General features: G+C 39.3%; 2 protein-coding genes and 5 long non-coding RNA genes across 7 annotated transcripts; all 7 read left to right on the top strand.

Moving 5' to 3' along the window:
• The first annotated feature begins 11654 nt into the window (after nt 1–11654).
• Nucleotides 11655–12714, top strand: LOC123397759. The gene is made up of 3 exons (XR_006610022.1): nt 11655–11760; nt 11877–12074; nt 12200–12714. It is a non-coding gene; the product is annotated as an uncharacterized LOC123397759 (long non-coding RNA).
• A 4387-nt stretch (nt 12715–17101) lies between these two features.
• LOC123397477 (horcolin-like) lies at nt 17102–18160 on the top strand. The gene is made up of 3 exons (XM_045092006.1): nt 17102–17205; nt 17322–17519; nt 17644–18160. The coding sequence occupies exons 1-3, from the start codon at nt 17203–17205 to the stop codon at nt 17884–17886; spliced, it is 444 nt and encodes a 147-aa protein (XP_044947941.1). The 5' UTR covers nt 17102–17202; the 3' UTR covers nt 17887–18160.
• A 21025-nt stretch (nt 18161–39185) lies between these two features.
• On the top strand, nt 39186–40261 carry LOC123397830. The gene is made up of 3 exons (XR_006610027.1): nt 39186–39288; nt 39405–39602; nt 39728–40261. It is a non-coding gene; the product is annotated as an uncharacterized LOC123397830 (long non-coding RNA).
• Nucleotides 40262–49779: 9518 nt separating this feature from the next.
• LOC123396654 lies at nt 49780–50857 on the top strand. The gene is made up of 3 exons (XR_006609921.1): nt 49780–49891; nt 50007–50204; nt 50330–50857. It is a non-coding gene; the product is annotated as an uncharacterized LOC123396654 (long non-coding RNA).
• Nucleotides 50858–55079: 4222 nt separating this feature from the next.
• LOC123396907 lies at nt 55080–56130 on the top strand. The gene is made up of 3 exons (XR_006609935.1): nt 55080–55174; nt 55291–55488; nt 55614–56130. It is a non-coding gene; the product is annotated as an uncharacterized LOC123396907 (long non-coding RNA).
• Nucleotides 56131–60349: 4219 nt separating this feature from the next.
• On the top strand, nt 60350–61413 carry LOC123396019. Its single transcript, XR_006609886.1, has 3 exons — nt 60350–60461; nt 60577–60774; nt 60900–61413. It is a non-coding gene; the product is annotated as an uncharacterized LOC123396019 (long non-coding RNA).
• Nucleotides 61414–65642: 4229 nt separating this feature from the next.
• On the top strand, nt 65643–66699 carry LOC123396018 (horcolin-like). The gene is made up of 3 exons (XM_045091047.1): nt 65643–65744; nt 65861–66058; nt 66183–66699. Exons 1-3 carry the CDS (start codon nt 65742–65744, stop codon nt 66423–66425), a joined length of 444 nt encoding a protein of 147 aa, XP_044946982.1. The 5' UTR covers nt 65643–65741; the 3' UTR covers nt 66426–66699.
• Nucleotides 66700–72089: the final 5390 nt, after the last annotated feature.

Here is a 72089-nt window from a genome sequence, read left to right as displayed (position 1 = left end):
TGTTCTCATACATGGATCCTATCTCGGATTTCATGGCTTCTAGCCATTTGTTGGAATCTGGGCCCACCATTGCTTCTTCATAATTTGCAGGTTCATTGTTGTCTAACAACATGATTGATAATACGGGATTACCGTACCACTCTGGAACAGCGCGTGATCTCGTCGACCTGCGTGGTTCAATAGCAACTTGAACTGGAGTTTCATGATCATCATCATTAACTTCCTCCTCAACCGGCGTCGCAACGACAGAGGTTTCCCCTTGCCCTGCGCCACCATCCAGAGGGATAAGAGGTTCGACAACCTCGTCAAGTTCTATCTTCCTCCCACTCAATTCTCTCGAGAGAAACTCCTTCTCGAGAAAAGCTCCGTTTTTAGCAACAAACACTTTGCCCTCGGATTTGAGATAGAAGGTGTACCCAACTGTCTCTTTTGGGTAACCTATGAAGACGCACTTTTCCGCTTTGGGTTCCAGCTTTTCAGGCTGAAGCTTTTTGACATACGCATCACATCCCCAAACTTTAAGAAACGACAACTTTGGCCTTTTGCCATACCACAGCTCGTATGGTGTCGTCTCAACGGATTTTGATGGTGCCCTATTTAAAGTGAATGCAGCTGTTTCTAATGCATAACCCCAAAATGATAACGGAAAATCAGTAAGAGACATCATAGATCGCACCATCTCTAACAAAGTACGATTACGACGTTCGGACACACCATTACGCTTTGGTGTACCAGGCGGTGTTAACTGCGAAACAATTCCACATTGTCTTAAGTGAGCACCAAACTCGAAACTCAGATATTCACCCCCACGATCAGACCGTAGGAACTTGATCTTCTTGTTACGATGATTTTCCACTTCACTCTGAAATTGCTTGAACTTTTCAAATGTTTCAGACTTGTGTTTCATCAAGTAGACATAACCATATCTACTTAAATCGTCAGTGAAGGTGAGCAAATAACGATATCCGCCGCGTGCCTCTACGCTCATTGGACCACACACATAGGTATGTATGATTTCCAACAAGTCACTTGCACGCTCCATTGTTCCGGAGAACGGAGTCTTAGTCATCTTGCCCATGAGGCATGGTTCGCACGTGTCAAGTGAATCAAAGTCAAGTGACTCCAAAAGTCCATCAGCATGGAGTTTCTTCATGCGCTTTACACCAATATGACCTAAACGGCAGTGCCACAAAAATATGGCGCTATCATTGTTTACTCTAACTCTTTTGGTCTCAGTGTTATGTATATGCGTATCGCTATCAAGATTCAATATGAACAATCCTCTCACATTCGGTGCATGACCATAAAAGATGTTACTCATAGAAATAGAACAACCATTATTCTCAGACTTAAAAGAGTAACCGTCTCGCAATAAACAAGATCCAGATATAATGTTCATGCTCAACGCAGGCACTAAATAACAATGATTTAAGTTCATCACTAATCCCGATGGTAGCTGAAGTGACACTGTGCCGACGGCGATTGCATCAACCTTGGAACCATTTCCTACGCGCATCATCACTTCGTCTTTCGCCAGCCTTCGTCTATTCCGCAGTTCCTGTTTCGAGTTGCAAATGTGACCAACAGAACCGATATCGAATACCCAGGCACTACTACGAGAGCCGGTTAAGTACACATCAATAACATGTATATCAAATATACCTGATTTTTCTTTGCCCGCCTTCTTATCTGCCAGATACTTGGGGCAAATGCGCTTCGAGTGACCCATACCCTTGCAATAGAAGCACTCTGTTTCAGGCTTAGGTCCAGCCTTGGGTTTCTTCGGCGGATTGGCAACAGGCTTGCCGCTCTTCTTCGAATTGCCCTTCTTGCCTTTGCCGTTTCTCTTGAAACTAGTGGTCTTGCTCACCATCAACACTTGATGCTCTTTACGGAGTTCAGACTCTGCGACTTTCAGCATCGCAAACAACTCGCCGGGAGACTTGTTCATCCCTTGCATGTTGTAGTTCAACACAAAGCCTTTATAGCTTGGCGGCAGTGATTGAAGGATTCTGTCAGTGATAGCTTCTTGCGGGAGTTCAATCCCCAGTTCAGCTAGACGGTTTGAGTACCCAGACATTTTGAGCACATGTTCACTGACAGACGAGTTTTCCTCCATCTTGCAAGCATAGAATTTATCGGAGGTCTCATACCTCTCGATCCGGGCGTTCTTCTGAAAGATAAACTCCAACTCCTGGAACATCTCAAATGCTCCATGACGCTCAAAGCGACGTTGAAGTCCCGGTTCTAAGCCATACAAGACTGCACATTGAATTATTGAGTAGTCCTCCTTACGTGCTAACCAAGCGTTCTTAACATCCTGATCAGCCGTAGCGGGTGGTTCATCTCCTAGCGCAGCATTAAGGACATAATCCTTCTTCCCAGCTTGTAAGATTAGCTTAAGATTACGAGCCCAGTCTACAAAGTTGCTTCCATCATCTTTCAACTTAGCTTTCTCTAGGAACGTATTAAAATTCAGGATGACTGGCGCGTGAGCCATTATCTACAACACAAATATATTCAAAGTGGACTTATACTATGTTCAAGATAATTAGAGTTCAACTTAATAAAATTATATGCTAAACTCCCACTCAAAAAGTACATCTCTCTAGTCATTTGAGTGGTTCATGATCCACTTACACTATCCCAAGTCCGATCATCACGTGAGTCGAGAGTAGTTTCAGTGGTAAGCATCCCTATGCTAATCATATCAACTATATGATTCATGATCGACCTTTCGGTCTCATGTGTTCCGAGGCCATGTATGCACATGCTAGGCTTGTCAAGCTTAACCCGAGTGTTCCGCGTGCGCAACTGTTTTGCACCCGTTGTATGTGAACGTTGAGTCTATCACATCCGATCATCACGTGGTGTCTCGAAATGACGAACTGTAGCAACGGTGCACAGTCGGGGAGAACACAATTTCGTCTTGAAATTTTAGTGAGAGATCACCTCATAATGCTACCGTCGTTCTAAGCAAAATAAGGTGCATAAAAGGATTAACATCACATGCAATTCATAAGTGACATGATATGGCCATCATCACGTGCTTCTTGATCTCCATCACCAAAGCACCGGCACGATCTTCTTGTCACCGGCGCCACACCATGATCATCCATCAACGTGTTGCCATCGGGGTTGTCGTGCTACTTATGCTATTACTACTAAAGCTACATCCTAGAAAAATAGTAAACGCATCTGCAAGCACAAACGTTAGTATAAAGACAACCCTATGGCTCCTGCCGGTTGCCGTACCATCGACGTGCAAGTCGATATTTCTATTACAACATGATCATCTCATACATCCAATATATCACATCACATAGTTGGCCATATCACATCACAATCATACCCTGCAAAAACAAGTTAGACGTCCTCTAATTTTGTTGTTGCATGTTTTACGTGGTGACCAAGGGTATCTAGTAGGATCGCATCTTACTTACGCAAACACCACAACGGAGATATATGAGTTGCTATTTAACCTCATCCAAGGACCTCCTCGGTCAAATCCGATTCAACTAAAGTTGGAGAAATCGACACTTGCCAGTCATCTTTGAGCAAAGGGGGTTACTCGTAACGATGAAACCAGTCTCTCGTAAGCGTACGAGTAATGTCGGTCCAAGCCGCTTCAATCCAACAATACCGCGGAATCAAGAAAAGACTAAGGAGCGCAGCAAAACGCACATCACCGCCCACAAAAACTTTTGTGTTCTACTCGAGAAGACATCTACGCATGAACCTAGCTCATGATGCCACTGTTGAGGAACGTCGCATGGGAAACAAAAATTTTCCTACGCGCACGAAGACCTATCATGGTGATGTCCATCTACGAGAGGGGATGAGTGATCTACGTACCCTTGTAGATCGTACAGCAGAAGCGTTAGAGAACGCGGTTGATGTAGTGGAACGTCCTCACGTCCCTCGATCCGCCCCGCGAACAATCCCGCGATCAGTCCCACGATCTAGTACCGAACGGACGGCACCTCCGCGTTCAGCACACGTACAGCTCGACGATGATCTCGGCCTTCTTGATCCAGCAAGAGAGACGGAGAGGTAGAAGAGTTCTCCGGCAGCGTGACGGCGCTCCGGAGGTTGGTGATGACCTTGTCTCAGCAGGGCTCCGCCCGAGCTCCGCAGAAACGCGATCTAGAGGAAAAACTATGGAGGTATGTGGTCGGGCAGCCGTGAGAAAGTCGTCTCAAATCAGCCCTAATTGCTCCATATATATAGGAGGAGGGAGGGGGGGGGCCTTGCCTTGGGGTCCAAGGACCCCCAAGGAGTCGGCCGAGCCAAGGGGGGGAGGACTCCCCCCCAAACCGAGTTGGACTTGGTTTGGTGGGAGGAGTCCCCCTCCCTTCCCACCTCCTTCCTTTTTTTTTCTTTCCTCTTGATTTTTCTTCTCTTGGAGCATTGGGCACTTGTGGGCTGTCCCACCAGCCCACTAAAGGCTGGTGTGGCTCCCCCAATGCCTATGGGCTTCCCCGGGGTGGGTTGCCCCCCCCCCCGGTGAACTCCCGGAACCCATTCGTCATTCCCGGTACATTCCGGGTAACTCCGAAAACCTTCCGGTAATCAAATGAGGTCATCCTATATATCAATCTTCGTTTCCGGACCATTCCGGAAAACCTCGTGACGTCCGTGATCTCATCTGGGACTCCGAACAACATTCGGTAACCAACCATATAACTCAAATACGCATAAAACAACATCGAACCTTAAGTGTGCAGACCCTGCGGGTTCGAGAACTATGTAAACATGACCCTAGAGACTCCTCGGTCAATATCCAATAGCGGGACCTGGATGCCCATATTGGATCCTACATATTCTACGAAGATCTTATCGTTTGAACCTCAGTGCCAAGGATTCGTATAATCCCGTATGTCATTCCCTTTGTCCTTCGGTATGTTACTTGCCCGAGATTCGATCGTCAGTATCCGCATACCTATTTCAATCTCGTTTACCGGCAAGTCTCTTTACTCGTTCCGTAATACAAGATCCCGCAACTTACACTAAGTTACATTGCTTGCAAGGCTTGTGTGTGATGTTGTATTACCGAGTGGGCCCCGAGATACCTCTCCGTCATACGGAGTGACAAATCCCAGTCTTGATCCATACTAACTCAACTAACACCTTCGGAAATACCTGTAGAGCATCTTTATAGTCACCCAGTTACGTTGCGACGTTTGATACACACAAAGCATTCCTCCGGTGTCAGTGAGTCATATGATCTCATGGTCATAGGAATAAATACTTGACACGCAGAAAACAGTAGCAACAAAATGACACGATCAACATGCTACGTCTATTAGTTTGGGTCTAGTCCATCACGTGATTCTCCCAATGACGTGATCCAGTTATCAAGCAACAACACCTTGTTCATAATCAGAAGACACTGACTATCATTGATCAACTGACTAGCCAACTAGAGGCATGCTAGGGACGGTGTTTTGTCTATGTATCCACACATGTAAATGAGTCTTCATTCAATACAATTATAGCATGGATAATAAACTATTATCTTGATACAGGAATTATAATAATAACTATACTTTTATTATTGCCTCTAGGGCATAATTCCAACAGTCTCCCACTTGCACTAGAGTCAATAATCTAGCCCTCACATCACCATGTGAATTACATTGTAATAAATCTAACACCCATACAGTTCTGGTGTCGATCATGTTTTGGCCGTGGAAGAGGTTTAGTCAGCGGGTCTGCTACATTCAGATCCGTGTCCACCTTGCATATATTTACGTCCTCCTCCTCGACGTAGTCGCGGATGAGGTTGAAGCGTCGTTTGATGTGTCTGGTCTTCTTGTGAAATCGTGGTTCCTTTGCTAAGGCAATGGCACCCGTGTTGTCACAGAACAAGGTTATTGGATCCAGTGCACTTGGCACCACTCCAGGATCCGTCATGAACTGCTTCATCCAGACACCCTCCTTAGCCGCCTCCGAGGCAGCCATGTACTCTGCTTCACATGTAGAATCTTTCATGGCAGTTTCTTTCCCGTAATCTAGCGAGGAACATGTGTATTGTGTCATTGAGGAGATAGACGGCTGGAAATAATATGAACAATTTTTTGGCACTTCCACCAAATACATCAATCAGTTTGAAGCAAGGAAAGGGCTATCATGCCGAAAACTTGCATAGTGCTAATGGTAAGTGCAACAACCTAGGTCCATATAGCCTGACAAACCTGTGTAAGAGAATAAATTAGTAACATGCAAGTATATTTATTACTAACAGTTACGAATATTCCTCATTTCCTCTAGTGTACATGCCTGCACCTGCAGTTTACAACCCTAAATAATAGTCTACTGCATCTGTACTTATCAGTTTTTGTTACAAATAAACATGTACTGCAGTCTCTTTAGTTTACAAAAATATTGGATCCCTATTTCAGTGGATGCAGCAAACGCAAGTGTTTGTGCCTTAGTAAAAGATCAATCTCGTCCTTGGCCATGTGTTTGCTGATGAGGTTCAAGCCGTGTTGTTTATAGGGCATGCCTATTGGCCACACATGTCTTTCTCCCATGGCCCAGTTTGACCGTTTGAAACCTCTGCATTATCCACCACGGTCCTTTGTCAGCATCATCTTTTATCTCTTCATCGACGAACTTTCTGTTTCTAGTGTCGGGGCTCAATTTTTGTTATGTCGACTAAGGAGAGAATACACCACACTGAGCGATGGTTTGGTGGCATAAATTACCATTGCTATGTATATGACCTGCAGGTGGCAGCATCTAGTCGAGAAAAACAGGAATCAAACAAATGTAAGATATATTAACCGAGCAATCTCTCTTCTCGAGGAGTCTCACAAGATATGTATTCACCTGAAACAAACATCAGTTTTTAAATATGATTTTGAGAAACTTAGGTAATCTTGTCTCTAATTACCTTAAGAAATATCAACAATAATACGATAGGAAATGAGGCATACTAACTGTTATTTCTCACTCATGAACAAATTGCTCAATCTGCAGCTAAAGGATGAATAACAAATAATCTATGGATATGCCTACACTTTATATGCGTTTAAGCATAATGAGTATATATTCCAGACATGCAAGAATAATAAGAACATATTCAACGACACATACCATATACAGATTGTATGACAACAATCATATCTTTCACACCTCAACCAAGAAATAGCCCTCTACTGAAAGATTATTTGATATACAAAAAGGAGAAAAATATTCGCAACCGATCTCCATGCCCCCTCCATAGATTCAAAAAGAAAAAGAAAAGAAATCATATCAACATATAGTTTTGCTAAAGATGAGAAATTAGTCGAAAACCTCATGCAAGATAGGCATCAATGTCTTTCTTTATGAAAAGGCCATCGAAGAAAATATCGATTAACGTTAGGAGAAGGGGTTACAGCCTTGAAGGTTATCCAGAAACCCTTGGCAGCATCCTTGACATAGTTGCTTAATTACTTTAAACCTGACCTTGATGCCTCCCGCACTGACGACCACATGTACAGGTAGAACCACAAGAATCTTTTCTCTTTCAGTCTGAGAGTTGGCTGGGCATATAACTGAGATCAGGGGCATAGAGCTTCTGAGTATAGGTTTCCACATGTACAGGTTTCCCATGTGCGGGTGTTATCACCTTTGTGCGCCTGCATCCGAGGATGACAGATAAGCCGCCAGGTTTGTGTACTTTCAGATCTGGCGGGGAGATCAATCAAGTGTTGAGCCTGTATACTTCCGTATCTTGACTGAAGATCACCGCCAAGAGCAGCGTGAAGATGGTTGACGGCGTGGATTTCACTGGATTCGGCAAGATGCCTGAAGGTCACCGGCAAGAACAGCGCGAGGATAGCCGGCGACGTGGGATTTGATGGCATGAGTATCACTCGAGCAGGAGAGTATCGTGTGGCGGCGAATGAGAGATTAGTAGAAAGTTTTTCTTTTCTTTTCCAATGATTAGGGATAGGGCAGTTTTTCAGGGCAGGTTTATGAATAACTCAGAGATTTAATGGTCGTGACTTGTAGGTATTGTTCTTTTTTCCGAGGATATGTACGTATTGTTCAATGTTTAATCTTTATAACTATTGTTCAATGGTTTTCAATCTGAGTCGTTCTAGTTTCGACCCATAAAATTGACGGTTGTGATTTTTTTCTTTTTCTTCAATTAATTAGATTAAATCTGGCCGTTATAACTCGGTCCCATCAAGATTAACGGCTCCTATTTACTAATTAACGTGGTAATTTCTAGGGAGTCTTTAATTAGTATAAGATAAGAGTATAGAGTATAGATTGTGGTCGTCCTAATTTGATGTACTAGTGTTGGACCTTTCCTATGTGACTCCTGACTAGTATGATCAGACATGATCAGTACGTTAGTTATGTGCAGCTTCCGTATGCTTAATGTTGGTAAAATTTGCTGCAGTTTTATATCAAGCTCGTTCCTGCATTTTTATTTTCGGCTACTGAATTTTCGCTCCTGGCTAATCGACAGAGAGGGAAATATTCTGTGGTGCACAACTCGCTGCTCAACTAAAACATTTGTTTAGTTTTGCCATCTCGAATTGTTACTTGTTGTTCCGTAGCTGAATTCGGAAGGAGTAAAAGCAATCTGTATTTGTGTTATCTCTTGTCTCAAATTCAGAGCTTGAAACTTAAGTTTGTGATTCACCAGTTTCTGGCCTTGGAGCCGGGGAAATACACTTGACTTACTTTTGTACTATAGTATATAAATTTTCAATAAAAAAACCAACATTGACTTTACAGCGAAAAAGACAAAAAACATTTGTTACTAGTCGTCAACCCGTGTATCCACTAGTAGAAAAAGGCTGATTTGTTCTAGTTTCAGAGACCCATTAGCCCCGGTTTTTGAACCGAGACTAAAGGGTCGGGACTAAAGGCCCAAACCTTTAGTCCCGGTTGGCTTATGGACCGGGCCTAAAGAAGCTTCACGTGGCCGCTGCGGGGAGCCTAGGCAGGAGGAACTTTAGTCCCGGTAAGTCACACCAACCGGGACCAAATTGGGGGGGGGGGGTTGGAGGGTTAATTTAGTGGTTTCATATTGTGTTAGCTAGTTAATAGAGAGAAGTGTCCTCTCTCTCTCCGTGCTTGGTCGAACAACAAGTTTTCGTACATCTATCCTACGCTATTACATATATACAATATAACATCTTTTATAATTAATCCAAAACATCATCTAATAAGATCCAATGACAAATCCACATGGCATTCTTCGTCTTTAGGTATGACGTGATCAAGAAAGAATCCCGTCAATTCCTCTTGAATTGCTCGTATGCGATCATATGGTACGAGTTCATCCCGCATCTCCGAGATCTAATTTAAAGAAGGGGTCAATACATGCATATATATATGAATAAAACTCAATAGAATTGTGAATAATATTTACGTACTTGCAATTGTTTCTCAGAGAAGACCCGCTCAGAGATCGAGTGGCGAATGAACTTGCATACGTAGTATGCACATAAAACACTGTCTTCTTTCTGGTACATACACTTTACAAGAATAGAGTTCAATTAATTGATAAGCAAGCATGGTAATGATATATTGATAAAATTTTGAATCAATTAGAGATGCGCGGAACTAGATAGTACTACTTACTTTGGGGTGCGTAAATCGCAACTCTTTGTTTATACCGAAAACCTTATTGGCGAACTTCGTCCAAACCCTAACAGGCAAAGAAAAATGATTACTTGATATCAGGAAATTAACGAAAGTTGCATGCCGATATGGTCTCGATATATTGACTGAACTTACTTCTTGAGCATTGCAGTAATGTCCTCATAATCCTCTTTGACTTTACGTCTCGAGTCTAATACATTTACTAATGCCCTGCCAACATCAATGGATAGCAGAATAAAGTGGTCTCTGCACACGCATATATAACTCATCAATTACATTACTTAATTAACCTCGAGTAAGCGAAGCCGAGTTTACAAATAAGACAACAACACTCACTTGAAGTTGTAAGGAAAGATTATTTCCTCTTTTTTTATGTATAAGGAACGAGTTTAGCAAGTTCTCCTCGGTCTCTTTGATTGAGATTCGTATCGTCAATTCATTTAAGACATCTTGGCTAATGAACCCAACGTCGACGATTCCTGTTTTTTTAATTCGACGATCTTCAATCTGCATAATATATATAGTGAGGATAACTAATATATACATGCAATGAACGAGTTGAGCTAGAGACTTAACTATAGAAGTAATACTTACAGACAGTAGGAAGCCATGAGTTGTTTGTCAAGGGCCAGTTGATTGTATAACTGAAATAACTCCTCAAATTGAATAGTAATCACGGGAAGTCCAATGAATTCGTGCTCTCGTTTCACTGCCACATACATAGCGTTTTTCCTGGACTCCCTGCAGGTTTTCATATACCACTCATGCAATCTGTGCATCATCGTTGTTAGGGCAGGATGACCAGGTTTGATGAGAGGCTTCCCATGCACGTATTTATATTATTCTTTTGTTACATCGCCCCCCAAGTAATCATCATGATTGGTACTAGGCACCATCTCCGAATGATTAGCGACGACGATATCGAGCTCGGGAATTGTTTTCTCACTTCTTCGTTCTGCTAACCTTGCATCACTAGAAGTAGTTCCCGACCGCACCGCTTGTGCATATGTCTTTTTAAGAATGCGGTCATAGTTGGAATCCGACAGAGGCGCAGGTGGTCGCTGCAGTTGATTGATAGTGCGCTCCACTTTCACCGGATCTAGCTTCTCCTTCGGAGGTGGAGTTTTCTTTGCAAAATGGGCCCTCAATTTGGCACGACATATGTCCTCGTTTTCCTCCTTGGTCCTCTCATATGGTAACTTTTCCAGAGCTTGATAGATGGACCGTATTTCCCGCCTCTGCTTGTACTGCTAGCCGCCGGAGAGAACGAGGTGTATCTCTTCTGCTTGAGAGAAGGAGGCGGACTGCTCTGACGCGTCGACGAGGCGAAGGAGGAGGCGAAGTGCCCTCACGCGTCGAAGGAGCTCGAGAAGGAGGCGAAGTGCCCTGATCACTCGCCGGAGGAGGAGGAGGGGGAGGAGGCAGAGTGCCCTGACTCGTGGTCGTCGTCGGAGGAGGCGGAGGCGTCCAGTTTGGAAGCTTGATGAACTCCTTCTGCCATAGACATGTACTCCCCAGAGCACGAACCAACTGAATCTCCCCTTCACCTGTAGGGTGGTCAAGCTCGAGCTGCTCAAATTCCTCCATTACTTGATCCATCATCACAACAGCATAGCCATGTGGAATCGGAAGGCAGTGAAAAGTTTCGTTGGGTTGAGGAGGTATCTTATTGCTAATGATAGGTAATCATATCTTGATGTCATCCATGTAGGCTCATGGAATGTCCACGCGTGCACACTTCATTATTGAATTATTGTACTACAAAATTAATCTCAACACTGTTTTATAGATGCATGATATAGATTGAAGCATTTTGTGATGTCAACAATGTGAGCTCACTAGATGTGCACATGTAACAACTCCAATTGACAACTGGTGTGCTGGCTAACTAACTCATTCTTAAGGAATTTGGCATGCTATATCTCGTCTTTGGCATTCACACTTCGCCTTGTTTTAGTACTTACTAAAACCTAGCTAGCATGCAATTGTTAACCATGCTAGGTAGTGGATTGTTCATGCGCTTGACTATATATAGGGTGCTCCTCTCTGCATGGTGTCCATAAGTCCCTCATACTCCATATATATATACATTTGTACTACTACCACCACTTCAACTTTCATTTGTGTTGAACTAGCTTCATCATGGTACACACTTACACACACTCATGCACATTATTCTTACTTCCAATTTTCCATTACATGCATGTATGTATACATTCCATACTTTGTGTGATTTTACATCTGTGTGATGATGCTTGCAGAGCAAGCCTGTGAAGATTGGTCTATGGGGTGGAGTCGGAGGCCAGCCTCGTGACGTCAGACACGCTCCCCACCGACTAACCCGGGTGGAAATTTCCGGTGCAGACGCAATCCACTCCATCAAGTTTACATATGAGGATCATGCAGGGGATCAGCATGTAGATGGTGTATGGGGAGCTCCTAGTGGGAACAAGCACACGGTGTGTGAATCAACTTAACCTTATAAAATACCTAATATATACAATTTATATATGTAAGTAACCCTTATCGCCATATGAAGTCCTAACTGTAAATTATAAAAATGCTTGATTGTTGTTTTACACAGTTGGACCTTGAAGACACGGAATATGTGACTGAAATTTCAGGAACCTATGGTAGATGGGGTAGTGTGTCGTCAATAGTGACGTCTCTCAAATTTGTTACAAACAATGGACAGACTATAGAATGTGGTATTGCTGGTTCCGGGGGTTCCTTTCATGTCCCAGTGACTCATGGCGGCCAGATCACCGGTTTCTTTGGACGTGTTGGGGATCTAATTGATGCCATTGGAATCTATGTTCTTCCATGATCCATCATCATCCATCGAGTTACTTCCGCTATAAGGAGTAGCCCGTGAGGCCTACATGCTACTACTATTATTGTGTGTTGTTGAAATAAATCTGGGACACCTTTGTTAGCTGGCAGAATTATTATATATGCCTGCCATGCCATGATATGCCATGTCTTGAATCCCTCCCAAGTAAGGGAATGTACGAGTATGTCATTTGTGTGAAAATCTATGTCGCTTGTAATATCTAGTGCTAATAAGCACGACTTATGAATAAGTAACCACATCTCCTATAGTTGTTCTCAAGAGAATATTGTTTTTTGTCTTGTGAAAAAGATCCATCTGACTTTCACATTGTATTTACAGTTAAAACAAATACTTCTATATATGATATAAAATATAATAATTGGGCACAGGATTCTTCCAAGAAAGAAATTTGATTTCTCTCGGCTATTCAAGTCCTAAAAGACATACTTAATGGATATGTTGGATGTTTGTCTTTTCCAAACTTTTACAAATAAACTCGTCCTGAGTGTACCACTAAAGAATCATAAAAATATTTTCGTGCGTACTTTTTATTTTGACATTGCATATGCATGTAATTTGTTTTCTCGCACGTATGTTAAAGAGAAACTAACTGATGGTTGTGTATCATGAAGTTAAGGAATCATGCATTCAGTCATGAGTGTTTACTGTTGGGACTCATGAATCATATGTTTTGACCTTTTTCTATGGATGATAACGAGAGATGTATTTTTTAAGGTCATCAGTGTCAACCCTTGCATGTCCACCCTTAATGTCCTACTAGTAAACTAATGTTTTGTAGTACAACACCGACCTCTTATACTGGTAATCAATCACTACTTACATTTCAACTTCTCTGGATGCAACTCATTGCGGTCACATTGAATACTAATGGTATTATCGTTTGCAAAATGTGCGATCCTTTTAGTGAATCGCCATATTGGGATTAATTAGCCTATTAGACTATTGCACACGGGTAACTAACATGACCGTCCGTAATAACAGTTACGGTATTCTTCGAGTCCTTCCACACATAAAAATTATTCCGGACATCGAAATCCAAATATTTGATGCCCCGCCCCCTACAAATTAGGGCAAAAGGAAAAAAAGTCATTTTTTCAAAAGAATGTACAGAATACATGGCATAGACGAATGGGGATATTTCGATCATATGTGTATGGAAATCCACAAAACCGAATGGGCACGCAAACTGGAATAACAGAAGTATGGTACTTTTTAGTTCGACATATCTTATTGCTAATGAGAGGTAATCATATCTTGTTGTCATGCGTGGGGCTCATAGAATGTCCATTCGTGCACACATCATTATTGAATTGTAGTCCTACAAAATTTATCTCAACATTTTTTTATACATGCACGATATAGATAGAAACATTTTGTCATGTAAACAATGTGAGCTCACTAGATGTCCACGTGTAACAACTGCAATTGTCAACCGGTGTACTGGCTAACTAACCCACCCTTAGAGAGTTTGGCATGCTATATCTCGTCTTTGGAATGCACACTTCACCTTGTGTTATTATTTACTAAAACTAGCTAGCATGCAATTGTTAACCACATCCCCTGAGTTGTTCTCTAGGGAATCCTATTTTTGTCTTGTGAAAAAGGTCCATTTTTTACGTTTTACAACAAAAACTTCTTTATGTGATATAAAGTATAAGAAATGGGCACTGGATTCTTCAAATAAAGAAATTCATTTTTTTCTTGGCTAGGTAGATTCTAGAGCCGAAAGACGGACTTACTGGATATGTTGGATATTTGTCTTGTCCAAAGTTTTGCAAATAAACTCGTCCCGAGTGTACCACTAAAAAATCATGAAAATATTTTTTTGCGTACTTTTTTGTTTTGTCATTGCATATGCATGTAAATTGTTTTCACGCATCGTATGTTAAAGACAAACTAACATATGGTTGTGTTTCATGAAGTTAAGGGCTCGTGCATTCAGTCATGATTCTTTACTGTTGGAACTCGTGAATAATATATTCCCTTTCCAACTGCACGTACATACCATCTATAAGATGCTCATGATTTGACATGTCTTTCGGATGCAAGATCGGTAAGATGACCCATCCAGGATGTTCATTGTGCGGGTTGTGTAAAATAGTACAAACGATACCGTCACGGGTGTATGCCTAGAGAATATGTTTTTTCATGTAATCGTTTTGACTGTGGTTAGATTTGAATTTTAATTTTTTTTCTTTCAAATATGCCACACCGAGACAAAATGATTTGCATTTTTGTGAGATCCGCATTAAGATTGAGAACACTTTCATTCAAGTTGTAGTGTTGACTATTGGGAATAATCAATCGGTTAGATTTTTGTGTGATAATATATGTCCTTTATAAGAAGCATTCTATGAGGAAAAATAGACTGCGGATAGGAGGCTTTCGGGTGTAAAATGGGATTTTAATACTTCTCGTAGCTTTATAACCATACGTATGTACCATCTGTCGGCAATAATATATTATTGATGTGCCCTTGCTTTCGCATGCAAGACAAAAAAGGAAGACCATCCGACATGTTGGTCGTGCGTCGACGAAAAGTACTGCTTACAAATGTATTCCGTTTGTACCGCTAAAGAAATTGAATTTTCCCCGGTGTACTAGTTTATTTTGTGGTTGGTTATGAATGTAAATTTGTTACTTCAATGTGTGAAAGAATAATGAATGGATCAATTTTATTTTCTTTTGGAAGAGCCTCCTAAAGGTCAAGAACCATTAAATGAATTACAAAGCAATTAGATGTTGCATATTGATATATTTCACGTAAAAAAGAATGAATGGACTACATGACATAGATTTACCTCATGATGTTCTTCTAATAGGTTTGTTCAAATCTAGAAAAATGAGTTAGCTTGCGGGCCTCCAATAAGTGAGAGATGTTAGTTTTGTAGTGTGGCATGTCACATCGATGATGAAAAATAATAGTTTTTGGATGTCTTAAGTGTGGTCCCAAAATATGTGCACGTATCGCCACACCATTAGCTATTATTTTTACGTTTTTCTATTGATGATAACGAGAGATGTATTTTTAAAGGTCATCAATGTCAACTCTTGCATGTTCACCCTTAATGTCCTACTGGTCAACTGATGTTTAATAGTACAATACAGGCCTCTTATACTAGTAATCAATCACTAATCAATACAGGCCCCAACTGATGTTCAACCATTCGTGTGTACCATCTTTCGCGAGTAATATATTCTTGATCTAGCCTTGCTTTCTCATGCAAGACATAAAAGGAATCACATTCGAGATGTGGGTCGTGTGTCGACGAAAAGTACTAGTAATAAATTTATTCCATTTGTACCATTAAAGAAACTGAATTTTATCGGTGTACGTGTTTATTTCGTGGTTGGTTATGAATGTAAATTTGTTACTTTGATGTTCGCGAAAGAAAACTAAACGAATCAATTTTTTGCTTTTGGAAGAGCCTCATAAAGGTCAAGAACCATTTACTGAATTAAAAATAAATTAGATTTTGTAAGTTAATATATTTCATGTAAAAAAGGATGAAGGGAGTGCATGGCATAGATTTAGCTCACGATGTTCTTCTAACACAACTATTGAAATCTAAAAAATGAGTTAGCTTGTGGGACTCAACCAAGTGAGAGATGTTAGTTTTATAGTGTGGGATGTCACATCGATAATGAAAAAAATAGTTTCTTGATGTCATAAGTGTGGGCTCAAATTATGTTCACGCATCCCCACAACATTTGTTATTATTTTCACCTTTTCCTATTGATGATAACGAGAAATGTATTTTTTACGTCGTCAGTCTCAACCCTTGCATGTTCACCCTTAACATCCTACTAGTCAACTCATGTTTTATACTCCCTCCGTTCCTAAATATAAGTCTTTTAAGAGATTTCATTAGGAGTCTACATACGGAGCAAAATGAGTGAATCTACATTCTAAAATATGTCTATATACATCCGTATGTAGTCTACTAGTGAAATGTCTAAAAAGACTTATATTTAGGAACGGAGGGAGTAGTACAATGTCGGCCTCTTATACTAGTAATCAATCACTACTTACATTTGACCTTCTCTGGATGCAAATCATTGCGGTCATCAAAATCCAAATATTTGATGCCCCCCCTCCCCCTACAGAAAAGGGCAAAGGAACAAAAAAATCAAAAATAATGTAAATAATACATGTCATAGAATGGGGATATTTTCATCATATGTCTACGGAAATCCATAAAAGGAAATGAGCATGCAAGCTGGAATAACCGAGTTATGGCAGTTTTTAGTTCAACATATCTTATTGCTAATGATAGTTAATCATATCTTGATGTCATCCATGTGGGCTCATGGAATGTCCACGCGTGCGCACTTCATTATTGAATTGTTTTCCTACAAAATTAATCTCAACCCTTTTTTATAGATGCATGATATAGATTGAAGCATTTTGTGATGTCAACAATGTTAGCTCACTAGATGTGCACATGTAACAACTCCAATTGACAACTGGTGTGCTGGCTAACTAACTCATTCTTAAGGAATTTGGCATGCTATATCTCGTCTTTGGCATTCACACTTCGCCTTGTTTTAGTACTTACTAAAACCTAGGAAGCATGCAATTGTTAACCATGCTAGGTAGTGGATTGTTCATGCGCTTGACTATATATAGAGTGCTCCTCTCTGCATGGTGCCCATAAGTCCCTCATACTCCACATATACATTTGTACTACTACCGCCACTTAAACTTTCATTTGTGTTGAACTAGCTTCATCATGGTACACACTGACACACACTCATGCATATTATTCTTACTTCCAATTTTCCATTACATGCATGTATGTATACATTCCATACTTTGTGTGATTTTACATCTGTGTGATGATGCTTGCAGAGCAAGCCTGTGAAGATTGGTCTATGGGGTGGAGTCGGAGGCCAGCCTCGTGACGTCAGACACGCTCCCCACCGACTAGCCCGGGTGGAAATTTCTGGTGCAGACGCAATCCACTCCATCAAGTTTACATATGAGGATCATGCCGGGGATCAGCATGTAGAGGGAGTATGGGGAGCTCCTAGTGGGAAGAAGCACACGGTGTGTGAATCAGCTTAACCTTATAAAATACCTTATATATACAATTTATATATGTAAGTAACCCTTATCGCCATATGAAGTCCTAACTGTAATTATAAAAATGATTGATTGTTGTTTTACACAGTTGGACCTTGAAGACACGGAATATGTGACTGAAATTTCAGGAACCTATGGTAGATGGGGTAGTGTGTCGTCAATAGTGACGTCTCTCAAATTTGTTACAAACAATGGACAGACTATAGAATGTGGTATTGCTGGTTCCGGGGGTTCCTTTCATGTCCCAGTGACTCATGGCGGCCAGATCACCGGTTTCTTTGGACGTGTTGGGGATCTAATTGATGCCATTGGAATCTACATTCTTCCATGATCCATCATCATCCATCGAGTTGCTTCCGCTATAAGGAATAGCCCGTGAGGCCTACGTGCTACTACTATTATTGTGTGTTGGTGAAATAAATCAGGGACACCTTTGTTAGCTGGCAGAATTATTATATATGCCTGCCATGCCATGATATGCCATGTCTTGAATCCCTCCCAAGTAAGGGAATGTACGAGTATGTCATTTGTGTGAAAATCTATGTCGCTTGTAATATCTAGTGCTAATAAGCACGACTTATGAATAAGTAACCACATCCCCTTTAGTTGTTCTCAAGAGAATATTGTTTTTTGTCTTGTGAAAAAGATCCATCTGACTTTCACATTGTATTTACAGTTAAAACAAATACTTCTATATATGATATAAAGTATAATAATTGGGCACAGGATTCTTCCAAGAAAGAAATTTGATTTCTCTCGGCTATTCAAGTCCTAAAAGACAGACTTAATGGATATGTTGGATGTTTGTCTTTTCCAAACTTTTACAAATAAACTCGTCCTGAGTGTACCACTAAAGAATCATAAAAATCTTTTGGTGCGTACATTTTATTTTGACATTTCATATGCATGTAATTTGTTTTCTCGCACGTATGTTAAGGACAAACTATCTGACGGTTGTGTATCATGAAGTTAAGGAATCATGCATTCAGTCATGAGTGTTTACTGTTGGGACTCATGAATCATATATTTTCACCTTTTTCTATTGATGATTACGAGAGATGTATTTTTTAAGGTCATTAGTGTCAACCCTTGCATGTCCACCCTTAATGTCCTACTAGTCAACTAATGTTTTATAGTACAATGCCGACCTCTTATACTGGTAATCAATCACTACTTACATTTCACCTTCTCTGGATGCAACTCATTGCGGTCGCATTGAATACTAATGGGATTATCGTTTGCAAAATGTGCGATCCTTTTAGTGAATCGCCATATTGGGATTAATTAGCCTATTAGACTATTGCACACGGGTAACTAACATGACCGTCCGTAATAACAGTTATGGTATTCTTCGAGTCCTTCCACACATAAAAATTATTCCGGATAGCGAAATCCAAATATTTGATGCCCCGCCCCCTACAAATTAGGGCAAAAGGAAAAAAAAGTTATTTTTTCAAAAGAATGTACAGAATACATGGCATAGACAAATGGGGATATTTCCATCATATGTGTATGGAAATCCACAAAACCGAATGGGCACGCAACTGGAATAACAGAAGTATGGTACTTTTTAGTTCGACATATCTTATTGCTAATGTGAGGTAATCATATCTTGTTGTCATGCGTGGGGATCATAGAATGTCCATGCGTGCACACATCATTATTGAATTGTAGTCCTACAAAATTTATCTCAACATTTTTTTATCCATGCACGATATAGATAGAAACATTTTGTCATGTAAACAATGTGAGCTCACCAGATGTCCACGTGTAACAACTCCAATTGTCAACCGGTGTGCTGGCTAACTAACCCACTCTTAAAGAATTTGGCATGCTATATCTCGTCTTTGGAATTCACACTTCGTCTTATGTTATTATTTACTAAAACTAGCTAGCATGCAATTGTTAACCACATCCCCCTGAGTTGTTCTCTAGGGAATCCTATTTTTGTCTTGTGAAAAAGGTCCATTTTTTACATTGTACAACAAAAACTTCTTTATGTGATATAAAGTATAAGAAATGGGCGCTGGATTCTTCAAATAAAGAAATTCATTTTTTTCTTAGCTAGGTATATTCTAGATCCGAAAGACGGACTTAATGGATATGTTGGATGTTTGTCTTGTCCAAAGTTTTCCAAATAAACTCGTCTTGAGTGTACCACTAAAAAATCATGAAAATATTTTTTTGCGTACTTTTTTGTTTTGTCATTGCATATGCATGTAATTTGTTTTCACGCATCGTATGTTAAAGACAAACTAACATATGGTTGTGTTTCATGAAGTTAAGGGCTCGTGCATTCAGTCATGATTCTTTACTGTTGGGACTCGTGAATCATATATTCCATTTCCAACTGCACGTACATACCATCTACAAGATGCTCATGATTTGACATGTCTTTCGGATGCAAGATCGGTAAGATGACCCATCCATGATGTTCATTCTGCGGGTTGTGTAAAATAGTACAAACGATACCGTCACGGGTGTATGCCTAGAGAATATGTTTTTTCATGTAATCGTTTTGACTGTGGTTAGATATGAATTTTTTTTTCTTTCAAATATGCCACACCGAGACAAAATGATTTTCACTTTTGTGAGATCCGCATTAAGATTGAGAACACTTTTATTCAAGTTGTAGTGTTGACTATTGGGAATAATCAATCGGTTAGATTTTTGTGTGATAATATATGTCCTTTATTAGAAGCATTCTATGAGGAAAAATAGACTGCGGATAGGAGGCTTTCGGGTGTAAAATGGGGTTTTAATACTTCTCGTAGCTTTATAACCATACGTATGTACCATCTGTCGGCAATAATATATTATTGATGTGCCCTTGCTTTCGCATACAAGACAAAAAAGGAAGACCTTCCGACATGTTGGTCGTGCGTCGACGAAAAGTACTGCTTACAAATGTATTCCGTTTGTACCGCTAAAGAAACTGAATTTTCCCGGTGTACTAGTTTATTTTGTGGCTGGTTATGAATGTAAATTTGTTAATTCAATGTGTGTGAAAGAATAATGAATGGATCAATTTTATTTTCGTTTGGAAGAGCCTCCTAAATGTCAAGAACCATTAAATGAATTACAAAGCAATTAGATGTTGCATATTGATATATTTCATGTAAAAAAGAATGAATGGACTACATGACATAGATTTACCTCATGATGTTCTTCTAATACGTTTGTTCAAATCTAGAAAAATGAGTTAGCTTGCGGGCCTCCAATAAGTGAGAGATGTTAGTTTTGCAGTGTGGCATGTCACATCGATGATGAAAAATAATAGTTTTTGGATGTCTTAAGTGTGGTCCCAAAATATGTGCACGTATCGCCACACCATTAGCTATTATTTTTACGTTTTTCTATTGATGATAACGAGAGATGTATTTTTAAAGTTCATCAATGTCAACTCTTGCATGTTCACCCTTAATGTCCTACTGGTCAACTGATGTTTAATAGTACAATACATGCCTCTTATACTAGTAATCAATCACTAATCAATACAGGCCCCAACTGATGTTCAACCATTCGTGTGTACCATCTTTCGCGAATAATATATGACCTGCGACGTCATGTGGAGGGCTTGGAGGTAATGGAGGTGTAGGTGACCTGCGACGACTTGGAGGCGGTGTTGTCCTTGGGGCCGAGTCTGGAAGCTTGATGTAGTTCTTGTCCCATAGGATGACTCCACCCAGTACTTCTCCGAGTGTCCTCTCATCTTCGGGTCCAGCTATGTCGAGCTCCATATCATTGAACCCCGTCATGATTTCATCCACCCCGACTTCAGCAAAGCCAGCTGGAATCTCATGGCCATGCCAGCGTGCATCAGGGCCAGAAGGTAAAGCTTGTCCGACGGCCACCTTCATGGATATGTTCTTGAATTTCTGATGGAGTTCACATGATGTTGACTCCTTGATTCCATCCACGCGGTATCCGGGACCACCCTCTATCATTCTTCGTTCATCGTCGGGCGGGGCCTCAGATTCAGCCACGCTGCTTTTCCGCTTAGATGGGGCGCCGGTAATATCAAGTGCAGGATCTTCCTGGCGCGGTACTCCTCTAAGCTCATCAATCTGCTTCTGTTGCTCGTTAATCCTGGCAAGCAACTGGTTGAACTTGTCATTCTCCTCATCCTGCTGCCGCTTCTTTGCTCTCTCTCGGCTTCTGTAAGTGTCTTTGTCTCTGGCAAACCCAAGCCACCACGGGTAAGAAGGACCGAAGCCTCGCGTTCGTCCTCCATGTTTGTCATTGCCGAGGACCAGTGTAAGAAAATCTTTATCTCTATCTGCAGAGAACTTTCTTTGTCCCTCCTTAATTTCTTTCACTATCCTTTTCCAATTCTCCCTGGGTATCCTAAGATCGTCATTGCAGATGAGGTCCCCTGTTGTTTCGTCGTACGACCCACCATGCGCAAGGAACCAATTTCTTGCTCTCCATTCCCACTCATCACGGAGTGGTTCAGGTATGATGACTTTATCTATCAGATCTTGCTCTTTCTTATCCCACTTTGGGATGGCAGTCTCATAGCCCCCTGGCCCCAGCTTGTGGTGATATTTCTTCTTGTCGGCATTTATCTTGTTCTTTTTTGATAATGCCTGGGCATCTTCTGACTCCTTGTACTCTTGAAATGCCTTCCAGTGATTCGCATGCTTGGCTAGATACCCCTCAAATACTGACACTTTCTGTGTCTTCAGATAGTTTTTCCATAGCTTCTTCTTCCAGCTACGGAATAGTTCGGCCATCTTCTTCAGAGTCCACTGCTTGACTTTGTCCCTCAGTTTGTCTGCGGCGTCTTCATTCTCACATTCTGGCAGGTTGAAATGTGACATGAGATCATTCCAAAGATTATCTTTGTACCTTTTGGCGACATAGTCACTATCGGCTGCCCCTTTGCGCTTGTTCCACTCCCGAACGCTGATCGGGACGTGATCCCTAACGAGAACTCCGCATTGCTTCTTGAATGTGTCAGCAACATTCTTAGGAAGCTTGGGTTCGCCCGTAGGCAATATCACCTCAAAGGTGTAATGCGTCCGTGCATCCAACTTTCTAGTCGGGCCTTGTTTCGTAGCTTTGCTCGATGTGGAGGCCTAAGAGGGAGAAACATTCGTCAAATGAATGTATATGTATACAATATAGAGCTATCTCCAATATTTTTCACATATTACAAGTGATTGTCGAACTTCATATGTATACCTCGCCGGACTTTATTATTTCTTCACCGGCTTCTCCATCAGTGGAGCTATCACCTTCTCTGTCATTGGACCTATCTCCTGCCCCATCGGCTTCATCTTCGTGTCGCTCGACCTCCATTCCAACGTCCTGGTTTAGATATGACGACGGAGATTCAGCTGGTTCAACGTCGGGGCCGTCTTTGATTATATCTTCGAAAAGTTCTTCCTCTTCGAGGTTCTTGATATGTGGATCCATAGTTCTATGAGGAACTCCGTTCCAAAACAACTTGATATGTGGATCCATAGTTCTATCAGGAACTCCGTTCCAAAAAAATGGATTCTCTTAACGTTTGTACCAAAAAAGAATTATTCTATCAGGAACTCCGTTCCAAAACAACTTAAGTCCCGGGTCATGGCTCCACCCGGGACTCCTAGATTTCTGCATAGTATTCAAAGTAGGAGTACTTTTCCAATTTGAGCATTCAATAAGCAAAACCAAATCGTAAAATAAAGTAGTATTCAAATTAGCATGCATTCAATTATAAGCTAATACATCATCACTTTTGTCCGTACACCATCGAATATTATCACTAATACTCCTCGAATACTATCATACATATAGCATCACTAATACATCTAGAACCGTAGCGCCCGACGGGTATCGGCGCGGGCGGTGGACACCCAAAGAGAAGGAACCATCACAGGATCATAGCTCCAGTGAGATCCCCGAAGAACCTGCCAGGTATGCTCGAACCTGCCCTCCAACGCAACCATGTAGCTGTTGGAAATATGCCCTAGAGGCAATAATAAAATGGTTATTATCATATTTCCTTGTTCATGATAATCGTCTATCGTTCATGCTATAATTGTATTAACAGGAAACAGTAATACATGTGTGAATGAATAGATCACAATGTGTCCCTAGCAAGCCTCTAGTTAGCTAGCTCGTTAGTCAATAGATGATCATGGTTTCCTGATCATGGACATTGGATGTCATTGATAACGGGATCACATCATTGGGAGAATGATGTGGTGGACAAGACCCAATCCTAAGCCTAGCACTAGATCGTGTTGTTCGTATGCTAATGCTTTTCTAATGTCAAGTATCTTTTCCTTCGACCGTGAGATTGTGCAACTCCCGGATACCGTAGGAGTGCTTTGGGTGTATCAAACGTCACAACGTAACTGGGTGACTATAAAGGTGCACTACGGGTACCTCCGAAAGTGTTTGTTGGGTTGGCACGAATCGAGATCGGGATTTGTCACTCCGTGTGACGGAGAGGTATCTCTGGGCCCACTCGGTAGAACATCATCATGAGCTCAATGTGACTAAGGAGTTAGTCACACGATGACGTGCTACGGAACGAGTAAAGAGACTTACCGGTAACGAGATTGAACAAGGTATAGGTATACCGACGATCGAATCTCGGGCAAGTTCTATACCGACACACAAAGGGAATCGTATACGGGATTGATTGAATCCTTGACATCGTGGTTCATCCGATGAGATCATCGTGGAGCTAGTGGGAGCCACCATGGGTATCCAGACCCCGCTGATGGTTATTGGCCAGAGAGGTGTCTCGGTCATGTCTGCCTGTCTCCCGAACCCGTAGGGTCTACACACTTAAGGTTCGATGACGCTAGGGTTATAGGGAATTGTTATACGAGATTACCGAAAGTTGTTCGGAGTCCCGGATGAGATCCCGGACGTCACGAGGAGCTCCGGAATGGTCCGGAGGTAAAGATTGATATATAGGACGGATGGTTTCGGAGACCGGAAGTGTTTCGGGCATCACCGGTAACGTACCGGGACCACCGGGACCACCGGAGGTGGTCCCGGTGGACCACCGAAGGGGGGCTGCGACCCCAAGAGGTAAGATGGGCTAAGTGGGGGTGGGAACCAGCCCCTAGTTGGGCTGGTGCGCCTCTCCACTCAGCCCATGGCGCAGGGGAAAGAAAAAGAGGGGGGAACCCTAACTTAGGTGGGCCTTAGGCCCACCAGAGGGGTGCGCCACCCCCTCCTCCCCATCTGGCCGCCACACCCCCCATCTGGGAGGGCTGCCGCACCCCCTAGGGTGGGAACCCTAGGGGTGGCACCCCCTCTCCCCTTCCCCTATATATAGTGGGCACTTTTGGCCTTTGGAGGACACAGTTTTCCTTCTCCCTCGGCGCAACCCCGCACTTCTCCCTCCTCCTCTCTGCCGGCGCTTGGCGAAGCCCTGCCGGGAGACCTCGTCTCTCCACCAACACCACGCCGTCGTGTTGCTGGTCTTCTTCCCCAACCTCTCCCTCCTTGCTGGATCAAGGTGCGGGAGGCGTCACCGGGCTGCACGTGTGTTGAACGCGGAGGTGCCGTTGTTCGGCACTAGATCGGAATCGCTGCGAGTACGACTCCATCAACCGCGTTCTAGCAAACGCTTCCGCTTAGCGATCTTCAAAGGTATGAAGATGCTCTTACCCCTCTCTCGTTGCTGGTCTCTCCATAGGAAGATCTGAACATGCGTAGGAAATTTTTTGAATTTATGCTACGTTACCCAACAGTAGCGACGGACGTGCTCCTCGCTGACACGGTGACGTACCACCTCCGCGGTGTCTGGAAGCCTCGGCACCCTCACTGGCCCACGCGACCGCCACCAAACAAGGATCGGGTCAACGATGGGCTGGCTCCTCACCAACCTACGCCCCCCGGAAGGTAGCACCTCCCAATACGAGCCGGGCGGAGCCCAGTCCCGGACTGGGCCCCTCTGATCAAGAAGGTGTCCTCCGCCGAGTCGACGACGAGGATGCGGGATAGGCATCGTAAAATGAACTAAAAAAATAAACTAGTTCTATTAATGTTCTTGCTAAAAATAAACTATTAACACTTAAGCATATACCATAGCAAAATTAAACTATTAACACTTAAGCATATACAATAGCAAAATTAAGCAATAATCTAAGAAACACTATTAGAACTTAAGCATATACACTATACAATAGCAAAAGTAAATGACAAAAAAATTCTTCTTCTTGTAACCCTAAACTAATTTTTCCTCTTCTTCTATTTCTCCTCTTCTTCTACTTCTTCTACTTCTACTTCTCCTCTTCTTGTAGTACTTCTCCTCTTCTCTTCTTCTACTTCTCCTCTCCTCTTCTAATTTTTTATCTTCTTCTACTTCTCCTCTTCTTCTATTTTTCCTCTTCTTCTCCTCTCCTCCTCTTCTTATTCTCCTGTTTCTTCTTTTCTTCTCCTCCTCTTCTTATTTTCATTTTTCCTAATCTTATTTTCTTATTTTTGTTCATATTTCTTCTTCTTGTAACCCTAACCTAATTCTAAATATTACTAACCCTAATAATCTAGCACAAACCTAATAACAATAGGAATTAAATAACAAAAAAATCTTTTTCTTTTTCTTCTTTTCTTCTCCTTTTTCTGCTTTTCTTCTCCTTTTTCTTCCTTTCTTCTCCTTTTTCTTCTTCTCTGCTCCTTTTTCTTCTTTTCTTCTACTAGCCGGAGTGTTGGGGAGGAGGGGCGGGGGGCTTACCGGTCGGAGGTGTCGACGGCGCGCGGCGAGGAGGACGGCAGGCGGCGGCGAGCAGGACGTCGGGCAGCCTGACGGCGTCGTCGAGTTCGTCGGTGTGCCGCGCCGGGTAGGAGAACGAGAGGAAGAAGAAGAGAAATGGACGATTTGGGTTGGAATTTTTTGAAGTCCTGCTTATATAGGTGGAACTTTAGTCCCGGTGCGTGGCTCGAACCGGGACTAAAGACCCCCTTTAGTCCCGGTTGGAGCCTCGGCCCGGGACTAAAGCCCCTCATTTCCCGCCTCCTCGCCTGCCGAAAAGGGGTCTTTAGTCCCGGGGCGTGGCTCCAACCGGGACTAAAGGGGGTCTGTAGTCCCGGGGCGTGGCTCCAACCGGGACTAAAGGCGGTCTGTAGTCCCGGGGCGTGGCTCCAACCGGGACTAAAGCCCCTCCTCGGTTGTACGATAAGTTTAGTCCCACCTCGCCTAGCGAGGGGGACTAACACTTGTTTATAAGCCCCGTTGCAGCTTCTCCATCAAGCTCCTCTCTAAAGCAGGCTTACGGGCCTAAACTTACTGAAAATTGTAACTATATTAGAAATTATAGGGAAAATACAATCTAAATTCAAATGAGAATTTAGATTGAATTTTCTCTATGATTTCGAATATAGTTTCAATTTTTTCTATTTTCATAATTAATAATTTTGACTATCCAAACTATTATCTATTTTGTTATTTTCAATTAAAAACTATGTTTATTAAAAATTATTTTTGCATATTTGAGAATTTGACAAAACTATGATAGTGAAAAGTGTTTCAAATTGAATAAATAATGCAAAACTATTTTTTATTTTCATAATTAATAATTTTGACTATCCAAACTATTATCTATTTTGTTATTTTCAATTAAAAACTATGTTTATTAAAAATTATTTTTGCATATTTGAGAATTTGACAAAACTATGATAATGAAAAGTCTTTCAAATTGAATAAATAATGCAAACTATTTTTTATTTTCATAATTAATAATTTTGACTATCCAAACTATTATCTATTTTGTTATTTTCTATTAAAAACCATGTTTATTAAAAAATTCTTTTTGCATATTTGAGAATTTGACAAAACTATGATAATGAGAAGTGTTTCAAATTGAATAAATAATGCAAAACTATTTTTTATTTTCATAATTAATAATTTTGACTATCCAAACTATTATCTATTTTGGTATTTTCAATTAAAAACTATGTTTATTAAAAATTCTTTTTGCATATTTGAGAATTTGACAAAACTATGATAATGAAAAGTGTTTCAAATTGAATAAATAATGCAAAACTATTTTTTATTTTCATAATTAATAATTTTGACTATCCAAACTATTATCTATTTTGTTATTTTCAATTAAAAACCATGTTTATTAAAAATTCTTTTTGCATATTTGAGAATTTGACAAAACTATGATAATAAAAAGTGTTTCAAATTGAATAAATAATGCAAAAATATTTTTTATTTTCATAATTAATAATTTTGACTATCCAAACTATTATCTCTCGAAGTAGCAGGGTTTTGAACGAGAACTCATCTCTTACAAAGGGATTTCATTTTTTTTGAAATTATTTGAACTCCATACTTTTTGTGTGTTCAAAATGCACCATTCAAAGGCACATCACAAAATTTCAACAATTTCTGACTTCATTTGGTATATTTCGTGCATTTACTTATTTTTTTTGAGCTAGTTGACCCTGAAATTGAAAAGCACTACAAATGAACTCTGAAAATGTTGAAAGTTGGCATGCTATCATCATTTCACCCACGTAGCATGTGTTAAAAATTTGAGAGGGCTACGAAAAAAACTGGATGCAGTTCGTGTACAAAACGGACAATCTCTCTCGAAGTAGGAGGGTTTCGAACGAGAACTTATCTCTTACAAAGGGATTTCAGTTTTTTGAACTTATTTGAACTCCATACTTTTTGTGTGTTCAAAATGCACCATTCAAAGGCACATCACAAAATATCAACAATTTCTGACTTCATTTGGTATATTTCGTGCATTTACTTATTTTTTTTGAGCTAGTTGACCCTGAAATTGAAAAGCACTACAAATGAATTCTGAAAATGTTGAAAGTTGGCATGCTATCATCATTTCACCCACATAGCATGTGTTAAAAAGTTGAGAGGGCTACGACAAAAACTGGATGCAGTTCGTGTACAAAACGGATAATCTCTCTCAAAGTAGCAGTGTTTCGAACGAGAACTCATCTCTTACAAAGGGATTTCATTTTTTGAACTTATTTGAACTCCATACTTTTTGTGTGTTCAAAATGCACCATTCAAAGGCACATCACAAAATTTCAACAATTTCTGACTACATTTGGTATATTTCGTGCATTTACTTATTTTTTTGAGCTAGTTGATCCTGAAATTGAAAAGCACTACAAATGAACTCTGAAAATGTTGACAGTTGGCATGCTATCAACATTTCACCCACATAGCATGTGTTAAAAAGTTGAGAGGGCTACGACAAAAACTGGATGCATTTCGTATACAAAACGGACAATCTCTCTCGAAGTAGCAGCGTTTCGAACGAGAACTCATCTCTTACAAAGGGATTTCATTTTTTTGAACTTATTTCAACTCCATACTTTTTGTGTGTTCAAAATGCACCATTCAAAGGCACATCACAAAATTTCAACAATTTCTGACTTCATTTGGTATATTTCATGCATTTACTTGTTTTTTGAGCTAGTTGACCCTAAAATTGAAAAGCACTACAAATGAACTCTGAAAATGTTGAAAGTTGGCATGCTATCATCATTTCACCCACATAGCATGTGTTAAAAAGTTGAGAGGGCTACGACAAAAACTGGTGCAGTTCGTGTACAAAACGGACAATCTCTCTCGAAGTAGCAGGGTTTTGAACGAGAACTCATCTCTTACAAAGGGATTTCATTTTTTTGAAATTATTTGAACTCCATAATTTTTGTGTGTTCAAAATGCACCATTCAAAGGCACATCACAAAATTTCAACAATTTCTGACTTCATTTGGTATATTTCATGGATTTACTTATTTTTTTTGAGCTAGTTGACCCTGAAATTGAAAAGCACTACAAATGAACTCTGAAAATGTTGAAAGTTGGCATGCTATCATCATTTCACCCACGTAGCATGTGTTAAAAAGTTGAGAGGGCTACGACAAAAACTGGATGCAGTTCGTGTACAAAACGGACAATCTCTCTCGAAGTAGGAGGGTTTCGAATGAGAACTCATCTCTTACAAAGGGATTTCAGTGTTTTGAACTTATTTGAACTCCATACTTTTTGTGTGTTCAAAATGCACCATTCAAAGGCACATCACAAAATTTCAACAATTTTGACTTCATTTGGTATATTTCGTGCATTTACTTATTTTTTTGAGCTAGTTGACCCTGAAATTTAAAAGCACTACAAATGAATTCTGAAAATGTTGAAAGTTGGCATGCTATCATCATTTCACCCACATAGCATGTGTTAAAAAGTTGAGAGGGCTACGACAAAAACTGGATGCAGTTCGTGTACAAAACGGACAATCTCTCTCGAAGTAGGAGGGTTTCGAACGAGAACTCATCTCTTACAAAGGGATTTCATTTTTTTGAACTTATTTGAACTCCATACTTTTTGTGTGTTCAAAATGCACCATTCAAAGGCACATCACAAAATGGACAATCTCTCTCGAAGTAGAAGCGACCCCCACAATAAGAGACGACATTCTTCTTCTCTCATATATGGTGGACACTAGCTCACCTGATTTTTCAACCGTCGATGATGGTCGCTACTCCTACTTCCCCTAGTGCATAACCAATATCTAGCACAATAAGAAGAAGGAGAAGCGATCCCCACAACAAGAGTGGTTCCGCGGCACGCCACGTGGTTCCGCTGCACGCCACGTGGGACTAATGGTCTTTCATTTTTAAATGACTGTTTTAATCAAAAACAGATCTGTTACAAAAGGGATTTCATTTTTTGAACTTATTTGAACTGAAGACTTTTTGTATATATATGTGGTCGAAATGCATGATACCATGAAGTTAGAAAGGGCTAAACCATTCAAAAGTAGCAAATGAAATTAGAAAGGGCTAAACCATTCAAATTTGGAAACTATAATGGCACAAACAGAAACTAGACATATATAAATTGGTCCAAGAAGTACATGATACTAGTCCAAACAGTACATAATAATAGCTACCATAGATATATATACAAGTGTTCGACGTTCAGAACACTACTCGTCTGAATCATCTAAATCAGAATGTCCACCTTCCTCGAGGTGACGCTGGCCATAGTGGACGACTTGAATCTTGCGGTACAACTCGTATGAAACGTATGCATCTTTTGCTGCATACTCAATGTTGATATCATCAAGTGGGCCCTTCTCCCAAAGTTTGTGCTGAGACTTTGGGAAACTGGTCTTCATATCAGCATATGAATCGTCGACCAAGGCAACTGCCATATGAGCCATCGAAGTCCTGTCATGTCGAAGCGTGAATATCGTTTGGAGATCAACGAGGCAACCAGGTGGTATCTCAATACCGAAGCTGTGCCTCATCTTCAGCTTGTCGTTCCTTATGTCAACGGAAGCAAAAGTGATGCCGCTGCGAAGGAAGTCCATGAGTTCTGGACAATGCTTGTCACTCCTGCAACAGAAAAAAATTAAAATGGAACAAATGTTACATACTGCTGCAATAAGGAAACATGTTTCACTACAACTAAAGAGAAAATTATCTTTAGGATTCAAATAGAACATATGCAATGGAACCTAGAGAGATCACTATAGCTATCCAATGGAACCTAGAGAGATCACTAGCTATATGCAATTTTCATGACTATGACATATCATATTGCTATCCAATGGAACCTAGAGAGATCACTAGCGATATTCAATTTTCATAACCTTGGATCAAAGAACACCGCATAAAATTGTATCACTACAACTATGATTTCAATGGAACATATTGAACCAATCAGATTTTTCAGATTGTGGAACACTATTCCAATCAGATTGTGTTCCCTTCAACTAATCAAAATTGTTTCACTACAACTATTTGAAGCGAACCAACTATGATTCCAATGGAACATATTAAACACTAGTTGATTCTAATACGATTTTTCAGATTATGGAACACTATTCCAATCAGATTGTGTTCCCCTTCAACTAATCAAAATTGTTTCACTACAACTATTTGAAGGGAACCAACTATGATTCCAATGGAACATATTAAACACTAGTTGATTCTAATACGATTTTTCAGATTATGGAACACTATTCCAATCAGATTGTGTTCCCCTTCAACTAATCAAAATTGTTTCACTACAACTATTTGAAGGGAACCAACTATGATTCCAATGGAACATATTGAACACTAGTTGATTCTAATACGATTTTTCAGATTATGGAACACTATTCCAATTAGTTTGTGCTCCCCTTCAACTAATCAAAATTGTTTCACTACAACTATTTGAAGGGAACCAACTATGATTGAAACAAATAAACTTACAATGCCATTATCTTGGATCAAAGAAAGCCTCAAAACTTACCTCGCCCATTGAAAGATCAAGACATGGCGTGCGAAGCATAGTTGGATGACGGCAACACCGCGTTGATCGGTCGTGTACTCCAGATCAAGCCCCAAGAACTTCTCATGATCCACTACGTGGTCCAACCATCGTTCCTTCAACTGTTGAAGAAAAAAGGCACCTCCCTGCTCAGGTTCGTGTACATGACACGGAGCTTGGTCGTGCCATGTGCGAGCACCTCATGAAAGCTAGTTGGCATGGTGGAAGAAGAGAAGGGAAGAAGAGAGGAGAAGAACAGAGAGGGCGACGCGAGAGAGAAGAAGAAACAGAGAAATGGCGACTGTACGCTTCGGTTCGTGCTTTTCATCGCCCGAAACGACGCGGGATGCAAACCGTTTGGGCCTTTAGTCCCGGGTTGAGCCACCAACCGGGACTAAAGAGGTATACCAAACGGTTGCCACCACTACGACAGGGCACGTGTTAGGCCTTTAGTCCCGGGTTGAGCCACCAACCGGGACTAAAGAGGTATACCAACGGTCTCCACCACTACGGCGGGCCACGTGTTAGTCCTTTAGTCCCGGGTTGAGCCACCGACCGGGACTAAAGGGGGATACGAACGGTTGCCACCACCACTGCCCACCGCGTAGCCCTTTAGTCCCGGTTTGGGAAACGAACCGGGACTAAAGGCTCCTTACGGGACGGGACTAAAGCCTCGAGGGAGGCATTGAGAATTGGGGCGACGTGGCCGGGCCTTTAGTCCGGGCCCAGAGGCAGGCCGGGACTAAATGGTCCCGGCCAAAGGCCCGTTTTCCACTAGTGTATACAGTGTATCCAATGGTATGGTAGGCTTCGTCCTTGAGCTGTAAATTATCCTCAATGCATCTATGTGTTAACATTTTCCTCAATGCAAATCGATCTAAGTTGTTATGATGTCGCAATGCAAGAAGAAACCTTTTTGTATAAGCCATTGTAACTCAGTCTTACTGGATAATTGTCACAATATACTATTTGTTTATCTCTGTTGTACGTGGAATTTCAGCAGAGTGTCTCAATAGTAATGTCAACCAAACACAAGCTTGATCAGACCTAAACTTTCCACTCGTCCTTCTCATGAAATTTATTACATAAAAAAAAACAATAGCAGGTTGTTTCCATTTCTATTTTGCTGTAGACTGTGTTAAAGGAAGACCATATAAAATATCTCTGAAATGATGTTGCTATTGCAGACGGACTTCAAAGTTTTTGAAGTGCCTTATAGTGTCTATCTTTTTCTTTGGTGCCAACTGCATAACTAAACTGTACTGAACAAAATTTTAAATAGATAGCTACTCTAACCGGCATTGGTGTGATTTTCACTCCTTAGTATTAAGAATGTGCAAATTTCCTTCCACCACTGATTAGAACATGAAGACCTGAACAACAGCAAGCAAATTGGGGTATAAAACTGTGAAGAAATGGAACCCAATCAGTACATGAGTGTGTATACAGAGAAATAAATGAATACAACACAGTGATGAATAAATACATCAGGTGGTATATATCATCATCCAAGCTCTGCAACTGATTTGTCACATGATATGATGGGCATGGCTGCTGTTATCAAAAAGAAGAACCCGACTGAACATACGAAAAAAATCAAATCAAATCAAATCATGGAAGATATGGGACAAATAAATGACAAATCAAGAAATTACTTGTTGGTACGGCATTTCCCATGTTTCTGTGGCTTTGTCGAAACCCCATAAAAATGACGATCAAGAACAGCCAATTGGATGGTCCTCTTCATGGCAGTTTCTTTCCCGTAATCTAGCGAGGAACATCTGTATTGTGTCATTGAGGAGATAGACGGCTGGATATAATATGAACAATTTTTTGGCACTTCCACCAAATACTTCAATCAGTTTGAAGCAAGGAAAGGGCTATCATGCCGAAAACTTGCATAGTGCTAATGGTAAGTGCAACAACCTAGGTCCATATAGCCTGACAAACCTGTGTAAGAGAATAAATTAGTAACATGCAAGTATATTTATTACTAACAGTTACGAATATTCCTCATTTCCTCTAGTGTACATGCCTGCACCTGCAGTTTACAACCCTAAATAATAGTCTACTGCATCTGTACTTATCAGTTTTTGTTACAAATAAACATGTACTGCAGTCTCTTTAGTTTACAAAAATATTGGATCCCTATTTCAGTGGATGCAGCAAACGCAAGTGTTTGTACCTTAGTAAAAGATCAATCTCGTCCTTGGCCATGTGTTTGCTGATGAGGTTCAAGCCGTGTTGTTTATAGGGCATGCCTATTGGCCACACATGTCTTTCTCCCATGGCCCAGTTTGACCGTTTGAAACCTCTGCATTATCCACCATGGTCCTTTGTCAGCATCATCTTTTATCTCTTCATCGACGAACTTTCTGTTTCTAGTGTCGGGGTTCAATTTTTGTTATGTCGACTAAGGAGAGAATACACCACACTGAGCGATGGTTTTGTGGCATAAATTACCATTGCTATGTATATGACCAGCAGGTGGCAGCATCTAGTCGAGAAAAACAGGAATCAAACAAATGTAAGATATATTAACCGAGCAATCTCTCTTCTCGAGGAGTCTCACAAGATATGTATTCACCTGAAACAAACATCAGTTTTTAAATATGATTTTGAGAAACTTAGGTAATCTTGTCTCTAATTACCTTAAGAAATATCAACAATAATACGATAGGAAATGAGGCATACTAACTGTTATTTCTCACTCATGAACAAATTGCTCAATCTGCAGCTAAAGGATGAATAACAAATAATCTATGGATATGCCTACACTTTATATGCGTTTAAGCATAATGAATATATATTCCAGACTTGCAAGAATAATAAGAACATATTCAACGACACATACCATATACAGATTGTATGACAACAATCAGATCTTTCACACCTCAACCAAGAAATAGCCCTCTACTGAAAGATTATTTGATATACAAAAAGGAGAAAAATATTCGCAACCGATCTCCATGCCCCCTCCATAGATTCAAAAAGAAAAAGAAAAGAAATCATATCAACATATAGTTTTGCTAAATATGAGAAATTAGTCGAAAACCTCATGCAAGATAGGCATCAATGTCTTTCTTTATGAAAAGGCCGTCGGAGAAAATATCGATTAACGTTAGGAGAAGGGTTACAGCCTTGAAGGTTATCCCGGAACCCTTGGCAGCATCCTTGAGATAGTTGCTTAATTACTTTAAACCTGAGCTTGATGCCTCCCGCACTGACGACCACATGTACAGGTAGAACCACAAGAATCTTTTCTCTTTCAGTCTGAGAGTTGGCTGGGCATATAACTGAGATCAGGGGCATAGAGCTTCTGAGTATAGGTTTCCACATGTACAGGTTTCCCATGTGCGGGTGTTATCACCTTTGTGCGCCTGCATCCGAGGATGACAGATAAGCCGCCAGGTTTGTGTACTTTCAGATCTGGCGGGGAGATCAATCAAGTGTTGAGCCTGTATACTTCCGTATCTTGACTGAAGATCACCGCCAAGAGCAGCGTGAAGATGGTTGACGGCGTGGATTTCACTGGATTCGGCAAGATGCCTGAAGGTCACCGGCAAGAACAGCGCGAGGATAGCCGGCGACGTGGGATTTGATGGCATGAGTATCACTCGAGCAGGAGAGTATCGTGTGGCGGCGAATGAGAGATTAGTAGAAAGTTTTTCTTTTCTTTTCCAATGATTAGGGATAGGGCAGTTTTTCAGGGCAGGTTTATGAATAACTCAGAGATTTAATGGTCGTGACTTGTAGGTATTGTTCTTTTTTCCGAGGATATGTACGTATTGTTCAATGTTTAATCTTTATAACTATTGTTCAATGGTTTTCAATCTGAGTCGTTCTAGTTTCGACCCATAAAATTGACGGTTGTGATTTTTTTCTTTTTCTTCAATTAATTAGATTAAATCTGGCCGTTATAACTCGGTCCCATCAAGATTAACGGCTCCTATTTACTAATTAACGTGGTAATTTCTAGGGAGTCTTTAATTAGTATAAGATAAGAGTATAGAGTATAGATTGTGGTCGTCCTAATTTGATGTACTAGTGTTGGACCTTTCCTATGTGACTCCTGACTAGTATGATCAGACATGATCAGTACGTTAGTTATGTGCAGCTTCCGTATGCTTAATGTTGGTAAAATTTGCTGCAGTTTTATATCAAGCTCGTTCCTGCATTTTTATTTTCGGCTACTGAATTTTCGCTCCTGGCTAATCGACAGAGAGGGAAATATTCTGTGGTGCACAACTCGCTGCTCAACTAAAACATTTGTTTAGTTTTGCCATCTCGAATTGTTACTTGTTGTTCCGTAGCTGAATTCGGAAGGAGTAAAAGCAATCTGTATTTGTGTTATCTCTTGTCTCAAATTCAGAGCTTGAAACTTAAGTTTGTGATTCACCAGTTTCTGGCCTTGGAGCCGGGGAAATACACTTGACTTACTTTTGTACTATAGTATATAAATTTTCAATAAATAAACCAACATTGACTTTACAGCGAAAAAGACAAAAAACATTTGTTACTAGTCGTCAACCCGTGTATCCACTAGTAGAAAAAGGCTGATTTGTTCCAGTTTCAGAGACCCATTAGCCCCGGTTTTTGAACCGAGACTAAAGGGTCGGGACTAAAGGCCCAAACCTTTAGTCCCGGTTGGCTTATGGACCGGGCCTAAAGAAGCTTCACGTGGCCGCTGCGGGGAGCCTAGGCAGGAGGAACTTTAGTCCCGGTAGGTCACACCAACCGGGACCAAATTGGGGGGGGGGGGGGGGGGGGTTGGAGGGTTAATTTAGTGGTTTCATATTGTGTTAGCTAGTTAATAGAGAGAAGTGTCCTCTCTCTCTCCGTGCTTGGTCGAACAACAAGTTTTCGTACATCTATCCTACGCTATTACATATATACAATATAACATCTTTTATAATTAATCCAAAACATCATCTAATAAGATCCAATGACAAATCCACATGGCATTCTCCGTCTTTAGGTATGACGTGATCAAGAAAGAATCCCGTCAATTCCTCTTGAATTGCTCGTATGCGATCATATGGTACGAGTTCATCCCGCATCTCCGAGATCTAATTTAAAGAAGGGGTCAATACATGCATATATATGAATAAAACTCAATAGAATTGTGAATAATATTTACGTACTTGCAATTGTTTCTCAGAGAAGACCCGCTCAGAGATCGAGTGGCGAATGAACTTGCATACGTAGTATGCACATAAAACACTGTCTTCTTTCTGGTACATACACTTTACAAGAATAGAGTTCAATTAATTGATAAGCAAGCATGGTAATGATATATTGATAAAAATTTGAATCAATTAGAGATGCGCGGAACTAGATAGTACTACTTACTTTGGGGTGCGTAAATCGCAACTCTTTGTTTATACCGGAAACCTTATTGGCGAACTTCGTCCAAACCCTAACAGGCAAAGAAAAATGATTACTTGATATCAGGAAATTAACGAAAGTTGCATGCCGATATGGTCTCGATATATTGACTGAACTTACTTCTTGAGCATTGCAGTAATGTCCTCATAATCCTCTTCGGCTTTACGTCTCGAGTCTAATACATTTACTAATGCCCTGCCAACATCAATGGATAGCCGAATAAAGTGGTCTCTGCGCACGCATATATAACTCATCAATTACATTACTTAATTAACCTCGAGTAAGCGAAGCCGAGTTTACAAATAAGACAACAACACTCACTTGAAGTTGTAAGGAAAGATTATTTCCTATTTTTTTATGTATAAGGAACGAGTTTAGCAAGTTCTCCTCGGTCTCTTTGATTGAGATTCGTATCGTCAATTCATTTAAGACATCTCGGCTAATGAACCCAACGTCGACGATTCCTGTTTTTTTAATTCGACGATCTTCAATCTGCATAATATATATAGTGAGGATAACTAATATATACATGCAATGAACGAGTTGAGCTAGAGACTTAACTATAGAAGTAATACTTACAGACAGTAGGAAGCCATGAGTTGTTTGTCAAGGGCCAGTTGATTGTATAACTGAAATAACTCCTCAAATTGAATAGTAATCACGGGAAGTCCAATGAATTCGTGCTCTCGTTTCACTGCCACATACATAGCGTTTTTCCTGGACTCCCTGCAGGTTTTCATATACCACTCATGCAATCTGTGCATCATCGTTGTTAGGGCAGGATGACCAGGTTTGATGAGAGGCTTCCCATGCACGTATTTATATTATTCTTTTGTTACATCGCCCCCCAAGTAATCATCATGATTGGTACTAGGCACCATCTCCGAATGATTAGCGACGACGATATCGAGCTCGGGAATTGTTTTCTCACTTCTTCGTTCTGCTAACCTTGCATCACTAGAAGTAGTTCCCGACCGCACCGCTTGTGCATATGTCTTTTTAAGAATGCGGTCATAGTTGGAATCCGACAGAGGCGCAGGTGGTCGCTGCAGTTGATTGATAGTGTGCTCCACTTTCACCGGATCTAGCTTCTCCTTCGGAGGTGGAGTTTTCTTTGCAAAATGGGCCCTCAATTTGGCACGACATATGTCCTCGTTTTCCTCCTTGGTCCTCTCATATGGTAACTTTTCAGCTTGATAGATGGACCGTATTTCCCGCCTCTGCTTGTACTGCTAGCCGCCGGAGAGAAGGAGGTGTATCTCTTCTGCTTGAGAGAAGGAGGCGGACTGCTCTGACGCGTCGACGAGGCGAAGGAGGAGGCAAAGTGCTCTCACGCGTCGAAGGAGCTCGAGAAGGAGGCGAAGTGCCCTGATCACTCGCCGGAGGAGGCAGAGTGCCCTGACTCGTCGTCGTCGTCGGAGGAGGCGGAGGCGTCCAGTTTGGAAGCTTGATGAACTCCTTCTGCCATAGACATGTACTCCCCAGAGCACGAACCAACTGAATCTCCCCTTCACCTGTAGGGTGGTCAAGCTCGAGCTGCTCAAATTCCTCCATTACTTGATCCACCATCACAACAGCATAGCCATGTGGAATCGGAAGGCAGTGAAAAGTTCCGTTGGGTTGAGGAGGTATCTTATTGCTAATGATAGGTAATCATATCTTGATGTCATCCATGTAGGCTCATGGAATGTCCACGCGTGCACACTTCATTATTGAATTATTGTACTACAAAATTAATCTCAACACTTTTTTATAGATGCATGATATAGATTGAAGCATTTTGTGATGTCAACAATGTGAGCTCACTAGATGTGCACATGTAACAACTCCAATTGACAACTGGTGTGCTGGCTAACTAACTCATGCTATATCTCGTCTTTGGCATTCACACTTCGCCTTGTTTTAGTACTTACTAAAACCTAGCTAGCATGCAATTGTGAACCATGCTAGGTAGTGGATTGTTCATGCGCTTGACTATATATAGGGTGCTCCTCTCTGCATGGTGTCCATAAGTCCCTCATACTCCATATATATATACATTTGTACTACTACCACCACTTCAACTTTCATTTGTGTTGAACTAGCTTCATCATGGTACACACTTACACACACTCATGCACATTATTCTTACTTCCAATTTTCCATTACATGCATGTATGTATACATTCCATACTTTGTGTGATTTTACATCTGTGTGATGATGCTTGCAGAGCAAGCCTGTGAAGATTGGTCTATGGGGTGGAGTAGGAGGCCAGCCTCGTGACGTCAGACACGCTCCCCACCGACTAACCCGGGTGGAAATTTCTGGTGCAGACGCAATCCACTCCACCAAGTTTACATATGAGGATCATGCAGGGGATCAACATGTAGATGGTGTATGGGGAGCTCCTAGTGGGAACAAGCACACGGTGTGTGAATCAACTTAACCTTATAAAATACCTAATATATACAATTTATATATGTAAGTAACCCTTATCGCCATATGAAGTCCTAACTATAGGTTATAAAAATGCATGATTGTTGTTTTACACAGTTGGACCTTGAAGACACGGAATATGTGACTGAAATTTCAGGAACCTATGGTAGATGGGGTAGTGTGTCGTCAATAGTGACGTCTCTCAAATTTGTTACAAACAATGGACAGCCTATAGAATGTGGTATTGCTGGTTCCGGGGGTTCCTTTCATGTCCCAGTGACTCATGGCGGCTAGATCACCGGTTTCTTTGGACGTGTTGGGGATCTAATTGATGCCATTGGAATCTATGTTCTTCCATGATCCATCATCATCCATCGAGTTACTTCCGCTATAAGGAGTAGCCCGTGAGGCCTACGTGCTACTACTATTATTGTGTGTTGTTGAAATAAATCTGGGACACCTTTGTTAGCTGGCAGAATTATTATATATGCCTGCCATGCCATGATATGCCATGTCTTGAATCCCTCCCAAGTAAGGGAATGTACGAGTATGTCATTTGTGTGAAAATCTATGTCGCTTGTAATATCTAGTGCTAATAAGCACGACTTATGAATAAGTAACCACATCCCCTATAGTTGTTCTCAAGAGAATATTGTTTTTTTTCTTGTGAAAAAGATCCATCTGACTTTCACATTGTATTTACAGTTAAAACAAATACTTCTATATATGATATAAAGTATAATAATTGGGCACAGGATTCTTCCAAGAAAGGAATTTGATTTCTCTCGGCTATTCAAGTCCTAAAAGACAGACTTAATGGATATATTGGATGTTTGTCTTTTCCAAACTTTTACAAATAAACTCGTCCTGAGTGTACCACTAAAGAATCATGAAAATCTTTTCGTGCGTACTTTTTATTTTGACATTGCATATGCATGTAATTTGTTTTCTCGCACGTATGTTAAAGAGAAACTAACTGATGGTTGTGTATCATGAAGTTAAGGAATCAGGCATTCAGTCATGAGTGTTTACTGTTGGGACTCATGAATCATATATTTTCACCTTTTTCTATTGATGATAACGAGAGATGTATTTTTTAAGGTCATCAGTGTCAACCCTTGCATGTCTACCCTTAATGTCCTACTAGTCAACTAATGTTTTGTAGTACAACGCCGACCTCTTATACTGGTAATCAATCACTACTTACATTTCACCTTCTCTGGATGCAACTCATTGCGGTCGCATTGAATACTAATGGGATTATCGTTTGCAAAATGTGCGATCCTTTTAATGAATCGCCATATTGGGATTAATTAGCCTATTAGACTATTGCACACGGGTAACTAACATGATCGTCCGTAATAACAGTTATGGTATTCTTCGAGTCCTTCCACACATCAAAATTATTCCGGACATCGAAATCCAAATATTTGATGCCCCGCCCCCTAGAAATTTGGGCAAAAGGAAAAAAAGTCATTTTTTCAAAAGAATGTACAGAATACATGGCATCGACGAATGGGGATATTTCCATCATATGTGTATGGAAATCAACAAAACCGAATGGGTACGCAAACTGGAATAACAGAAGTATGGTACTTTTTAGTTCGACATATCTTATTGCTAATGAGAGGTAATCATATCTTGTTGTCATGCGTGGGGCTCATAGAATGTCCATGCGTGCACACATCATTATTGAATTGTAGTCCTACAAAATTTATCTCAACATTTTTTTATACATGCACGATATAGATAGAAACATTTTGTCAGGTAAACAATGTGAGCTCACTAGATGTCGACGTGTAACAACTCCAATTGTCAACCAGTGTACTGGCTAACTAACCCACAACTCCAATTGTCAACCAGTGTACTGGCTAACTAACCCACCCTTAAAGAATTTGGCATGCTATATCTCGTCTTTTGAATTCACACTTCACCTTGTGTTATTATTTACTAAAACTAGCTAGCATGCAATTGTTAACCACATCCCCTGAGTTGTTCTCTAGGGAATCCTATTTTTGGCTTGTGAAAAAGGTCCATTTTTTACATTGTACAACAAAAACATCTTTATGTGATATAAAGTATAAGAAATGGGCGCTGGATTCTTCAAATAAAGAAATTCATTTTTTTCTTGGCTAGGTAGATTCTAGAGCCGAAAGACGGACTTAATGGATATGTTGGATATTTGTCTTGTCCAAAGTTTTGCAAATAAACTCATCCTGAGTGTACCACTAAAAAATCATGAAAATATTTTTTTGCGTACTTTTTTGTTTTTTTCATTGCATATGCATGTAATTTGTTTTCACGCATCGTATGTTAAAGACAAACTAACATATGGTTGTGTTTCATGAAGTTAAGGGCTCGTGCATTCAGTCATGATTCTTTACTGTTGGGACTCGTGAATCATATATTCCATTTCCAACTGCACGTACATACCATCTACAAGATGCTCATGATTTGACATGTCTTTCGGATGCAAGATCGGTAAGATGACCCATCCGTGATGTTCATTGTGCGGGTTGTGTAAAATAGTACAAACGATACCGTCACGGGTGTATGCCTAGAGAATATGTTTTTTCATGTAATCGTTTTGACTGTGGTTAGATTTTAATTTTTTTTTCTTTCAAATATGCCACACCGAGACAAAATGATTTGCACTTTTGTGAGATCCGCATTAAGATTGAGAACACTTTTATTCAACTTGTAGTGTTGACTATTGGGAATAATCAATCGGTTAGATTTTTGTGTGATAATATATGTCCTTTATAAGAAGCATTCTATGAGGAAAAATAGACTGCGGATAGGAGGCTTTCGGGTGTAAAATGGGGTTTTAATACTTCTCGTAGCTTTATAACCATACGTATGTACCATCTGTCGGCAATAATATATTATTGATGTGCCCTTGCTTTCGCATGCAAGACAAAAAAGGAAGACCATCCGACATGTTGGTCGTGCGTCGACGAAAAGTACTGCTTACAAATGTATTCCGTTTGTACCGCTAAAGAAACTGAATTTTCCCGGTGTACTAGTTTATTTTGTGGTTTGTTATGAATGTAAATTTGTTACTTCAATGTGTGTGAAAGAATAATGAATGGATCAATTTTATTTTCTTTTGGAAGAGCCTCCTAAATGTCAAGAACCTTTAGATGAATTACAAAGCAATTAGATGTTGTATATTGATATATTTCTTGTAAAAAAGAATGAATGGACTACATGACATAGATTTACCTCATGATATTCTTCTAATACGTTTGTTCAAATCTAGAAAAATGAGTTAGCTTGCGGGCCTCCAATAAGTGAGAGATGTTAGTTTTGTAGTGTGGAATGTCACATCGATGATGAAAAATAATAGTTTTTGGATGTCTTAAGTGTGGTCCCAAAATATGTGCACGTATCGCCACACCATTAGCTATTATTTTTACGTTTTTCTATTGATGATAACGAGAGATGTATTTTAAAAGGTCATCAATGTCAACTCTTGCATGTTCACCCTTAATGTCCTACTGGTCAACTGATGTTTAATAGTACAATACATGCCTCTTATACTAGTAATCAGTCACTAATCAATACATGCCCCAACTGATGTTCAACCATTCGTGTGTACCATCTTTCGCGAATAATATATTCTCGATCTAGCCTTGCTTTCTCATGCAAGACATAAAAGGAATCACATTCGAGATGTGGGTCGTGTGTCGACGAAAAGTACTAGTAATAAATTTTTTCCATTTGTACCATTAAAGAAACTGAATTTTATCGGTGTACGTGTTTATTTCGTGGTTGGTTATGAATGTAAATTTGTTACTTTGATGTTCGCGAAAGAAAACTAAACAAATCAATTTTTTGCTTTTGGAAGAGCCTCATAAAGGTCAAGAACCATTTACTGAATTACAAATAAATTAGATTTTTTAAGTTAATATATTTCATGTAAAAAAGGATGAAGGGAGTGCATGGCATAGATTTAGCTCACGATGTTCTTCTAACAGGACTGTTGAAATCTAAAAAATGAGTTAGCTTGTGGGACTCGACCAAGTGAGAGATGTTAGTTTTATAGTGTGGGATGTCACATCGATAATGAAAATAATAGTTTCTTGATGTCATAAGTGTGGGCTCAAATTATGTTCACGCATCCCCACAACATTTGTTATTATTTTCACCTTTTCCTATTGATGATAACGAGAAATGTATTTTTTAGGTCGTCAGTCTCAACCCTTGCATGTTCACCCTTAACATCCTACTAGTCAACTCATGTTTTATAGTACAATGTCGGCCTCTTATACTAGTAATCAATCACTACTTACATTTGACCTTCTCTGGATGCAAATCATTGCGGTCATCAAAATCCAAATATTTGATGCCCCCCTCCCCCCTACAGAAAAGGGCGAAGGAACAAAAAAATCAAAAATAATGTAAATAATACATCTCATAGAATGGGGATATTTTCATCATATGTCTACGGAAATCCATAAAAGCGAATGAGCATGCAAGATGGAATAACTGAATTATGGCAGTTTTTAGTTCAACATATCTTATTGCTAATGATAGGTAATCATATCTTGATGTCATCCATGTTGGCTCATGGAATGTCCACGCGTGCACACTTCATTATTGAATTGTTTTCCTACAAAATTAATCTCAACCCTTTTTTATAGATGCATGATATAGATTGAAGCATTTTGTGATGTCAACAATGTGAGCTCACTAGATGTGCACATGTAACAACTACAATTGACAACTGGTGTGCTGGCTAACTAACTCATTCTTAAGGAATTTGGCATGCTATATCTTGTCTTTGGCATTCACACTTCGCCTTGTTTTAGTACTTACGAAAACCTAGCTAGCATGCAATTGTTAACCATGCTAGGTAGTGGATTGTTCATGCGCTTGACTATATATAGGGTGCTCCTCTCTGCATGGTGTCCATAAGTCCCTCATACTCCATATATACCTTTGTACTACTACCACCACTTAAACTTTCATTTGTGTTGAACTAGCTTCATCATGGTACACACTGACACACACTCATGCACATTATTCTTACTTCCAATTTTCCATTACATGCATGTATGTATACATTCCATACTTTGTGTGATTTTACATCTGTGTGATGATGCTTGCAGAGCAAGCCTGTGAAGATTGGTCTATGGGGTGGAGTCGGAGGCCAGCCTCGTGACGTCAGACACGCTCCCCACCGACTAGCCCGGGTGGAAATTTCGGGTGCAGACGCAATCCACTCCATCAAGTTTACATATGAGGATCATGCCGGGGATCAGCATGTAGAGGGTGTATGGGGAGCTCCTAGTGGGAACAAGCACACGGTGTGTGAATCATCTTAACCTTATAAAATACCTAATATATACAATTTATATATGTAAGTAACCCTTATCGCCATATGAAGTCCTAACTGTAAATTATAAAAATGCTTGATTGTTGTTTTACACAGTTGGACCTTGAAGACACGGAATATGTGACTGAAATTTCAGGAACCTATGGTAGATGGGGTAGTGTGTCGTCAATAGTGACGTCTCTCAAATTTGTTACAAACAAGGGACAGACTATAGAATGTGGTATTGCTGGTTCCGGGGGTTCCTTTCATGTCCCAGTGACTCATGGCGGCCAGATCACTGGTTTCTTTGGACGTGTTGGGGATCTAATTGATGCCATTGGAATCTATGTTCTTCCATGATCCATCATCATCCATCGAGCTACTTCCGCTATAAGGAGTAGCCCGTGAGGCCTACGTGCTACTACTATTATTGTGTGTTGGTGAAATAAATCAGGGACACCTTTGTTAGCTGGCAGAATTATTATATATGTCTGCCATGCCATGATATGCCATGTCTTGAATCCCTCCCAAGTAAGGGAATGTACGAGTATGTCATTTGTGTGAAAATCTATGTCGCTTGTAATATCTAGTGCTAATAAGCACGACTTATGAATAAGTAACCACATCCCCTTTAGTTGTTCTCAAGAGAATATTGTTTTTTGTCTTGTGAAAAAGATCCATCTGACTTTCACATTGTATTTACAGTTAAAACAAATACTTCTATATATGATATAAAGTATAATAATTGGGCACATGATTCTTCCAAGAAAGAAATTTGATTTCTCTCGGCTATTCAAGTCCTAAAAGACAGAGTAAATGGATATGTTTCATGTTTGTCTTTTCCAAACTTTTACAAATAAACTCGTCGTGAGTGTACTACTAAAGAATCATCAAAATCTTTTCGTGCGTACTTTTTATTTTGACATTGCATATGCATGTAATTTGTTTTCTCGCACGTATGTGAAAGACAAACTAACTGATGGTTGTGTATCATGAAGTTAAGGAATCATGCATTCGGTCATGAGTGTTTACTGTTGGGACTCATGAATCATATATTTTCAACTTTTTCTATTGATGATAACGAGAGATGTATTTTTTAAGGTCATCAGTGTCAACCCTTGCATGTCTACCCTTAATGTCCTACTAGTCAACTAATGTTTTATAGTACAATGCCGACCTCTTATACTGGTAATCAATCACTACTTACATTTCACCTTCTCTGGATGCAACTCATTGCGGTCGCATTGAATACTAATGGGATTATCGTTTGCAAAATGCGCGATCCTTTTAGTGAATCGCCATATTGGGATTAATTAGCCTATTAGACTATTGCACACGGGTTACTAACATGACCGTCCGTAATAACAGTTATGGTATTCTTCGAGTCCTTCCACACATAAAAATTATTCCGGACATCGAAATCCAAATATTTGATGCCCCGCCCCCTACAAATTAGGGCAAAAGGAAAAAATAGTCATTTTTTCAAAAGAATGTACAGAATACATGGCATAGACAAATGGGGATATTTCCATCATATGTGTATGGAAATCCACAAAACCGAATGGGCACGCAAACTGGAATAACAGAAGTATGGTACATTTTAGTTCGACATATCTTATTTCTAATGAGAGGTAATCATATCTTGTTGTCATGCATGGGGATCATAGAATGTCCATGCGTGCACACATCGTTATTGAATTGTAGTCCTACAAAATTTATCTCAACATTTTTGTATCCATGCACGATATAGATAGAAACATTTTGTCATGTAAACAATGTGAGCTCACTAGATGTCCACGTGTAACAACTCCAATTGTCAACCGGTGTACTAGCTAACTAACCCACTCTTAAAGAATTTGGCATGCTATATCTCGTCTTTGGAATTCACACTTCGCCTTATGTTATTATTTACTAAAACTAGCTAGCATGCAATTGTTAACCACATCCCCTGAGTTGTTCTCTAGGGAATCCTATTTTTGTCTTGTGAAAAAGGTCCATTTTTCACATTGTACAACAAAAACTTCTTTATGTGATATAAAGTATAAGAAATGGGTGCTGGATTCTTCAAATAAAGAAATTCATTTTTTTCTTGGCTAGGTAGATTCTAGAGCCGAAAGACGGATTTAATGGATATGTTGGATGTTTGTCTTGTCCAAAGTTTTGCAAATAAACTCATCCTGAGTGTACCACTAAAAAATCATGAAAATATTTTTTTTGCGTACTTTTTTGTTTTTTCATTGCATATGCATGTAATTTGTTTTCACGCATCATATGTTAAAGACAAACTAACATATGGTTGTGTTTCATGAAGTTAAGGGCTCGTGCATTCAGTCATGATTCTTTAATGTTGGGACTCGTGAATCATATATTCCATTCCCAACTGCACGTACATACCATCTACAAGATGCTCATGATTTGACATGTCTTTCGGATGCAAGATCGGTAAGATGACCCATCCATGATGTTCATTGTGCGTGTTGCGTAAAATAGTACAAACGATACTGTCACGGGTGTATGCCTAGAGAATATGTTTTTTCATGTAATCGTTTTGACTGTGGTTAGATTTGAAAAAAAAATTCTTTCAAATATGCCACACCGAGACAAAATGATTTGCACTTTTGTGAGATCCGCATTAAGATTGAGAACACTTTTATTCAAGTTGTAGTGTTCACTATTGGGAATAATCAATCGGTTAGATTTTTGTGTGATAATATATGACCTTTATTAGAAGCATTCTATGAGGAAAAATAGACTGCGGATAGGAGGCTTCCGGGTGTAAAATGGGGTTTTTATACTTCTCGTAGCTTTATAACCATACGTATGTACCATCTGTCGGCAATAATATATTATTGATGTGCCCTTGCTTTCGCATACAAGACAAAAAAGGAAGACCATCCGACATGTTGGTCGTGCGTCGACGAAAAGTACTGCTTACAAATGTATTCCGTTTGTACCGCTAAAGAAACTGAATTTTCCCGGTGTACTAGTTTATTTTGTGGTTGGTTATGAATGTAAATTTGTTAATTCAATGTGTGTGAAAGAATAATGAATGGATCAATTTTATTTTCATTTGGAAGAGCCTCCTAAATGTCAAGAACCATTAAATGAATTACAAAGCAATTAGATGTTGCATATTGATATATTTCATGTAAAAAAGAATGAATGGACTACATGACATAGATTTACCTCATGATGTTCTTCTAATACTTTGTTCAAATCTAGAAAAATGAGTTATCTTGCGGGCCTCCAATAAGTGAGAGATGTTAGTTTTGCAGTGTGGCATGTCACATCGATGATGAAAAATAATAGTTTTTGGATGTCTTAAGTGTGGTCCCAAAATATGTGCACGTATCGCCACACCATTAGCTATTATTTTTACGTTTTTCTATTGATGATAACGAGAGATGTATTTTTAAAGGTCATCAATGTCAACTCTTGCATGTTCACCCTTAATGTCCTACTGGTCAACTGATGTTTAATAGTACAATACAGGCCTCTTATACTAGTAATCAATCACTAATCAATACAGGCCCCAACTGATGTTCAACCATTCGTGTGTACCATCTTTCGCGAATAATATATTCTTGATCTAGCCTTGCTTTCTCATGGAAGACATAAAAGTAATCACATTCGAGATGTGGGTCGTGTGTCAGACGAAAAGTACTAGTAATAAATTTATTCCATTTGTACCATTAAAGAAACTGAATTTTATCGGTGTACGCGTTTATTTTGTGGGTGGTTATGAATGTAAATTTGTTACTTTGATGTTCGCGAAAGAAAACTAAACGAATCAATTTTTTTGCTTTTGGAAGAGCCTCATAAAGGTCAAGAACCATTTACTGAATTACAAATAAATTAGATTTTGTAAGTTAATACATTTCATGTAAAAAAGGATGAAGGGAGTGCATGGCATAGATTTAGCTCACGATGTTCTTCTAACACAACTGTTGAAATCTAAAAAATGAGTTAGCTTGTGGGACTCGACCAAGTGAGAGATGTTAGTTTTATAGTGTGGGATGTCACATCGATAATGAAAAATAATAGTTTCTTGATGTCATAAGTGTGGGCTCAAATTATGTTCACGCATCCCCACAACATTTGTTATTATTTTCACCTTTTCCTATTGATGATAACGAGAAATGTATTTTTTAGCTCGTCAGTCTCAACCCTTGCATGTTCACCCTTAACATCCTACTAGTCAACTCATGTTTTATAGTACAATGTCGGCCTCTTATACTAGTAATCAATCAGTACTTACATTTGACCTTCTCTGGATGCAACTCATTGCGGTCATCAAAATCCAAATATTTGATGCCGCCCTCCCCCTACAGAAAAGGGCAAAGGAACAAAAAAAATAAAAAATAATGTAAATAATACATGTCATAGAATGGGGATATTTTCATCTTATGTCTACGGAAATCCATAAAAGCGAATGAGCATGCAAGCTGGAATAACTGAATTATGGCAGTTTTTAGTTCAACATATCTTATTGCTAATGATAGGTAATCATATCTTGATGTCATCCATGTGGGCTCATGGAATGTCCACGCGTGCACACTTCATTATTGAATTGTTTTCCTACAAAATTAATCTCAACCCTTTTTTATAGATGCATGATATAGATTGAAGCATTTTGTGATGTCAACAATGTGAGCTCACTAGATGTGCACATGTAACAACTCCAATTGACAACTGGTGTGCTGGCTAACTAACTCATTCTTAAGGAATTTGGCATGCTATATCTCGTCTTTGGCATTGACACTTCGCCTTGTTTTAGTACTTACTAAAACCTAGCTAGCATGCAATTGTTAACCATGCTAGGTAGTGGATTGTTCATGCGCTTGACTATATATAGAGTGCTCCTCTCTGCATGGTGTCCATAAGTCCCTCATACTCCACATATACATTTGTACTACTACCGCCACTTAGACTTTCATTTGTGTTGAACTAGCTTCATCATGGTACGCACTGACACACACTCATTCACATTATTCTTACTTCCAATTTTCCATTACATGCATGTATGTATACATTCCATACTTTGTGTGATTTTACATCTTGTGATGATGCTTGCAGAGCAAGCCTGTGAAGATTGGTCTATGGGGTGGAGTCGGAGGCCAGCCTCGTGACGTCAAACACGCTCCCCACCGACTAGCCCGGGTGGAAATTTCTGGTGCAGACGCAATCCACTCCATCAAGTTTACATATGAGGATCATGCCGGGGATCAGCATGTAGAGGGTGCATGGGGAGCTCCTAGTGGGAACAAGCACACGGTGTGTGAATCAGCTTAACCTTATAAAATACCTAATATATTCAATTTATATATGTAAGTAACCCTTATCGCCATATGAAGTCCTAACTGTAAATTATAAAAATGCTTGATTGTTGTTTTACACAGTTGGACCTTGAAGATACGGAATATGTGACTGAAATTTCAGGAACCTATGGTAGATGGGGTAGTGTGTCGTCAATAGTGACGTCTCTCAAATTTGTTACAAACAATGGACAGACTATAGAATGTGGTAGTGCTGGTTCCGGGGGTTCCTTTCATGTCCCAGTGACTCATGGCGGCCAGATCACCGGTTTCTTTGGACGTGTTGGGGATCTCATTGACGCCATTGGAATCTATGTTCTTCCATGATCCATCATCATGCATCGAGTTACTTCCGCTATAAGGAGTAGCCCATGAGGCCTACGTGCTACTACTATTATTGTGTGTTGTTGAAATAAATCAGGGACACCTTTGTTAGCTGGCAGAATTATTATATATGCCTGCCATGCCATGATATGCCATGTCTTGAATCCCTCCCAAGTAAGGGAATGTACAAGTATGTCATTTGTGTGAAAATCTATGTCTCTTGTAATATCTCGTGCTAATAAGCACGAATTATGAATAAGTAACCACATCCCCTATAGTTGTTCTCAAGAGAATATTGTTTTTTGTCTTGTGAAAAAGATCCATCTGACTTCCACTTTCTATTTACAGCTAAAACAAATACTTCTATATATGATATAAAGTATAATAATTGGGCACATGATTCTTCAAAAAAGGAAATTTGATTTCTCTCGGCTAGGTAGATTCAAGTCCCGAGAGACAGACTTAATGGATATGTTGGATGTTTTTCTTTTCCAAAATTTTACAAATAAACTCGTCTTGAGTGTACCACTAAAGAATCATGAAAATCTTTTTGTGCGTATTTTTCATTTGCCATTGCATATGCATCTAATTTTTTTTTCTCACACATATGTTAAAGACAAACTAACTCATGGTTGTGTTTCATGAAGTTAAAGACTCATGCATTCAGTCATGAGTTTTTACTGTTGGGACACATGAATCATATATTTTCACCTTTTTCTATTGATGATAAAGACAGATGTATTTTTTATGGTCATCAGTGTCAACCCTTGCATGTTCACCCTTAATGTCCTACTAGTCAACTAATGTTTTATAGTACAATGCCGGCCTCTTATACTGGTAATCAATCACTACTTACATTTCACCTTCTCTGGATGCAACTCACCGCGGTCGCATTGAATACTAATGGGATTATCGTTTGCAAAATGTGCGATCCTTCTAGTGAATCGCCATATTTGGATTAATTAGCCTATTAGACTATTGCACACGGGTAACTAACATGACCGTCCGTAATAACAGTTACGGTATTCTTCGAGTCCTTCCACACATAAAAATTATTCCGGACATCGAAATCCAAATATTTAATGCCCCGCCCCCTACAAAGTAGGACAAAAGGAAAAAATCATTTTTTTCAAAAGAATGTACAGAATACATGGCATAGACGAATGGGGATATTTCCATCACATGTCTATGGAAATCCACAAAACCGAATGGGCATGCAAACTGGAATAACACAAGTATGGTACTTTTTAGTTCGACATATCTTATTGCTAATGAGAGGTAATCATATCTTGTTGTCATGCAAGGGGGCTCATAGAATGTCCATGCGTGCACACATCATTATTGAACTGTTTTCCTACAAAATTTATCTCAACCTTTTTTTCTAGATGCACGATATAGATAGAAACATTTTGTCATGTAAACAATGTGAGCTCACTAGATGTCCACGTGTAACAACTCCAATTGTCAACCGGTGTGCTGGCTAACTAACCCACTCTTAAAGAATTTGGCATGCTATATCTCGTCTTTGTAATTCACACTTCGCCTTGTGTTATTATTTACTAAAACTAGCTAGCATGCAATTGTTAACCACATCCCCCTGAGTTGTTCTCTAGGGAATCCTATTTTTGTTTTGTGAAAAAGGTCCATTTTTTACATTGTACAACAAAAACTTCTTTATGTGTTATAAAGTATAAGAAATGGGCGCTGGATTCTTCAAATAATGAAATTCATTTTTTTCTTGGTTAGGTAGATTCTAGAGCCGAAAGACGGACTTAATGGATATGTTGGATGTTTGTCTTGTCCAAAGTTTTGCATATAAACTCGTCCTGAGTGTACCACTAAAAAATCATGAAAATATTTTTTTGCGTACTTTTTTGTTTTGTCATTGCATATGCATGTAATTTTTTTCACGCATCGCATGTTAAAGACAAACTAACATATGGTTGTGTTTCATGAAGTTAAGGGCTCGTGCATTCAGTCTTGATTCTTTACTGTTGGGACTCGTGAATCATATATTCCATTTCCAACTGCACGTACATACCATCTACAAGATGCTCATGATTTGACATGTCTTTCGGATGCAAGATCGCTAAGATGACCTATCCAGGATGTTCATTGTGCGGGTTGTGTAAAATCGATACCGTCACGGGTGTATCCCTAGAGAATATGTTTTTTCATGTAATCGTTTGGACTATGGTTAGATTTGAATTTAAATTTATTTTTTCTTTCACATATGCCACACCGAGACAAAATGATTTGCACTTCTGTGATATCCGCATTAAGATTGAGAACACTTTCATTCAAGTTGTAGTGTTCACTATTGGGAATAATCAATCGGTTAGATTTTTTTGTGATAATATATGTCCTTTATAAGAAGCATTCTATGAGGAAAAATAGACTGCGGATAGGAGGCTTTCGGGTGTAAAATGGGGTTTTAATACTTCTCGTAGCTTTATAACCATACGTATGTACCATCTGTCGGCAATAATATATTATTGATGTGCCCTTGCTTTCGCATGCAAGACACAAAAGGAAGACCATCCGACATGTTGATCGTGCGTCGACGAAAAGTACTGCTTACAAATGTATTCCGTTTGTACTGCTAAAGAAACTGAATTTTCCCGGTGTACTAGTTTATTTTGTGGTTGGTTATGAATGTTAATTTGTTACTTCAATGTGTGTGAAATAATAATGAATGGATCAATTTTATTTTCTTTTGGAAGAGCCTCCTAAAGGTCAAGAACCATTTAATGAATTACAAAGCAATTAGATGTTGTATATTGATATATTTCATGTAAAAAAGAATGAATGGACTACATGGCATAGATTTACCTCATGATTTTCTTCTAATACGTTTGTTCAAATCTAGAAAAATGAGTTAGCTTGCGGGCCTCCAATAAGTGAGAGATGTTAGTTTTGTAGTGTGGCATGTCACATCGATGATGAAAAATAATAGTTTTTGGATGTCTTAAGTGTGGGCCCAAAATATGTCCACGTATCGCCACACCATTAGCTATTATTTTTACGTTTTTCTATTGATGATTATGAGAGATGTATTTTTAAAGGTCATCAATGTCAACTCTTGCATGTTCACCCTTAATGTCCTACTGGTGAACTGATGTTTAATAGTACAATAGAGGCCTCTTATACTAGTAATCAATCACTAATCAATACAGTTCCCAACTGATGTTCAACCATTCGTGTGTACCATCTTTCATGAATAATATATTCTTGATCTAACCTTGCTTTCTCATGCAAGACATAAAAGGAATCACATTCGAGATGTGGGTCGTGTGTCGACGAAAAGTACTAGTAATAAATTTATTCCATTTGTACCATTAAAGAAACTGAATTTTATCGGTGTACGTGTTTATTTCGTGGTTGGTTATGAATGTAAATTTGTTACTTTGATGTTCGCGAAAGAAAACTAAACGAATCAATTTTTTGCTTTTGGAAGAGCCTCATAAAGGTCAAGAACCATTTACTGAATTACAAATAAATTAGATTTTGTAAGTTAATATATTTCATGTAAAAAAGGATGAAGGGAGTGCATGGCATAGATTTATCTCACGATGTTCTTCTAACACGACTGTTGAAATCTAAAAAATGAGTTAGCTTGTGGGACTCGACCAAGTGAGAGATGTTAGTTTTATACTGTGGGATGTCACATCGATAATGAAAAATAATAGTTTCTTGATGTCATAAGTGTGGGCTCAAATTATGTTCACGCATCCCCACAACATTTGTTATTATTTTCACCTTTTCCTATTGATGATAACGAGAAATGTATTTTTTAGGTCGTCAGTCTCAACCCTTGCATGTTCACCCTTAACATCCTACTAGTCAACTCATGTTTTATAGTACAATGTCGGCCTCTTATACTAGTAATCAATCACTACTTACATTTGACCTTCTCTGGATGCAAATCATTGCAGTCATCAAAATCCAAATATTTGATGCCCCCCTCCCCCTACAGAAAAGGGCGAAGGAACAAAAAAATCAAAAATAATGTAAATAATACATCTCATAGAATGGGGATATTTTCATCATATGTCTACGGAAATCCATAAAAGCGAATGAGCATGCAAGATGGAATAACTGAATTATGGCAGTTTTTAGTTCAACATATCTTATTGCTAATGATAGGTAATCATATCTTGATGTCATCCATGTTGGCTCATGGAATGTCCACGCGTGCACACTTCATTATTGAATTGTTTTCCTACAAAATTAATCTCAACCCTTTTTTATAGATGCATGATATAGATTGAAGCATTTTGTGATGTCAACAATGTGAGCTCACTAGATGTGCACATGTAACAACTACAATTGACAACTGGTGTGCTGGCTAACTAACTCATTCTTAAGGAATTTGGCATGTTATATCTCGTCTTTGGCATTCACACTTCGCCTTGTTTTAGTACTTACGAAAACCTAGCTAGCATGCAATTGTTAACCATGATAGGTAGTGGATTGTTCATGCGCTTGACTATATATAGGGTGCTCCTCTCTGCATGGTGTCCATAAGTCCCTCATACTCCATATATACCTTTGTACTACTACCACCACTTGAACTTTCATTTGTGTTGAACTAGCTTCATCATGGTACACACTGACACACACTCATGCACATTATTCTTACTTCCAATTTTCCATTACATGCATGTATGTATACATTCCATACTTTGTGTGATTTTACATCTGTGTGATGATGCTTGAAGAGCAAGCCTGTGAAGATTGGTCTATGGGGTGGAGTCGGAGGCCAGCCTCGTGACGTCAGACACGCTCCCCACCGACTAGCCCGGGTGGAAATTTCGGGTGCAGACGCAATCCACTCCATCAAGTTTACATATGAGGATCATGCCGGGGATCAGCATGTAGAGGGTGTATGGGGAGCTCCTAGTGGGAACAAGCACACGGTGTGTGAATCATCTTAACCTTATAAAATACCTAATATATACAATTTATATATGTAAGTAACCCTTATCGCCATATGAAGTCCTAACTGTAAATTATAAAAATGCTTGATTGTTGTTTTACACAGTTGGACCTTGAAGACACGGAATATGTGACTGAAATTTCAGGAACCTATGGTAGATGGGGTAGTGTGTCGTCAATAGTGACGTCTCTCAAATTTGTTACAAACAATGGACAGACTATAGAATGTGGTATTGCTGGTTCCGGGGGTTCCTTTCATGTCCCAGTGACTCATGGCGGCCAGATCACCGGTTTCTTTGGACGTGTTGGGGATCTAATTGATGCCATTGGAATCTATGTTCTTCCATGATCCATCATCATCCATCGAGCTACTTCCGCTATAAGGAGTAGCCCGTGAGGCCTACGTGCTACTACTATTATTGTGTGTTGGTGAAATAAATCAGGGACACCTTTGTTAGCTGGCAGAATTATTATATATGCCTGCCATGCCATGATATGCCATGTCTTGAATCCCTCCCAAGTAAGGGAATGTACGAGTATGTCATTTGTGTGAAAATCTATGTCGCTTGTAATATCTAGTGCTAATAAGCACGACTTATGAATAAGTAACCACATCCCCTTTAGTTGTTCTCAAGAGAATATTGTTTTTTGTCTTGTGAAAAAGATCCATCTGACTTTCACATTGTATTTACAGTTAAAACAAATACTTCTATATATGATATAAAGTATAATAATTGGGCACATGATTCTTCCAAGAAAGAAATTTGATTTCTCTCGGCTATTCAAGTCCTAAAAGACAGAGTTAATGGATATGTTTCATGTTTGTCTTTTCCAAACTTTTACAAATAAACTCGTCGTGAGTGTACTACTAAAGAATCATCAAAATCTTTTCGTGCGTACTTTTTATTTTGACATTGCATATGCATGTAATTTGTTTTCTCGCACGTATGTGAAAGACAAACTAACTGATGGTTGTGTATCATGAAGTTAAGGAATCATGCATTCAGTCATGAGTGTTTACTGTTGGGACTCATGAATCATATATTTTCAACTTTTTCTATTGATGATAACGAGAGATGTATTTTTTAAGGTCATCAGTGTCAACCCTTGCATGTCTACCCTTAATGTCCTACTAGTCAAGTAATGTTTTATAGTACAATGCCGACCTCTTATACTGGTAATCAATCACTACTTACATTTCACCTTCTCTGGATGCAACTCATTGCGGTCGCATTGAATACTAATGGGATTATCGTTTCCAAAATGCGCGATCCTTTTAGTGAATCGCCATATTGGGATTAATTAGCCTATTAGACTATTGCACACGGGTTACTAACATGACCGTCCGTAATAACAGTTATGGTATTCTTCGAGTCCTTCCACACATAAAAATTATTCCGGACATCGAAATCCAAATATTTGATGCCCCGCCCCCTACAAATTAGGGCAAAAGGAAAAAATAGTCATTTTTTCAAAAGAATGTACAGAATACATGGCATAGACAAATGGGGATATTTCCATCATATGTGTATGGAAATCCACAAAACCGAATGGGCACGCAAACTGGAATAACAGAAGTATGGTACATTTTAGTTCGACATATCTTATTGCTAATGAGAGGTAATCATATCTTGTTGTCATGCATGGGGATCATAGAATGTCCATGCGTGCACACATCGTTATTGAATTGTAGTCCTACAAAGTTTATCTCAACATTTTTTTATCCATGCACGATATAGATAGAAACATTTTGTCATGTAAACAATGTGAGCTCACTAGATGTCCACGTGTAACAACTCCAATTGTCAACCGGTGTACTAGCTAACTAACCCACTCTTAAAGAATTTGGCATGCTATATCTCGTCTTTGGAATTCACACTTCGCCTTATGTTATTATTTACTAAAACTAGCTAGCATGCAATTGTTAACCACATCCCCTGAGTTGTTCTCTAGGGAATCCTATTTTTGTCTTGTGAAAAAGGTCCATTTTTCACATTGTACAACAAAAACTTCTTTATGTGATATAAAGTATAAGAAATGGGTGCTGGATTCTTCAAATAAAGAAATTCATTTTTTTTCTTGGCTAGGTAGATTCTAGAGCCGAAAGACGGATTTAATGGATATGTTGGATGTTTGTCTTGTCCAAAGTTTTGCAAATAAACTCATCCTGAGTGTACCACTAAAAAATCATGAAAATATTTTTTTTGCGTACTTTTTTGTTTTTTCATTGCATATGCATGTAATTTGTTTTCACGCATCGTATGTTAAAGACAAACTAACATATGGTTGTGTTTCATGAAGTTAAGGGCTCGTGCATTCAGTCATGATTCTTTACTGTTGGAACTCGTGAATCATATATTCCATTCCCAACTGCACGTACATACCATCTACAAGATGCTCATGATTTGACATGTCTTTCGGATGCAAGATCGGTAAGATGACCCATCCATGATGTTCATTGTGCGGGTTGTGTAAAATAGTACAAACGATACTGTCACGGGTGTATGCCTAGAGAATATGTTTTTTCATGTAATCGTTTTGACTGTGGTTAGATTTGAAAAAAAAATTCTTTCAAATATGCCACACCGAGACAAAATGATTTGCACTTTTGTGAGATCCGCATTAAGATTGAGAACACTTTTATTCAAGTTGTAGTGTTGACTATTGGGAATAATCAATCGGTTAGATTTTTGTGTGATAATATATGTCCTTTATTAGAAGCATTCTATGAGGAAAAATAGACTGCGGATAGGAGGCTTTCGGGTGTAAAATGGGGTTTTAATACTTCTCGTAGCTTTATAACCATACGTATGTACCATCTGTCGGCAATAATATATTATTGATGTGCCCTTGCTTTCGCATACAAGACAAAAAAGGAAGACCATCCGACATGTTGGTCGTGCGTCGACGAAAAGTACTGCTTACAAATGTATTCCGTTTGTACCGCTAAAGAAACTGAATTTTCCCGGTGTACTAGTTTATTTTGTGGTTGGTTATGAATGTAAATTTGTTAATTCAATGTGTGTGAAAGAATAATGAATGGATCAATTTTATTTTCATTTGGAAGAGCCTCCTAAATGTCAAGAACCATTAAATGAATTACAAGGCAATTAGATGTTGCATATTGATATATTTCATGTAAAAAAGAATGAATGGACTACATGACATAGATTTACCTCATGATGTTCTTCTAATACGTTTGTTCAAATCTAGAAAAATGAGTTAGCTTGCGGGCCTCCAATAAGTGAGAGATGTTAGTTTTGCAGTGTGGCATGTCACATCGATGATGAAAAATAATAGTTTTTGGATGTCTTAAGTGTGGTCCCAAAATATGTGCACGTATCGCCACACCATTAGCTATTATTTTTACGTTTTTCTATTGATGATAACGAGAGACGTATTTTTAAAGGTCATCAATGTCAACTCTTGCATGTTCACCCTTAATGTCCTACTGGTCAACTGATGTTTAATAGTACAATACAGGCCTCTTATACTAGTAATCAATCACTAATCAATACAGACCCCAACTGATGTTCAACCATTCGTGTGTACCATCTTTCGCGAATAATATATTCTTGATCTAGCCTTGCTTTCTCATGGAAGACATAAAAGTAATCACATTCGAGATGTGGGTCGTGTGTCAGACGAAAAGTACTAGTAATAAATTTATTCCATTTGTACCATTAAAGAAACTGAATTTTATCGGTGTACGCGTTTATTTTGTGGTTGGTTATGAATGTAAATTTGTTACTTTGATGTTCGCGAAAGAAAACTAAACGAATCAATTTTTTTTGCTTTTGGAAGAGCCTCATAAAGGTCAAGAACCATTTACTGAATTACAAATAAATTAGATTTTGTAAGTTAATATATTTCATGTAAAAAAGGATGAAGGGAGTGCATGGCATAGATTTAGCTCACGATGTTCTTCTAACACAACTATTGAAATCTAAAAAATGAGTTAGCTTGTGGGACTCGACCAAGTGAGAGATGTTAGTTTTATAGTGTGGGATGTCACATCGATAATGAAAAATAATAGTTTCTTGATGTCATAAGTGTGGGCTCAAATTATGTTCACGCATCCCCACAACATTTGTTATTATTTTCACCTTTTCCTATTGATGATAACGAGAAATGTATTTTTTAGCTCGTCAGTCTCAACCCTTGCATGTTCACCCTTAACATCCTACTAGTCAACTCATGTTTTATAGTACAATGTCGGCCTCTTATACTAGTAATCAATCACTACTTACATTTGACCTTCTCTGGATGCAACTCATTGCGGTCATCAAAATCCAAATATTTGATGCCGCCCTCCCCCCTACAGAAAAGGGCAAAGGAACAAAAAAAATAAAAAATAATGTAAATAATACATGTCATAGAATGGGGATATTTTCATCTTATGTCTACGGAAATCCATAAAAGCGAATGAGCATGCAAGCTGGAATAACTGAATTATGGCAGTTTTTAGTTCAACATATCTTATTGCTAATGATAGGTAATCATATCTTGATGTCATCCATGTGGGCTCATGGAATGTCCACGCGTGCACACTTCATTATTGAATTGTTTTCCTAGAAAATTAATCTCAACCCTTTTTTATAGATGCATGATATAGATTGAAGCATTTTGTGATGTCAACAATGTGAGCTCACTAGATGTGCACATGTAACAACTCCAATTGACAACTGGTGTGCTGGCTAACTAACTCATTCTTAAGGAATTTGGCATGCTATATCTCGTGTTTGGCATTCACACTTCGCCTTGTTTTAGTACTTACTAAAACCTAGCTAGCATGCAATTGTTAACCATGCTAGGTAGTGGATTGTTCATGCGCTTGACTATATATAGAGTGCTCCTCTCTGCATGGTGTCCATAAGTCCCTCATACTCCACATATACATTTGTACTACTACCGCCACTTAGACTTTCATTTGTGTTGAACTAGCTTCATCATGGTACGCACTGACACACACTCATTCACATTATTCTTACTTCCAATTTTCCATTACATGCATGTATGTATACATTCCATACTTTGTGTGATTTTACATCTTGTGATGATGCTTGCAGAGCAAGCCTGTGAAGATTGGTCTATGGGGTGGAGTCGGAGGCCAGCCTCGTGACGTCAAACACGCTCCCCACCGACTAGCCCGGGTGGAAATTTCTGGTGCAGACGCAATCCACTCCATCAAGTTTACATATGAGGATCATGCCGGGGATCAGCATGTAGAGGGTGCATGGGGAGCTCCTAGTGGGAACAAGCACACGGTGTGTGAATCAGCTTAACCTTATAAAATACCTAATATATTCAATTTATATATGTAAGTAACCCTTATCGCCATATGAAGTCCTAACTGTAAATTATAAAAATGCTTGATTGTTGTTTTACACAGTTGGACCTAGAAGATACGGAATATGTGACTGAAATTTCAGGAACCTATGGTAGATGGGGTAGTGTGTCGTCAATAGTGACGTCTCTCAAATTTGTTACAAACAATGGACAGACTATAGAATGTGGTAGTGCTGGTTCCGGGGTTCCTTTCATGTCCCAGTGACTCATGGCGGCCAGATCACCGGTTTCTTTGGACGTGTTGGGGATCTCATTGACGCTATTGGAATCTATGTTCTTCCATGATCCATCATCATGCATCGAGTTACTTCCGCTATAAGGAGTAGCCCATGAGGCCTACGTGCTACTACTATTATTGTGTGTTGTTGAAATAAATCAGGGACACCTTTGTTAGCTGGCAGAATTATTATATATGCCTGCCATGCCATGATATGCCATGTCTTGAATCCCTCCCAAGTAAGGGAATGTACAAGTATGTCATTTGTGTGAAAATCTATGTCTCTTGTAATATCTCGTGCTAATAAGCACGAATTATGAATAAGTAACCACATCCCCTATAGATATTCTCAAGAGAATATTGTTTTTTGTCTTGTGAAAAAGATCCATCTGACTTCCACTTTCTATTTACAGCTAAAACAAATACTTCTATATATGATATAAAGTATAATAATTGGGCACATGATTCTTCAAAAAAGGAAATTTGATTTCTCTCGGCTAGGTAGATTCAAGTCCCGAGAGACAGACTTAATGGATATGTTGGATGTTTTTCTTTTCCAAAATTTTACAAATAAACTCGTCTTGAGTGTACCACTAAAGAATCATGAAAATCTTTTTGTGCGTATTTTTTATTTGCCATTGCATATGCATCTAATTTTTTTTCTCACACATATGTTAAAGACAAACTAACTGGTGGTTGTGTTTCATGAAGTTAAAGACTCATGCATTCAGTCATGAGTTTTTACTGTTGGGACACATGAATCATATATTTTCACCTTTTTCTATTGATGATAAAGAGAGATGTATTTTTTATGGTCATCAGTGTCAACCCTTGCATGTTCACTCTTAATGTCCTACTAGTCAACTAATGTTTTATAGTACAATGCCGGCCTCTTATACTGGTAATCAATCACTACTTACATTTCACCTTCTCTGGATGCAACTCACCGCGGTCGCATTGAATACTAATGGGATTATCGTTTGCAAAATGTGCGATCCTTCTAGTGAATCGCCATATTTGGATTAATTAGCCTATTAGACTATTGCACACGGGTAACTAACATGACCGTCCGTAATAACAGTTACGGTATTCTTCGAGTCCTTCCACACATAAAAATTATTCCGGACATCGAAATCCAAATATTTAATGCCCCGCCCCCTACAAAGTAGGACAAAAGGAAAAAAATCATTTTTTCAAAAGAATGTACAGAATACATGGCATAGACGAATGGGGATATTTCCATCACATGTCTATGGAAATCCACAAAACCGAATGGGCATGCAAACTGGAATAACAGAAGTATGGTACTTTTTAGTTCGACATATCTTATTGCTAATGAGAGGTAATCATATCTTGTTGTCATGCAAGGGGGCTCATAGAATGTCCATGCGTGCACACATCATTATTGAACTGTTTTCCTACAAAATTATCTCAACCTTTTTTTCTAGATGCACGATATAGATAGGAACATTTTGTCATGTAAACAATGTGAGCTCACTAGATGTCCACGTGTAACAACTCCAATTGTCAACCGGTGTACTGGCTAACTAACCCACTCTTAAAGAATTTGGCATGCTATATCTCGTCTTTGGAATTCACACTTCGCCTTATGTTATTATTTACTAAAACTAGCTAGCATGCAATTGTTAACCACATCCCCCTGAGTTGCTCTCTAGGGAATCCTATTTTTGTCTTGTGAAAAAGGTCCATTTTTTACATTGTACAACAAAAACTTCTTTATGTGATATAAAGTATAAGAAATGGGCGCTGGATTCTTCAAATAAAGAAATTCATTTTTTTCTTGGCTAGGTAGATTCTAGAGCCGAAAGACGGATTTAATGGATATGTTGGATGTTTGTCTTGTCCAAAGTTTTGCAAATAAACTCATCCTGAGTGTACCACTAAAAAATCATGAAAATATTTTTTTTGCGTACTTTTTTGTTTTGTCATTGCATATGCATGCAGTTTGTTTTCACGCATCGCATGTTAAAGACAAACTAACATATGGTTGTGTTTCATGAAGTTAAGGGCTCGTGCATTGAGTCATGATTCTTTACTGTTGGGACTCGTGAATCATATATTCCATTTCCAACTGCACGTACATACCATCTACAAGATGCTCATGATTTGACATGTCTTTCGGATGCAAGATCGGTAAGATGACCTATCCAGGATGTTCATTGTGCGGGTTGTGTAAAATCGATACCGTCACGGGTGTATCCCTAGAGAATATGTTTTTTCATGTAATCGTTTGGACTATGGTTAGATTTGAATTTAAATTTATTTTTTCTTTCACATATGCCACACCGAGACAAAATGATTTGCACTTTTGTGAGATCCGCATTAAGATTGAGAACACTTTCATTCAAGTTGTAGTGTTCACTATTGGGAATAATCAATCGGTTAGATTTTTTTGTGATAATATATGTCCTTTATAAGAAGCATTCTATGAGGAAAAATAGACTGCGGATAGGAGGCTTTCGGGTGTAAAATGGGGTTTTAATACTTCTCGTAGCTTTATAACCATACGTATGTACCATCTGTCGGCAATAATATATTACTGATGTGCCCTTGCTTTCGCATGCAAGACACAAAAGGAAGACCATCCGACATGTTGGTCGTGCGTCGACGAAAAGTACTGCTTACAAATGTATTCCGTTTGTACTGCTAAAGAAACTGAATTTTCCCGGTGTACTAGTTTATTTTGTGGTTGGTTATGAATGTTAATTTGTTACTTCAATGTGTGTGAAATAATAATGAATGGATCAATTTTATTTTCTTTTGGAAGAGCCTCCTAAAGGTCAAGAACCATTTAATGAATTACAAAGCAATTAGATGTTGTATATTGATATATTTCATGTAAAAAAGAATGAATGGACTACATGGCATAGATTTACCTCATGATTTTCTTCTAATACGTTTGTTCAAATCTAGAAAAATGAGTTAGCTTGCGGGCCTCCAATAAGTGAGAGATGTTAGTTTTGTAGTGTGGCATGTCACATCGATGATGAAAAATAATAGTTTTTGGATGTCTTAAGTGTGGGCCCAAAATATGTTCACGTATCGCCACACCATTAGCTATTATTTTTACGTTTTTCTATTGATGATAATGAGAGATGTATTTTCAAAGGTCATCAATGTCAACTCTTGCATGTTCACCCTTAATGTCCTACTGGTGAACTGATGTTTAATAGTACAATACAGGCCTCTTATACTAGTAATCAATCACTAATCAATACAGTTCCCAACTGATGTTCAACCATTCGTGTGTACCATCTTTCATGAATAATATATCCTTGATCTAACCTTGCTTTCTCATGCAAGACATAAAAGGAATCACATTCGAGATGTGGGTCGTGTGTCGACGAAAAGTACTAGTACTAAATTTATTCGATTTGTACCATTAAAGAAACTGAATTTTATCGGTGTACGTGTTTATTTCGTGGTTGGTTATGAATGTAAATTTGTTACTTTGATGTTCGCGAAAGAAAACTAAACGAATCAATTTTTTGCTTTTGGAAGAGCCTCATAAAGGTCAAGAACCATTTACTGAATTACAAATAAAATAGATTTTGTAAGTTAATATATTTCATGTAAAAAAGGATGAAGGGAGTGCATGGCATAGATTTATCTCACGATGTTCTTCTAACACAACTGTTGAAATCTAAAAAATGAGTTAGCTTGTGGGACTCGACCAAGTGAGAGATGTTAGTTTTATAGTGTGGGATGTCACATCGATAATGAAAAATAATAGTTTCTTGATGTCATAAGTGTGGGCTCAAATTATGTTCACGCATCCCCACAACATTTGTTATTATTTTCACCTTTTCCTATTGATGATAACGAGAAATGTATTTTTTAGGTCGTCAGTCTCAACCCTTGCATGTTCACCCTTAACATCCTACTAGTCAACTCATGTTTTATAGTACAATGTCGGCCTCTTATACTAGTAATCAATCACTACTTACATTTGACCTTCTCTGGATGCAAATCATTGCGGTCATCAAAATCCAAATATTTGATGCCCCCTCCCCCCTACAGAAAAGGGCAAAGGAACAAAAAAAATCAAAAATAATGTAAATAATACATGTCATAGAATGGGGATATTTTCATCATATGTCTACGGAAATCCATAAAAGCGAATGAGCATGCAAGCTGGAATAACTGAATTATGGCAGTTTTTAGTTCAACATATCTTATTGCTAATGATAGGTAATCATATCTTGATGTCATCCATGTGGGCTCATGGAATGTCCACGCGTGCACACTTCATTATTGAATTGTTTTCCTACAAAATTAATCTCAACCCTTTTTTATAGATGCATGATATAGATTGAAGCATTTTGTGATGTCAACAATGTGAGCTCACTAGATGTGCACATGTAACAACTCCAATTGACAACTGGTGTGCTGGCTAACTAACTCATTCTTAAGGAATTTGGCATGCTATATCTCGTCTTTGGCATTCACACTTCGCCTTGTTTTAGTACTTACTAAAACCTAGGTAGCATGCAATTGTTAACCATGCTAGGTAGTGGATTGTTCATGCGCTTGACTATATATAGGGTGCTTCTCTCTGCATGGCGTCCATAAGTCCCTCATACTCCATATATACCTTTCTACTACTACCACCACTTAAACTTTCATTTGTGTTGAACTAGCTTCATCATGGTACACACTGACACACACTCATGCACATTATTCTTACTTCCAATTTTCCATTACATGCATGTATGTATACATTCCATACTTTGTGTGATTTTACATCTGTGTGATGATGCTTGCAGAGCAAGCCTGTGAAGATTGGTCTATGGGGTGGAGTCGGAGGCCAGCCTCGCGACGTCAGACACGCTCCCCACCAACTAGCCCGGGTGGAAATTTCTGGTGCAGACGCAATCCACTCCATCAAGTTTACATATGAGGATCATGCCGGGGATCAGCATGTAGAGGGTGTATGGGGAGCTCCTAGTGGGAACAAGCACACGGTGTGTGAATCAGCTTAACCTTATAAGATACCTAATATATACAATTTATATATGTAAGTAACCCTTATCGCCATATGAAGTCCTAACTGTAATTAGAAAAATGCTTGATTGTTGTTTTACACAGTTGGACCTTGAAGACACGGAATATGTGACTGAAATTTCAGGAACCTATGGTAGATGGGGTAGTGTGTCGTCAATAGTGACGTCTCTCAAATTTGTTACAAACAATGGACAGACTATAGAATGTGGTATTGCTGGTTCCGGGGGTTCCTTTCATGTCCCAGTGACTCATGGCGGCCAGATCACCGGTTTCTTTGGACGTGTTGGGGATCTAATTGATGCCATTGGAATCTACGTTCTTCCATGATCCATCATCATCCATCGAGTTACTTCCGCTATAAGGAATAGCCCGTGAGGCCTACGTGCTACTACTATTATTGTGTGTTGGTGAAATAAATCAGGGACACCTTTGTTAGCTGGCAGAATTATTATATATGCCTCCCATGCCATGATATGCCATGTCTTGAATCCCTCCCAAGTAAGGGAATGTACGAGTATGTCATTTGTGTGAAAATCTATGTCGCTTGTAATATCTAGTGCTAATAAGCACGACTTATGAATAAGTAACCACATCCCCTTTAGTTGTTCTCAAGAGAATATTGTTTTTTGTCTTGTGAAAAAGATCCATCTGACTTTCACATTGTATTTACAGTTAAAACAAATACTTCTGTATATGATATAAAGTATAATAATTGGGCACGGGATTCTTCCAAGAAAGAAATTTGATTTCTCTCGGCTATTCAAGTCCTAAAAGACAAACTTAATGGATATGTTGGATGTTTGCCTTTTCCAAACTTTTACAAATAAACTCGTCGTGAGTGTACCACTAAAGAATCATAATAATCTTTTCGTGCGTACTTTTTATTTTGACATTGCATATGCATGTAATTTGTTTTCTCGCACGTATGTTAAATACAAACTAACTGACGGTTGTGTATCATGAAGTTAAGGAATCATGCATTCAGTCATGAGTGTTTACTGTTGGGACTCATGAATCATATATTTTCACCTTTTTCTATTGATGATAACGAGAGATGTATTTTCTAAGGTCATCAGTGTCAACCCTTGCATGTCCACCCTTAATGTCCTACTGGTCAATTAATGTTTTATAGTACAATGCCGACCTCTTATACTTGTTGGAAATATGCCCTAGAGGCAATAATAAAATGGTTATTATCATATTTCCTTGTTCATGGTAATCGTCTATCATTCATGCTATAATTGTATTAACAGGAAACAGTAATACATGTGTGAATGAATAGATCACAATATGTCCCTAGCAAGCCTCTAGTTGGCTAGCTCGTTGGTCAATAGATGATCATGGTTTCCTGATCATGGACATTGGATGTCATTGATAACGGGATCACATCATTGGGAGAATGATGTGGTGGACAAGACCCAATCCTAAGCCTAGCACTAGATCGTATTGTTCGTATGCTAATGCTTTTCTAATGTCAAGTATATTTTCCTTCGACCGTGAGATTGTGCAACTCCCGGATACCGTAGGAGTGCTTTGGGTGTATCAAACGTCACAACGTAACTGGGTGACTATAAAGGTGCACTACGGGTACCTCCGAAAGTGTTTGTTGGGTTGGCACGAATCGAGATCGGGATTTGTCACTCCGTGTGACGGAGAGGTATCTCTGGGCCCACTCGGTAGAACATCATCATGAGCTCAATGTGACTAAGGAGTTAGTCACACGATGACGTGCTACGGAACGATTAAAGAGACTTACCGGTAACGAGATTGAACAAGGTATAGGTATACCGACGATCGAATCTCGGGCAAGTTCTATACCGACACACAAAGGGAATCGTATACGGGATTGATTGAATCCTTGACATCGTGGTTCATCCAATGAGATCATCGTGGAGCTAGTGGGAGCCACCATGGGTATCCAGACCCCGCTGATGGTTATTGGCCAGAGAGGTGTCTCGGTCATGTCTGCCTGTCTCCCGAACCCGTAGGGTCTACACACTTAAGGTTCGATGACGCTAGGGTTATAGGGAATTGTTATACGAGATTACCGAAAGTTGTTCGGAGTCCCGGATGAGATCCCGGACGTCACGAGGAGCTCCGGAATGGTCCGGAGGTAAAGATTGATATATAGGACGGATGGTTTCGGACACCGGAAGTGTTTCGGGCATCACCGGTAACGTACCGGGACCACCGGGACCACCGGAGGTGGTCCCGGGGGACCACCGAAGGGGGGCTGCGACCCCAAGAGGTAAGATGGGCTATGTGGGGGTGGGAACCAGCCCCTAGTTGGGCTGGTGCGCCTCCCCACTCAGCCCATGGCGCAGGGGAAAGAAAAAGAGGGGGGGGGGGGACCCTAACTTAGGTGGGCCTTAGGCCCACAAGAGGGGTGCGCCACCCCCTCCTCCCCATCTGGCCGCCACTCCCCCCATTTGGGAGGGCTGCCGCACCCCCTTGGGTGGGAACCCTAGGGGTGGCACCCCCTCTCCCCTTCCCCTATATATAGTGGGCACTTTTGGCCTTTGGAGGATACAGTTTTCCCTCTCCCTCGGCGCAGCCCTGCACTTCTTCCTCCTCCTCTCTGCCGGCGCTTGGCGAAGCCCTGCCGGGAGACCTCGTCTCTCCACCAACACCACGCCGTCGTGTTGCTGGTCTTCTTCCCCAACCTCTCCCTCCTCCTTGCTGGATCAAGGTGCGGGAGACGTCACCGGGCTGCACGTGTGTTGAACGCGGAGGTGTCGTTGTTCGGCACTAGATCGGAATCGCTGCGAGTACGACTCCATCAACCGCGTTCTAGCAACGCTTCCGCTTAGCGATCTTCAAAGGTACGAAGATGCTCTTACCCCTCTCTCGTTGCTGGTCTCTCCATAGGAAGATCTGAACATGCGTAAGAAATTTTTTGAATTCATGCTACGTTTACCAACAATACTGTTAATCAATCACTACTTACATTTCACCTTCTCTAGATGCAACTCATTGCGGTCGCATTGAATACTAATGGGATTATCGTTTGCAAAATGTGCGATCCTTTTAGTGAATCGCCATATTGGGATTAATTAGCCTATTAGACTATTGCACACGGGTAACTAACATGACCGTCCGTAATAACTGTTATGGTATTCTTCGAGTCCTTCCACACATAAAAATTATTCCGGACATCGAAATCCAAATATTTGATGCCCCGCCCCCTACAAATTAGGGCAAAAGGAAAAAAAAAGTCATTTTTTCAAAAGAATGTACAGAATACATGGCATAGACAAATGGGGATATTTCCATCATATGTGTATGGAAATCCACAAAACCGAATGGGCACGCAAACTGGAATAACAGAAGTATGGTACTTTTTAGTTCGACATATCTTATTGCTAATGAGAGGTAATCATATCTTGTTGTCATGCAAGGGGGCTCATAGAATGTCCATGCGTGCACACATCATTATTGAACTGTTTTCCTACAAAATTATCTCAACCTTTTTTTCTAGATGCACGATATAGATAGGAACATTTTGTCATGTAAACAATGTGAGCTCACTAGATGTCCACGTGTAACAACTCCAATTGTCAACCGGTGTACTGGCTAACTAACCCACTCTTAAACAATTTGGCATGCTATATCTCGTCTTTGGAATTCACACTTCGCCTTATGTTATTATTTACTAAAACTAGCTAGCATGCAATTGTTAACCACATCCCCCTGAGTTGTTCTCTAGGGAATCCTATTTTTGTCTTGTGAAAAAGGTCCATTTTTTACATTGTACAACAAAAACTTCTTTATGTGATATAAAGTATAAGAAATGGGCGCTGGATTCTTCAAATAAAGAAATTCATTTTTTTCTTGGCTAGGTAGATTCTAGAGCCGAAAGACGGATTTAATGGATATGTTGGATGTTTGTCTTGTCCAAAGTTTTGCAAATAAACTCATCCTGAGTGTACCACTAAAAAATCATGAAAATATTTTTTTTGCGTACTTTTTTGTTTTGTCATTGCATATGCATGTAGTTTGTTTTCACGCATGGTATGTTAAAGACAAACTAACATATGGTTGTGTTTCATGAAGTTAAGGGCTCGTGCATTGAGTCATGATTCTTTACTGTTGGGACTCGTGAATCATATATTCCATTTCCAACTGCACGTACATACAATCTACAAGATGCTCATGATTTGACATGTCTTTCGGATGCAAGATCGGTAAGATGACCCATCCATGATGTTCATTGTGCGGGTTGTGTAAAATAGTACAAACGATACCGGGTGTATGCCTAGAGAATATGTTTTTTCATGTAATCGTTTTGACTATGGTTAGATTTGAAATTTTTTTCTTTCAAATATGCCACACCGAGACAAAATGATTTGCACTTTTGTGACATCCGCATTAAGATTTAGAACACTTTTATTCAAGTTGTAGTGTTGACTATTGGGAATAATCAATCGGTTAGATTTTTGTGTGATAATATATGTCCTTTATAAGAAGCATTCTATGAGGAAAAATAGACTGCGGATAGGAGGCTTTCGTGTGTAAAATGGGGTTTTAATACTTCTCGTAGCTTTATAACCATACGTATGTACCATCTGTCGGCAATAATATATTATTGATGTGCCCTTGCTTTCGCATGCAAGACAAAAAAGGAAGACCATCTGACATGTTGGTCGTGCGTCGACGAAAAGTACTGCTTACAAATGTATTCCGTTTGTACCGCTAAAGAAACTGAATTTTCCCGGTGTACTAGTTTATTTTGTGGTTGGTTATGAATGTAAATTCGTTACTTCAATGTGTGTGAAAGAATAATGAATGGATTAATTTTATTTTCTTTTGTAAGAGCCTCCTAAATGTCAAGAACCATTAAATGAATTACAAAGCAATTAGATGTTGCATATTGATATATTTCATGTAAAAAAGAATGAATGGACTACATGACATAGATTTACCTCATGATGTTCTTCTAATACGTTTGTTCAAATCTAGAAAAATGAGTTACCTTGCGGGCCTCCAATAAGTGAGGGATGTTAGTTTTGTAGTGTGGCATCTCACATCGATGATGAAAAATAATAGTTTTTGGATGTCTTAAGTGTGGTCCCAAAATATGTGCACGTATCGCCACACCATTAGCTATTATTTTTTTGTTTTTCTATTGATGATAACGAGAGATGTATTTTTAAAGGTCATCAATGTCAACTCTTGCATGTTCACCCTTAATGTCCTACTGGTCAACTGATGTTTAATAGTACAATACAGGCCTCTTATACTAGTAATCAATCACTAATCAATACAGGCCCCAACCGATGTTCAACCATTCGTGTGTACCATATTTCGCGAATAACATATTCTTTCTCATGCAAGACATAAAAGGAATCACATTCGAGATGTGGGTCGTGTGTCGACGAAAAGTACTAGTTTTAAATTTATTCCATTTGTACCATTAAAGAAACTGAATTTTATCGGTGTACGTGTTTATTTCGTGGTTGGTTATGAATGTAAATTTGTTACTTTGATGTTCGCGAAAGAAAACTAAACGAATCAATTTTTTCTTTTGGAAGAGCCTCATTAAAGTCAAGAACCATTTACTGAATTACAAATAAATTAGATTTTGTAAGTTAATATATTTCATGTAAAAAAGGATGAAGGGAGTGCATGGCATAGATTTAGCTCACGATGTTCTTCTAACACAACTGTCGAAATCCAAAAAATGAGTTAGCTTGTCGGACTCGACCAAGTGAGAGATGTTAGTTTTATAGTGTGGGATGTCACATCGATAATGAAAAATAATAGTTTCTTGATGTCATAAGTGTGGGCTCAAATTATGTTCACGCATCCCCACAACATTTGTTATTATTTTCACCTTTCCCTATTGATGATAACGAGAAATGTATTTTTTACGTCGTGAGTCTCAATCCTTGCATGTTCACCCTTAACATCCTACTAGTCAACTCATGTTTTATAGTACAATGTCGGCCTCTTATACTAGTAATCAATCACTACTTACATTTGACCTTCTCT

The sequence above is a fragment of the Hordeum vulgare genome, chromosome 5H (genome assembly GCF_904849725.1).
Source record: "Hordeum vulgare subsp. vulgare chromosome 5H, MorexV3_pseudomolecules_assembly, whole genome shotgun sequence".
NCBI lineage: Eukaryota > Viridiplantae > Streptophyta > Magnoliopsida > Poales > Poaceae > Hordeum > Hordeum vulgare.
The sequence above is the reverse complement of the archived record's forward strand: the minus strand, read 5'-3'. Positions and strand labels throughout refer to the sequence as shown.

Excerpts from the sequence above, each read along its gene's own strand:
- LOC123397477 (XM_045092006.1), top strand. Across the intron at positions 17,520-17,643 it reads CTAGTGGGAAGAAGCACACG|TTGGACCTTGAAGACACGGA; the intron begins GTGTGTGAATCA and ends TGTTTTACACAG.
- LOC123396018 (XM_045091047.1), top strand. Across the intron at positions 66,059-66,182 it reads CTAGTGGGAACAAGCACACG|TTGGACCTTGAAGACACGGA; the intron begins GTGTGTGAATCA and ends TGTTTTACACAG.